Source organism: Sturnus vulgaris, unplaced genomic scaffold, assembly GCF_052056855.1.
Source record: "Sturnus vulgaris isolate bStuVul1 unplaced genomic scaffold, bStuVul1.hap1 Scaffold_87, whole genome shotgun sequence".
NCBI lineage: Eukaryota > Metazoa > Chordata > Aves > Passeriformes > Sturnidae > Sturnus > Sturnus vulgaris.
The window spans coordinates 1,550,704-1,621,565 of NW_028276756.1; the positions used below are offsets into that span (position 1 = coordinate 1,550,704).

The following is a 70,862-nucleotide window of genomic DNA, read 5'->3' on the forward strand; positions in this document are numbered from 1 at the left end:
TTGAGCTCCTGGTTCCTCAGGCTGTAGATGAGGGGATTCAGGGCTGGAGGCATCACCGAGTACAGAACTGACAGTGTCAGATCCAGGGATGGGGCAGAGATGGAAGGGGGCTTCAGGTGAACAAATGTGCCAGGGATGATGAAAAGGAATACCACGGCCAGGTGAGGGAGGCAGGTGGAAAAGGCTTTGTGCCGTCCCTGTTCAGAGGGGATCCTCTGAACAGCCCTGAAGATCTGCACATAGGAGAAAACAATGAAAAGAAAACAAGATAGAGCTAAACAGACACTAAAAATGAGAAACCCAAGTTTCCTGAGGTTGGACTGTGAGCAGGAGAGTTTGAGGATGGGTGGGATTTCACAGAAGAATCCCCCCAGGGCATTGCCATGGCACAGGGGCATGGAAAGTGTATTGGCTGTGTGCAGCAGAGCAGTGAGAAAGCCACTGGCCCAGGCAGCTGCTGCCATGTGGGCACAAGCTCTGCTGCCCAGGAGGGTCCCGTAGTGCAGGGGTTTGCAGATGGACACGTAGCGGTCGTAGCACATGAGGGTCAGGAGGAAATACTCTGCTGAGATGAAGAACAGAAAGAAAAACACCTGTGCAGCACATCCAGTGTAAGAGATGTGTCTGGTGTCCCAGAGGGAATTGTGCATGGCTTTGGGGACAGTGGTGCAGATGGAGCCCAGGTCGCTGAGGGCCAGGTTGAGCAGGAAGAAGAACATGGGGGTGTGCAGGTGGTGGCCGCAGGCTACGGCGCTGATGATGAGGCCGTTGGCCAGGAGGGCAGCCAGGGAGATGGCCAGGAAGAGGCAGAAGTGCAGGAGCTGCAGCTGCCTCGTGTCTGCCAATGGCAGCAGGAGGAAGTGGCTGATGGAGCTGCTCTTGGACATTCACTCTGGGCATTGTGGACTGTTGAAAGAAAACATTGACAAGTTGGGACCAACCTCTTTGAATCATTTGTATGTGATATTATATAGATTTCACTGAAAACTATTTCCTGTCCTTTGGAGAAACTTCACTTAGGATTTATATTTTTGAGCTCAGTTTGTGCTGCTGAGTTAGTGCTTCATCTTCATCAGTGCTCTCAGTCTGAACACTGAGGAGCCCAGAGGGAAGACAGGGCTACCTGTGCCCCAGTGCAGTCAGTCCTGCTAGTCCCACAGAGCTGAACTTTACTGATCACACCTCCCTCTAATTCAGGGTGATGGCACTTAAAATATTTTAGAGAAATAAATTAGCCTTTTTGAAAGATCTAATTTCAAAATAGAGAGAGGGAAACCAAGGGTTGGCCTGGCTCTCTGCTGCCTGGAGTTGTGCCTACTGGGAGCTGTTTCTCTCTATCCAAGCCTTGTCCCTGCCAGTGCTCTCAGAGCCCAGCCCAGCCCTGGGGGCTCAGCTCTGCCCTGCACACCCCTCCCAGCACAGGGCACTGCCCAGGGCCATCTCCCTGCCAGCAGGGCCTTAAGGGCAGCTCACACAAACTGAGATGCTGCAAGCCAAGATGCTGCTGCTGCTGTCTGTAGGCACAGGAGGGTGAGGAGGCACTTTGTGAGGGAGATGGGAGGCAGATGTGCTGATGCCCAGTGGGACAGTGCAGGAGTGTCAGTGACACAGACACACCTGACAGCCCCTTTGCCTTGCCTTGAGGAGGAAGCTGAGAGCAGCCCTGGCCATGCAGCACCATCTCCACAGCAGGAGGAATCTGCCCTGATGGGGGTGGCTCCTTGCACCTCCAACTTCTCCCCACAGTGCATGGGGAGCTGCCAGGCAGGCTGAGAGCTGTCCCTGGCAGGTGGCACATGGGCTGGGCTGGCCAAGAGCCCCGAGGGCTGCAGGAGCTGCTCTGCAGGACAGCCCTGGGCAGCCCTGGCTGCAGCCCCAGCTTCAGCCCCTGCAGCCGTCCCTGGCAGCAGGAGCCGTGCTGCCCTGTCCCTTTGACGGTGCCCAGGGCAGCCCCCTCTGCAGCACATCCTCCTCCTCAACCTCCTCCTCCTCCTGTGCCTCAGAGAAACTGGGAGAGCCCTCCTGACACATCCCCAGGCTGTGGGCTGTGCTGGCTCCAGGAGATCCCTCCAGGAGCACAGGGGACATTGCCCTGCACCCACACACTCACCATGTCCAGGGCTGTGAAGATGTTTCCCCAAGTGCAGTCTCAGCTCAATGTCTTCCCAGTCCTGATTGCCTTGAGCCTGTCTGTGCCTGGCTCCTGTGCCCTCAGTGCCTGCAGGCAGTGCCCTCAGCCCTGCTGGGCTGGCAGAGGAGCTGCTCCTCAGCACAAATGTCTTTTTGAAGCTTCTCTTGGTTTACCTTGGGAGCTGCCTCTGTGCCAGGAATCTAGCCCAGCTCAGCAGCACAGACACAGCACAAGGACTTTAATGACCCTCTCGGATCATTAAATGTTTTCATCATAATCATTCCCTGAGAGAGTGTTCCAAAACCTTCTCAAGAACTCAAATTAAAATGCTGTAGTTTCTTGAAGTTTTAATGGGTCCCAATGAGGGACACAACTGAGAAAATGTCCCCAGGTTCCAGTTAGAGCAGGAAATTTGAGGCAGAGATGACAGGCGGGGACAAAGAAATGTCAAGTCTTTCCCTTTTGACACCAACTCTTTTAGTAGTTTATAGAATCATGCCCCCAATTATCTACTTTAATTAGTCCCTTGAGAGCTTTGTATTAACACTCAGTGGGGCTCATTAATACTTTGAGATACTCAAGGTTTGGGTTTTGCTTTTGCCTTGGAGTCTCTGAGAGCTTTGTGCAATCATGGTCTCCAATTATCTGCTTTAATGAGTCCCTTGAGAGCCTTTGTCAGTAACAACACTCAGTGGGGCTCATTAACACTTCAAGGCACTCGGGGTTAATTTAAGTTCTACTTTTTAACATTGAGTCTCTGAGAGGTTTGTGTAGTGATGGCCTCCAATTATCTGCTTTAATTAGTCCCTTGAGAGCCTTTGTCAGTAATGATACTCAGTGGGGCTCATTAATACTTCACGGTACTCAGTTTTTTTAATGTACTGGGAGTTTCCCTTTTAACACCAACTCTTTCAGTAGTTTATGCAGTGATGCCCCCAATTATCTGCTTTAACAAGTCCCTTGAGAGCTTTGTACTGACACTCACTGGGGCTCATTAATACTTCAAGGAACTTCAGTTTTTTAAGGTACTTTCCATTTTCCTTTCTTCTCTGAGTCTCTGAGAAGTTTTTGGGCAATCCTGGCCTCCCATTCTCTCCTCCAAAGAGAGTCCATGAGGCGCCTCTAGGGGATGGACCTCAGTAGGACCTATTAATGCTGTGAGACACTTTGGGTTTTTCTTCTGACTTGGACTCCTGGAAAGGTTTGTGCAATCTCCTCTCAGGCCCTGAGGTTCAAGGGCTCAGCACCAAATGCACCACGGGGCTGATTGGGATCAAGCAAGTCCTGACAAACCATGGCTCTGCCTTGATTTCCCTAGGGTCAAGAACATATCCAGCCATTAGTTACACTGAGTATTTTGGCTACTTTGATCTTTACATGTTCATCACAATTTTCATGACTAATCCTTGGTAAAACTAGAGGTGTTTCTGGCAAACAAAGATTCTGGCTACCTATCAAGATATAATTTACAGATTTCAGTAGCACTTTAGTGACACGGCTCTTCATTCTTTTTCCTCAGTCTCATTTGGGTTAGGAACAATAATTCTGTTGCCCACAGAGCTGGGGCAATTTAATTCCAGAATAATGTCCCCAAGGTCCTTTGCTGTTCAGCTCTACTGTGCTGTCTGTGGCTGACAAGGCTTGGTGGGGTCCTTTCCCCTCTGGCTGGAGAGGTGCCAGGTCCCAATCCCTGAGGGCGCCCAGGCTCCTGGCTGGAATTCGTGTGGAATTCCACATCCTCAGTGTCACATCAGCCTTCACATGGAGCCCCATGGATCATTTTCCAAAGAGCTGTTGGGGCAAACAGGGAGATTTGGTCTGGCAGGATCTGTAAAACAATATCCCATAACATCCACTTGTTCTGGCACAGAACACTTGGCTGCAGAAACACATTCCCATTGTTCTCACCCAGGTTTCAGGAGTCAAACAGTGTTGTCTTTGCCCAGAGCTGTTCCTTCAGATGGCCTGGGAGGGCCATTGGGCCTCTGCACCCACACTCTGGCTCCATTATTAGGACTGGTGCATCCAAACCCTTCATCTCCATCAACAGCAGTGATTTGAGCTGGATGTCCTTTTCTCACAGTTGTTTTCAAAACTGCAATATCTACAATTGTGCTACTCTTCCACAATTGAATATGGGGTTGAATAATCCAATTGTTCACCACTGTTTAGCAGAATTACTTTAATTTCTCCTTGATAATCTGCACCAAGTACTCCTCCCATGACATGAACAATTTCAAGGCCAAGCTTGAGTGAGCAATCATCAAACCAAAGTGTCCTGGAGGAATCTGAATTCCTATTCTAGTATTTATAACTCTCATTTGCTCCTGATTTGTCCTAATTAATTCCTATGCATGAAGGCCCAGCCCTGCAGCCTCTGGGGTGGCCCTGTCAGGGGCCATCACACCCGGAATAATTTCCCAGGCAGTCACAGTGTCACTGTCCTTGGCTGTATTTGCAAACTGGGTGCAGCCATGCACATCCAGGGGGTTCCCATTTCCCAGTGGGGACATTGTTAAGGGTATGGAGCACATCTGGGAGATGGGATTTTCATTGTGACACGTTCCCATCTCCTATTTTTTTTTCAACTGCTCTTGTAACAATCACTTTCACTCAATCCTGTAGCCTGTAGGTATTCTGGTATATGAGAAACCCAAAAGTCTTCTTTACTGTATTTTCAAAGGAACAGACAAAGCATTCCACATCCTAGTGTCAGCAAACCCTGTAAAAACTGCCAATTTCATCCTTTCCTCTTTCATTCATTGTATACAATCTCACAGAGTTCACCAGGGATATTTGGGTCCTGGCCAATAATTTTCAGTAGGGTATTCAGTGTTACATCCCTGAGCAGCTAAAGCTAACAAATTAGTATTTAAAGCATTATTTTACAATGTCATTATATATATGTTAAAGTATATACATAAAATTTTTATTATATTATATATATGTATGTAATGATTTATTATATTATTACTCTTTCCTTTGCACAAATGAATCCAAATTCAAGATTAAAAACCTTTTCTATCACTCCATGTAGGAGCATTTTGACAGCAATCATTCCCTCTGTTGATGGCTTTTCTGGGATGCTGTTTACAAAATTCATCCTCATCTTTCCAAACTCATGAGTTCTTTTCATTTTTCCATATTTTAATACATCCAGTGGTTCAGCTTCTTTCAGCTGCCTTCCCCATTGCTCACACAGTGCTCCAACCTCAGCCCACTGCAGAGCCAGCAAACTCTAGGGAAGGTTTTCCCTATACCTGGGAATTCCAGACAAGACTGATTCCTTACATTTACATTTAAAAGCAACATTTTGTGGTGATCTAGCCAGACTACACCAGCTTTGTTTTAGCAGTGGGCAGGGGCAGCAGCAGAGACACAGACACAAGTTCAGCAATCAGTGTCATTTACTGTAGTTCAAAGCAGCAAAGAATCACAAAAGGAGAAGCTCAGCAATGCAGCCAACCATCAGCACCAAAGATTGCCTGCAGGGATTAAGAGACAGCACCAGTCACCCTCAGACTTTGCCATCAGCCAGGTGCACACATCAGCTGGGGAAGCTGTCACAGCCAAGGACTGCAGAGCCACTCCTGGACACTGGGAATTCCTGCAGGTGCCTCCAGCCACAGGTGAGGCTTCCAACCCCGCTGTGAGAGGGCCCAGCTCTGATAGTGCTGAATAAACAAACTGACAGCACTTCTAGTGCAGGAACAGCTGCTTTCATTCTCCTCTTGGGCTCCTCCCAAAGCCTGGCCAGGGCTCGAGGAGGAACCAAGGGAGCTGACTTTGACCATACAGCCCCAAACAAGGCCAGATGTCAGATTTCATGGCCTTGTCTGGTTTCTAAATGCACAAAGGTCAATCTATGTTTCACTCATGAGTGGATACATCTATCACAGCACTAATGACCATGTATATTTGCTAATACAAGGATAACCTTTGGTTGGAAGGTTCATCCAGAGGTCACCTTTGGCTCAGGGCCTGTTGTCCAGGCCTTGGCACTTCAGGGACTGGGTTTAGTGCTGGGCTTGACAGTGCTGGCTGAACAGCTGGACTCCATGTGCTCAGAGGTCTTTTCCAACACAAAGGATTCTGTAATTCCAGGATTCCATCTGCTGCATTCAGTTAGGTCCATGTTGGCAGCATTACTTTGGTCAAAAGTTCCCTCTTGGTCAGCTCTTGTGGCCTAAGGCTTCAGCTCCTTTAGCTCCTGGTGCTGAGCTGCTCATGCTGAACGAGATGGCTCAGAGAGAAGAATACAGTTCATCCAATTCCTCCTGGGACACTGAGAGGGGAGGCTGTGGAAACAGGAGCATTGTTTGCTGTGCTCTCCTCCCTGCCCTTCACACCTTTCAGCACTTTGAAGCAGCCAAGAGCTTTCTCCAAGGGTGCAGTGAAGCAGCTGCTCCTGCTCCCAGCTCTGGCTCTTCCCACTCTCTGACCTTGACTGGTTTTGTCCCTCTTGCTGTGCCCTCTGTTCCCCCTGTGCTCGGTGGCTGCTGCCCAGGACTGTGGCACTGGCACAGATCAGGGGCTCCAGTCCCTCCTTTCTGTGCCCTTGGAGCTGCCTGCTCACAGCAGCCTTTTCCATCTGGAAGCTCCACACGGACAGGGAGTCCCCACCTCTGTTCCCTGCACAACCTCCAGGAGCCCAGGGCTGCCATCTCCAGTCCCTGCTGGCCCTGGGGGCTCCCAGGTGGCCCAGGGTACTGTGACACCACTGCACTCGGGAGGGAAGAGTGGCAGGGGCTGTGCTGAAACTCAGGTCCATGTGCTGCTGCTGCTGCTGCTGCTCCTGCTGCTGCTGCTGCTGCTGCTGCTGCTGCTGCTGCTGCTGTGGGGGTCATTTGTCCAGCCCTGCCCCAGAGTCAGGGATCAGATCCAGGCCCTGCTGCTGCTCCCTCGGGATCAGCCACAATTTGGGGGTTGCTGTCAGTGCCAGCAGAGGCGGTGGCTGCAGCAGTGGGTGCTGACAGTGCCCCAAGCCCCGGGGCCAGAGGGGTCCCTGCGCTGGGGGCTGGGAGGGAGCTGCCCCTTGTTCTCCCTCTGCCCCACACAGAGCTGGGCTGGGCACAAGTGGGGCAGCACAGCAAACAGGAGCCTGTGAGTCTCTGCCAGCCCTGTCTGCTCAGAGTTTGGCCCTTGCAGCTCCAGGTGGACAAAGGCAGCTGCTCCTGGTCCCTCTGTGTGTCCCCGTGCTCTGCAGTGCTGCTCCATCAGTCTGTGCCCAGCAATGGGGAAAAGCCTCAGCCCTGCAGGGCCAGGAGCTGCCGGGCTCTGCCTGAGCAGCTCAGCCAGCGGGAAGGAGCTGCTCCTCATGGGAACCAGGAGCAAAGGACACTCCTTTTTTATGGCATGTTTTCTGTTTTAAGGAAAAGAAAGACGATCAAGAAAAGGAAAAAAACCTCTATAAAATGTGAAAGATAAAAACACCCAAGTGTGCAGTGAAAAATTTTCTGTAACTTTGAATTAAGATGTTACAGATCTTCTGAAACAGAAAACTCATTTATTGACTTTGTAAATGAGCTGATGGCATTGATGCATCTTACTGGCCTCAGTAACCTTTTAAAAAAGATTTTGGGCTTTGTTTCCAATATTATTATTTTAAATTGTGGTGAAACTGGTGGGAAGCAAGAAGAAATTCCTTTGTGCCCTGTCAGCTCCAAGCAGGACTGGGAATCTAAATTCTGTCACAACCCAAATCCTTCAGAAGACTCACTTCCTTCGCACTGTGAATGAGCTGCACATTCCCTTTGAAATTACCAGGAGTTTCTTAAAGAAAGCCTCACTTATGGCTTTTTGCTTGGTTTGGAAGTGCAGAAGGGCAATTCTCCATCCCTCAGCTCCAGACTGCACTGCCTTAGGAGCACGGCCCACTCGCCAGGTTTTGTCCACTCGGGGCACTTCTAGAGGAAAAAGAAAGTGCAATTGCACAATTGCAGCCAAGAAGGAATGAAGAGTGGGACCAACAAAACATCCCGTGGAGATGCAGGTGTTCAGCTGGGACTGTGGAGAGTTTGGGTTCTTGCCAACTGGATATGTGTCCCTAACTGCAATGTCTTGGCCTGCAGGAGAGTCTCCCTCACCTGCAGAAGCACAAAGCTCAGGTGCTGTGCTCGGAATGGGTTTGTCTGATGCAAAGCTGTCAGAGCCATGTGAGGGCAGAGCGGGCCCAGCCGTGCCCAGGGCTGAGCCCAGCAGAGCCCTGGCAGAGCCCAGAGCAGCCTCAGCATCTGCAGAGCCCGGCTGCAAGGAGAGAAACTAGAAACCGCCCGTCAGCTGAAGGCTCCTGTCCCCCTTGTCCCAGCTCCCACCGTGCCCAGGCCATGCTGGCCGTGCCCAGAGCGGTGCCCAAAGCTGCCCATCATTGCTGCCTTGGGCACAGAGCAGGAGGGCAGGACTGTGCCCAGCCTGCAGCCAGCCATGGCACATCCAGCCCCTCAGAAACTGCCCAGAGCCAAAAAGCAGCTTGGCAGCCACTGAAGAATTCATTGCATCTGCCCCAGCAAAGGGGGGAACCTTTGGTGCCCGGCCAGGCCACGCTGTGCCCAGATCTGGGAGCATCCCCCTGGCTGTGGACTCACACATAAATTGGGTGTGGATCTGTGCAGAAGGTGCCAGAATCCAAGTCCATCATCTTCAGCTGGCCAGGCTGAGGAAGAGATTGTCATCACTGAGGTTGTCCTTGGTGTCTCCAGCAGCAGCCCCACCTGGTACAGCTTCTCCAGGGGCTCCTTCTCCTTCCCTGGGGGCCAGACCAGGCTGTCAGTGTTCTGCCCAGGGCCCCAGCCATCAATGAACCAGACAAGCAAACCCAGGGTGGATGGTGGCCACCAGTGCTTGCCACACCAGGTCTCCAGCTCAGCTCCAGCCCAAGAGCTGCGTGTTCCCTTCTGATGATCCCTGCCCAGAGCTTCATGCAGGACGAAAAACAGACAAAAGTCTGGTTTGCTTTGCCACTGACCGTAGCTGTTACCTGCCAGGCTCCTGGATCCAACTGTGCCTGTGAATCTCTCCCATCTTCTATGGCAGATGAACACCCTACAGCCAAGGATCACAGAAAAGATCTTCTAAGGACAGCCTGTCCAAGGGTTGCATGGACAAACACCTCTTAATAACATCTTGGCACTCTGAAGACAGAAACCAGAAATCACCAGTCAGTTGGAGAAGTTGTCCCCCTGTTCCTGTTCCCAGGCCATGCTGGGTGTGCCCAGGATTGTGCCTAAACTTCCCCATGGATTCTCTGTTTGGAGGAGAGCAGGAGAGCAGGACATGTGCCACCTCCTCAGCAGCTGCCAGAGCAGGATGCTCACGAGCCTGCTGCTGTCTCCCAGCACTGGTATTCCCCCTGTGCCCAGAGATGAGGATCCACCTTGAGAGAGCCCTCGTGGGAACAGGATCCATCCCCAGATGATCTCCTGGCCCCTCCTGAACGGCTGCTTCCCCATGACCAGGTGGTACAGCAGGAGGCCCAGGGACCAGATCGTTGCTGCCTCGCCATGGTAGCGTTGGTGGTGGATCCACTCTGGTGGGCTGTAGGACAGGGCTCCTATGGAATCCAGATGGAGTTCATCAGGGGGATGCTGCTGCTCCCAGAGCCTGCTCCCAACATCCCTGGGCATGTGGGGGCTGCCCCAGTGGCACAGGGTGTGACCCACTGTCCTCTTGCCAGCACCTGGGACTTGTGTACAAACTCGGGGTTGGAAAAGAATCCACTGGTGCTGGAAGAGGGCAGCAGAAGCCCTAGGGAGGCCCAACCATGACATGCAAAAGAAAACCCCACCCAGAGGTGGAGAAAACCCACTCTTCTCCCCACCTGCATGGCCCCAAAAATAAGCCAAGGCAAACAAGCAGAGCAGAGCAGTTCAAGCCCTTCCTTGCCTGCACACCAAACCGGCTGGGGCATGAGGTCTGACCCCACTCTCTGCTACCCCCATGGGGTTTTTGTCAGCCTGGCTGCCCCAGCTCCAGCCCCAGCTCAAGGCAGCGTGGGTGATGAAGGCTGTCAGCAGGGCTGGGAGCTGGCATCCCTCACACCCACACCCAAATCAATTTGGCTCAAGCATTGATCCCATCCCAGCTGCAATAGGGGGAAGCCCCGGTGCTACACCCAGGCTGGGCCATGAGATGCCCAGGAGCATCCCCTAGGAGGGCTCATCTGAAAACTGCGTGTAGGCTGTGTCCTGGAGGAAGGTGCCACAGCCAAAGTCGATCAGTTTCAGCTGCTCAGTGGCCAGGTCGAGCAGGATGTTCTCTGCTTTGATGTCCCTGAGCAGGACCCCGCAGCTGGTGCAGTGCACAGCCTCCAGCACCTGCTGGAACAGCTCCTGCACCTCCTGCTCCAGCAGGAATCTCCGCTCTGCCTGCAAACCCGAGAGGTCCTGGCACCGCTCCGGACGCTCCAGCACCAACAAGAAGCTGTTGGGCAGCTCAACCCAACCCACTCCAGGAGCTGAATGACCCCAGCACACCCAGAGGACACCTTGGCCAGCAGCACGATCTCCAGGGGCACGATCTCAGTGGGGCTGGGGCCGTGCCAGGGCTCTGGGACCCCTCAGCCAGCCCGGGATGCTCTGCATCAGGGATGCAGCGCTCAGCCCACGCCCGCTCTCCCAGCAGCGAACCCAGCCGGTACCGCTCCTTCAGGCCCTGCTGCGCCTTCCCTGCCGGCGAGACGCGGCTGTCAGCGCTCGGCCCGGGGCCAGGAACGGCCCCCGAGCGCCCCTCAGCCGCCCCGGGCCGGGCAGCCCCAGGCGTTCGCTCTGTGGAACGGGACAGCGGCGGCTCGGGGCCGGCGGCCGCGCTGCCGAGCGGCGGAGCTCGGGCCGGGGGAGCCGCAGCGCAGGCGGCGGGAGCGGCCGCGCCTCGTGTGTCCTCCGCGGGCCCCGGGAGGAGCCGGGGCCGGGGCCGGGGCCGGGGCCGGGGCCGGGGCCGGGGCCGGGGCCGGGGCCGGGGCCGGGGCCGGGGCCGGGGCAGGCGGAGCCAAAGGGAGGCGATGCCGCCCCAGCCCCAGGCACTGATGCCCGCCCAGCAGCGGCACCGCCAGCACGGGCAGAGCCGGGCGGAGGCGAGACCGCGGCGGGACGGTCGGGGACGGGGACGGGCCGGGGCCGGGGACGGGGACGGGGACGGGGACGGGGACGGAGCAGCCCCGCCCGGGACCAGGGGCATGGCCCGGCTCGGAACGGGGAGAGGGAAGCTGGGAGCGGAGGGGGACACCGGGAAAGGAAGAGCGAGAGAGGGTGCGGGACTGCGGGAGAGGGAGAGCAGAAGCATGAAGGAGTCGACAAAGTCGCTTCTTTCGCTGCCGCTGATGCCACTGCTGTCGCTGCCACTGAAGCGCCAGGGCCATTTGTCCGTGTGTCCGTTCCCTTCTCGTCCCTGTACCGAGCCCCGCGCTCCCCGTTGGCAGCTCCTGGGTCTGTCCAAACACGGGAACTTTGCCGTGTTGAGCAAAGATCCAGAGTCTTGACTCCTGCACAGTGGCACAGGAATCTCCTTGGCTGCTGCTGTGCATTGTCCCTGCTGAGGCTCAAACACTATCTGAGCACATTCCCTGAACGCAGAATTTGTACCTGACCCAAGCAATGCACTGTGTCTCCAGCATTGCTTTCCAAGAAAAAAAAAAAGGGAAAGGCAAACTGTGTGTAGCTCATGGTATTTTACAGTGTCTAAAACCTGCCAAGTCATGGATCTTAGAGCTGAGATCCATTTGGAATTAAAGAGATGGAGAAGTAGTGCAAGATGGAAAATGGAACCACAGAAATAAATAGAGAAAAACATCTTGGATTGTTTGTTTCCATTTTCATTTCACTTCTTTAAAGGTAATTTCAATTTTTCAAGCATCTTCTCCACAGTCCTGTTTGCTCTTTCCAAGAACCTTTCCTGGAGAACGAGGTGCAGCTTCCGTCACAAGATGTGCCACCAACTGCAGCTTCTCTTGGCTTTCCACGCTATGTATGCAGCACAACTTATGCAGCAAAGCAGGACAAAGGTTTTGAGAACTTAACAACTTGTCCTTTCTTTTCCTGGTGGGCTGGGGAGTTGTGCCATGGGTAAGGTTTCCATTGTTTGTGTTCTAACCTAAGAAAACAGGAGGTGCAACCAGGAATTGTTAGGGAATGCAACCCTGACCAAATGCAGAGAAAGAATTTCCAGAGCCTGCAGCCAGAAGTGGAGAGTTGTGTGATAATCATTCCAACACCCCCATGGACATCTTGACAGTGATCTAGAACATGAAAATGGGCTGACAGAGGGAGTTTGATTCTGTGTTCAGTTTAGCTGATTCTACATGTTTTGCACTGGTATAAATCAAGAGTACCATCGGTTCATGAGAAGCACCAGAACAAGCTGGACCTATCCAAGTAGATAACTGAAAGAATCTGAAAAGGAGAAATGCAGGGAATGAACTTTGTCTGTAAGAAGGGTCATTTTTTCCTCATAATTTCCAATTCATTCCCTCTGCTTTTGTCCTTTCTAGCAAGGCATTTCCATCCCAGATTCCCCATGAAATGAGAACCCTGAGCTTGTGGAAGTGCCTGAGAGATGCCGTGTTCCTCTGCAGGGACACTCAGGCTGAAAGAGGAGCCTGAGGCCTGTGTGGGGAAGCCTCCTCGGAGCTGGAATTTGTGCCGTGCTGGGAGAGGAGGAGCAGGGGGAGAAGGCTGGGCGCTGTGTGGCAGGAGCAGGAGGTTTGGGCTCAGGACATTCCGCCTGCGCTGCTGCCCCGCAATGGGCGGCCGTGCCCGGGGCTCTGGGCCTGGCCCCGCGTGCGCTGAGCTCCCGACACTGCGGGAGCTGCCCGGGCTGGGCTCAGGATCCCGCTGGGGCTGGGCAGCAGGCTGGGCTCCCACTGGCATCAGCAGCAGCTGGAAATACCTCTGGGCATCTCCATTTCCTGCTGCTGCTCAGAAGGAACAATGAAGCGAGTTAAGGAGTTCTGGTTTCTCTTTGTCCTGGTGGATTTTTCATTTTATGTGATGCTCCAGAGGCAATTTCTGTGATGGCTTCTGTCAGCTGCTTCTATTTTAGCAGCACCAGCAACAGGGCTGTGTTTGAGTGCTGCAAATGTGGCCTGTGGCTTTAATTCTCCTTGACTTTGTGCTCATGGACTTGTGAGCAATACAAGATGTGCTACTCATGATGGCTGCAACGAACAGCCCAAGTTCGCCATCACAAAAGCACTCTGGATAGCACTGATCGAAAAAGGCAATTGCAGTATTAAGGATAAAATTCAAGTGGCAAACAGAAGAGGGTCAAGAGCAGCCATGAACTACAATTCCCAAGGCAAAGGCAACAACAGCCTCCTGCTGTCAGCTCAGGGTGTGTAAAACAGGTCTGAAAGCAGCACTGGAACCCGATCATTTCTTTCTCTGCAGGCTGGGTCAGGGCAGCACAGGCGGGCCCTGAGGAATCAGGGCTGTGTGTGGGTGATTGTTGCTGTACTCCAGAGTTGCCCTGGACAAAGGCCTTGGGAGCCGAGGCAGGAGCAGGTGGGAAGGGGCCGGCGCTGCTGCTGCTCCTGCCCGGGAGCCCCGGCTGGGCCGGGCCGGCGCCCACTGCGCTGCGGCTGCTGCTGCTGCCAGAGCCGGGCGGGACTCGGGGACAGGGAATGGACACGGGGGGACAGCAAAGGCCTTGGGGGCTGCAGGGATGTTGGTGCTGGGGCAGCGCCAGCACAGAGCTTCAGCCTGCAATGAATCCCGAGGGAAACGCTGGGGAAAGGCTCCATTTCAGCCTTTCTTTACTCATCGCTCTGAAGGGACCAAAATAAAAGGGGAACAAGCAGGGCCCGACCCCTTCTCCTTTGGGAGGAGCCATGAGGGGCTGTGAGGGGCCATGAAGGGTTGTGAGGGGTCCTGAGGGGCTGTGAAGAGCTGTGAGGGGCAGTGAGGCGTCATGAGGGTCTCTGAGGAGCCATGAGGGGCTATGAAGGGTTGTGGGAGACTGTGAGGGGCTGTGGGAGGCCAGGCACCTCATGGAACAAAGGGTCCATTGTGACACCGTAGAACCGAGGAGATAGTTGGTGGTTGTACAAAAGCTCGTGGAACCAAAAGCCCATTGTGACATTGTGGGGCCTCAGGGAGCCATGGAGACCATTATGACGCTTCAGGACCCATTGGAACCAAGGGGCCATTGTGACAATGCAGGGCCTGGTATAACACAGGGGTCATTTTAGCATGGCAGGGCCTCATGGAATCAAGGGGATCGTAGTGACACTGTGGGGCTCCATGAGACCACGGGGACATTCTGACTCTGTGGAACCAAGGATACCATTGTTACACATTGTGACACCAAAGCACCATTGTGGAACTGCAGGGCCTCATGGAACCAATGAGACCATTGTGACATCACAGGGCCTCATGGAACCAAGGAGCCATTGTGACACTGTGTGGCACCATGGAACCAAGGGGCCATTGTGACAGTGTGTGGCCTCATGGAATTCTGGAGACCATTCTGACACTCTGGGTCCCATGGATAAAGACGCCATTGTGACACTGCAGGGCCTCATGGAACCAAGGCAACCATTGTGACACTGCAGGGTCTCATGGACACAAGGGCCCAGTGTGACACTCTGGGTCTCCATGGAAGCAAGAGGACAGTGACACAGCCAGGCCTTGTGCAACCAAGGGGTCATTCTGGCATTGTGCAGTCCCATGGAACCAAGGAAACCATTTTGACACTGCAAGGCCTCATGGAAGCAAGGGACCATTGTGCCACTGTGGAGCCAAAGAGACCATTGTGATATTACTGGGCCTCATGGAAACAAAGATCTGTTGTGATACTATGGGGCCACATGGAACCAAGGGAGAATCATGATGCTGCAGGGCCCCAAGGATCCAAGAACATGGAACAGGTCTGGTTGACTTGGCCTCCTAAGGGCCACCTGAGTGGTCCAGATGACACTGGAATGTTGAGGATCGCTTCTCATCTGCCCCTAAAACCTTGGCATTCAATGCTTTCCTTCCTGTGGGAAAGAGATGTCCTTTAAATCCAGGGGTTCATGGCCAAAATCGGGATTCCTCCTCCAAATTTGATTATGTCCTTGGATTTTTCCCGTATGAAGCCTGCCAGGATAGAAAGCTCTGTCTGGCCTTGGTCTCTTGGGGGCCACCTTTCATCTGCCTTTAAAACACTGGAAGGCTGTGCTTCTCTTCCCATGGAAAAAAGCATCTTTCACTTCCAGGGTTCCATGGCTAAAATTTGGAATCTGCCTCCAAAATTCCTTATAACCAAGGATAACTCCCAGACAAAAGCTGTCAGATTCCCTTGGCTTTCTGAGGGCCAGCTCTCATCTGCCACTGAAACACTGGGGGTCTGCCCTTTCCTTCCCATGGAGAAGAGCTGTCATTACAATCCAGGGACTCACAGCTGAAATGGAATTCCACATGCAATACTCCACAAATATCTAAGAGTTACTTTCAGACAAAAGATGCAAGGATAGACAGGTCTGGCTTGCCTTGGCCTCTAGTGAGTGCTTCTGATCTGCCTTCACAACCCTGGGGTTCTGTACTTTCCTTCTTAGAGAAAAGAATTGTCCTTCTTGTCCAGGCACCCATGGCCTCAAGCACATGATCACTGTACAGGGACACAGAAGTTCTCTGCTTAATGGAGTGGAGTCTGAGGACAGCACAGGAGAGCCCTGGGAGTGTTTCAAGGACGGATTCAGGGATGGTGGATCCCTTTGAAATAATAGAGAATTCCATGAAAAAGAAAGAATTAATGCCAGGAGCAACTGAGGAGGTCCAGACTGGACCCAAGGAGAAAGGAATTTCTCTCGCAGGCCAGGGCTGGGGTGCAGCACATCCCCCAGAAGGAGTCTGGAGCAGCCCAAGGCTCTGTGTGTCCAGGCAGAGGCAGGCAGGAGGCAGAGCTGTCAGCAAAGGAAGGGGCCAGCGAGGTGGGGCAGCCGGGGGATGACGACAGCCTGCAGGGACAGAGGCGCAGGGCATGGACACCATAGGACAGCCTGGGCTGCAGAGGCCACAGGGATGGGCAGCAGCTGAAAGGCCCTGACACAGCCAACTCCTGCAGCACTTGGGCCATGCAGGCTGGCCCTGGGCCTGAGGCCAGCAGGGGACAAGTGAGCCTTGCTGTGCTGGGGCCTCATTGCCTCCTTGTCCCTGCTCAGCAGCCTGGCAGGGGCCGCCCCATGGTGCTGCCCTTGGCATTGCACATGCCCAGAGCCCAGTGGCCCGGGAAGAGCCCTGAGCAATGAGGGAGGGACAGGATCTGCCTTGCCAGGGGCTGGGGCTCAGCCCTTGGCCCTTTGCATTCCTGAAACACATCCAGGTTTGCTCAGCATCAGAGACACCTTTCCCTTGTTTGCCCCCACCTGTCATCAGTGCCTCCAGTGTTCTGCTCTAACTGGAACCTGGGGACACTTTCTGAGTCGTGTCCCTCAGTGGAGTCCATTAAAACTTCAGGAAACTTTTGAGTTTGAATATGATTTTGACTTCTGAGAAGTTATCCTTCAGCTCCCTCTCAGGGACTGATGTCCAGGGACTCAGCACTGTTGAAAAATCCCAGCTCTACAGAGACGGGGCAACTGAGAGGCTTTTAAAATATTTTCTTCCATTATCAGAAGGATGAAACAAAAGAGGTGTAAAACTCCATGCCATTCTATCAGAAGCCAATTTTTTCCTCGTTATTAAACCTTAGAAATGTTTCTTAGCCTATTAGCTTTTGCCACATAATGGTACTAATAATTCTAATAGCAATCACCTATTATTTTACAACACATGATCTTGCCAAAATGCATATTTAACAGTTCTAATTCTCCAAAATATCTGATCTTTTTGCAAGGCCATTGTTTGAAACTTGTTTCTAGTTCAATCTCTCTCTCAGCAACGTCTTCTCTGTTCCAGGGCCATTCTGAGTCAGCACACCTTATCTCAGAGTTTGCATGCACATGTACAAAACAGTGTGAGCTTTCAGTCTGACTTTGAGAATCCTTTACAAATCCATTTCTCACAAATATCAATCACAGAATGCTGCAATCATCTCAGACAACAGTAATAAAATACATCTTTGAAAATAGGAATGGATATTTCTAAGAAGGCCTTTGTCATATTTCTCCATAACTTGGTTTGAAAACCTTCCAAATGAACTGCACCAGACCAGAAGGAAATCAAGTTAGAATTGTGTCTTGCTGGAAAACCTCTGAAGAATTCAGTCATAATCGAACTCCAAAGTTTCTGATACCATTTTTGGGTCCCACTGAGGGACACAACAGAGAAAGTGTCCCCAGGTTCCAGTGAGAGCAGGAAATTGGAGGCAGAGATGACAGGTGGTGTGGGAAATGCAGGCACAGAGAGCTCTCAGGGCCTTGTGCATACAGGCTCAGAGATTGAGATGGATCCAAGGTTTGACCTAAGACCTTGGAGAAATCTTGGACAATCAGAGCATTCAAAGTACAATAGATATAAAACAGGAATATAAGTTTTTAGTTTAAGTAGAAATATGTTTTAAGCAAACAGAAATATGCATTATGTAAGGAAAGCAGTATGTTAAGTAAAATAGTAAAAGATTGTAAAGCTTAGCAATAAAACTTGTTATAAAGTTAATTAGAAGTTTAAGGTTTATCAGTGTAGGTTGGTGAAGTGTTATAGGATTGGTTGAAAAATGATGCATTGTGGCAAAGCCATGAGAAGCAAAGCAATTAATGATTGGTGTAAAAGGATGCTGGCAAACTTCACAGAATTATTTGATTGGCTAAAAACTAACATAAGGCATTGTAACTAAGAATGAGGCAGCTTCTGATTTTATGGTGTTGGATGTAACAGCTTTAATATCTCACCCTTCTATGAGACTGACACCATGAGGCCATAAACCATCTTTGACAACGTCTCTCAGTTGCCACATCTCGTGTAATATCAATCTCCCAATACACATTTTCTTGACATCAGACATGACTAATGAAATCAATAGGGACTTATGGACACCAGGTCTATTCCTTTAACGTCAATATTGATTTAGGGAAACCTGGTCTATCCATTAAAGTCAATGGGATTCTGAGGAAATTTGGCCCTAATATAGGGAAATTTGAGTAAATTTGGAGGAAATCTTGGGCTGAATTCTGGCAATTTCCACTCCAGGATTGCAGTGCCGATGCTCTGGATGTCCTGGATGAATTCCTGGAGGCCAATCCCGAATCCCTGATCCTTCACCTGCTGTCCACGCTGGAGCTGTGTTCCCAGGTAAGCCCAAAAATGCCCATTTTCATCCCAAAAGCTGGGAATTCCAAGCCCAAAATTGGGATTTTTAGCACCAAAAGTTTTGGGACATCAGCTCTGCCCACTGAAGTCAAAGGGGTTTGAAGGACACCAGGTCTACCCATTGATAGGGCTTGATTGGGAAGAGTTACTCTTTAAACTGGGAGCACTGGGAAGGGCTGAGGGGGGACACTGGGGTTACCAAGAGCACTGAAAAAACGTGGGACCACTGGGAGGGATTTGTAGGAATAAATGGAGATAAACAGGACTCCAGGTCTAACCCGTTAAAATTAATAGGAATTTAGGGACAGCAGGGCTACCCTTTAAAGGCAATGGGGTTTAGGGTCACCAGGCCTACCCAATCAAAGCAATGAGGATGTTTGAGACACTAGTTTTCAGGGGTCCCAAGGGGGTTTTGGTGATCCAGGTATCCAAGAGGTAACCAGGTGTATCCAGGTGATTTCTGGGGGTATCCAGGTGATTTTTGGGGATAGCCAGGTGTACCCAGGTGATTGCTGGGAGGGATCCAGGTGATTTTGGGCAGTATCCAGGTGTACCCCGATAATTTTCAGGGATATTCAGGTTATTTTTGGGGCACCCAAGTGCCCTGACTCACCCTGACAGGCCAGGAGAAGATGATGGCCACTGACCTCTCAGGCGACGTGGACAGAGATGACCCTTGGCAGCTGCGGGGCTGTCAGGGTGCACCCCAACATTCCGGGGTACCCCAAAACTCCAGGTGAGGACATCACGGGTGGGAGGGAGCCCTGAGTTACCTCGGGAGAGGATGCAGTATAGGTACAGCCAGGTGCTTTGGTGCATGGGGTTGGTGAAGATGGTATTCTGCAGCAGCTCCAGCTCTGTGTGGGCAAAGGAGGCACCCCAAAATATCAGAGGGGCAGCAGGGGAAACCCCAATATCTCATTGGGGGCACCCAGGTATCCAGGAGTTCAGGTCTACCCATTGAAATCATTGGGGATTTAGGAACACCAGGTCTACCCATTCAACCCAACAGAACCCACCAGCTCCCACTTTAGGCGAGGGAGGGGCTGAAAAATTCTGGGGATCCCGCAAAATTGTGGGAGATTTTTTGGGGAATCCCTCACCTTCCTTCAGCCTTCCAGGGGGCAGTGCCCTTGCTGTAGTTCCTGGTGGGCATCAGCAGCCCCAGGCAGTGTTGCCAGGCCAAGAAGTTGGAGAAGCTGCGGCTCAGCAAGGCCCTGGTGAAGGCCAGCTCAGCTTTGAGGTCCTGCCTGGCTGCAAGTGCCTACCAGTGTTCCCAGGTATGGACTGGGAAGGCACCAGTATAAACCAGTGAGCACTTGGAGCCACTCCCGAGCTCCTGAGGCTCATGGCAGCAGATCCCAGTATAAACCAGTAAGGTCTCATGCACCCAAACTCATACTCAGTATAGTCTAGGGGCTCCTAGTGTGGTCCTGGTGCTCCCAGGTTTACACTGGGAAGGCACCAGTATAAACCAGTAAGCGCTGGGCGCCACCCCTGAGCCCGTGAGCCCATGGTGGCAGCTCCCAGGAGAAAACAGTAAGGCCAGCACAACCTGAAGTCACTCCCAGTAGGTCGCAAGCCCCATCCCAGTATAAACCAGTAAGGCAAGCATCCCCAGAAGTTCCTCACAGTGGAGTGCCAAGCGTCCCCAAGGCCCCTTCCAGTATAATCTAGTACACCCCAGTTTAACCCAGTAAAATCCAGACTATCCCAGTATAACCCTTTATAAACCAATACAACCCACTCATCCCCAGCACCCCATCCCAGTATAAACCTGTATAACCCAGTATAACTCACAGTCGGCCACTAGGTCCTCCCAGTCATCAGGAGGCACAGACACACCCCTTCTCCCTTTCTCATTGGAACCCAGTACAAATCACTAACACCCCAGCACCCCATCGCAGTACAAACCAGTATAACCCAGTACAACCAGTACACACAGTGCTAGGCCCTCCTGGACACTCACACACCCTCTCTCAGTATAACCTAGTACAACCCAGTGACCTCAGCCCTGTCCCAGCACACCCTAGACCCCATCCCAGCACAAACCAGTACAAACCAGTACAAGCCACTCACAGTTGCAGGGGTCATCCACCAGGAGGTGCTCACACAGTGCCAGGTCCTCCCGGCCAGCAGGGGGCGCTGCAGTGTCCAGTGTGACCCTACAGAACCAAGGAAACCCCTGTGACACTGCGGGGCCCCACGGAACCAAGAGTCCATTGTGAGACACCTGCGCCACGTGGAGCCAAGGAACCATTGTGACACTGGGGAAACTCATGGGACCAAGGGGCCACTGTGACACTGTGGGGCCTCATGGAACCTGTGAGCCATTGTGACACTGCATGGCCTTGTGGAACCAAGGAGACCACGGTGACACTGTGGGGCCACATGGAACCAAGAGTCCATTGTGACACTCTGGAACTACAGAGACCATTGGTGAGAGTATGGAACCTCGAGGAACAAAAGTCCATTGTGACAGATCAAGGCCTCATGGAACCCAAAAGAGCATTGTGACACCCATGGACCCAAATCTCCACTGTGACAGTACAGAATCTCTTGGAACCAGCAGTGCATGGTGACCCAGCAAGGCCTTGTGGAACCAAGGAAACCAAAGGTCACAAACATTCCTTGCCGGTTTCTGACTTGGGAAAGGGGAACCTGTTTGGTAGTACCTTGAGCTGGCACACACTAATACAAGGTGTCTGTTTTCAATGAGGAAATTCAGGAGTTTTTGATTGCTTCAAAAACTAAAAAAAATTTTAAAAAGGGGGAGGGAAAACTCCTTTTGGCCTAAGTGTAGCCAATTCTCGTAGCAAAGCAGGTCCCAGGTGAGTGAGGACAGACAGGATGGGGTTGGGCAATGTGGAGCAAGGCTGTCCACACTGGCTCAGACCTCAAGGCACAGCTTCTGTGAGCAGGCCAGACCTCCTGAGGAGAGACCCTGCTTCAATATCAATCACAGAATGCTGCAATCACCTCTGCTCTAAAGAGAATAGCAATGAAATACACCCTTCAAAATAGGAATGGATATTTCTTAGAATCTCTTGGAAATATTTCTCCATAATTGGATTTGAAAATCTTCCTAATGAATGGCACCAGACCAGAGGGAAATCAAGGCAGAGCCATGGTTTGTCAGGACTTCCTTGATCCCAATGAACCCCGTGGTGCATTTGGTGCGGAGCTCTTGAACCTCAGGGCCTGAGAGCAGATTGCACAAACCTTTCCAGGAGTCCAAGGCAGAAGAAAAACCCAAAGTGTCTCAAAGCATTAATGGGTCCCACTGAGGTCCATCCCCAACACAGGCTCCTCATGGATTGCTTGGAGGAGAGAATGGGAGGCCAGGATTGCCCAAAAATGTCTCAGAGACTGAGAAAAGAAAGGAAAAAGGAAAGTACCTTAAAAAACTGAAGTTCCTTGAAATATTAATGAGCCCCAGTGAGTGTCAGTACAAAGTTCTCTCAAGGGACTTCTTAAAGCAGAAAATTGGGGGCATCACTGCACAAACTACTAAAAGAGTTGGTGTCAAAATGGAAACTCCAAGTACCTTAAAAAACTGAGTACGTTGAAATATTAATGAGCCCCACTGAGTATCATTACTGACAAAGTCTCTCAAGGGACTAATTGAAGCAGATAATTGGAGGCCATAATTGCACAAAGATCTCAGAGACTCCAAGGCAAAAGCAAAACCCATAGTGCTCTGAAAAACCTGCAGTCCCTGGGAGCATGAAGGAGCCCCCAGGGCCATTCCTGACCAAGGCTCCCCAGGGACTCGTCCCAGCAGATCCCTGAGGCCACTGGGATGTGGGGGGATGCTGAGGGCAGCACAAGGGGTGCCAGTGGCCAGCCTTGCTGGGGCTGTGCCAGGAGGCCCCAGTGGCTCAGGACAAGGTGTCTCCTCCCAGCCCTTGGTGGCACAGACCCTGCTGTGCCCCAGGGCACCAAGACTTGGCTTCTCTTTGTCCCCACCTGTCATCTCTGCCTCCAATTTCCTGCTCTAACGGGAAATAGGGAACACTTTCTCAGTCATGTCCCACAGTGGGACCCATTAAAACTTCAAGAAATTTCAGTATTTTAATTTAAATTTTAGATCTTGAAAAGTTTTTTAAACACTCTCTCAGGGGATGATTATGATGTAAAACAAACTAAAGCCTCAAGAGATTCATTAAAATTCTTGTGCTGTGCCTGTGCTGCTGAGCTTCTGGCACGGAGGCAGCTCCCAATGCAAACCAAGAGAAGCTTCAAAAAGACATTTCTGCTGAGGAGCAGCTCCTCTCCCAGACTAGCAGGGCTGAGGGCACTGCCTGCAGGCACTGAGGGCACAGGAGCCAGGCACAGACAGGCTCAAGGCAATCAGGACTGGGAAGACATTGATCTGAGACTGCACTTGGGGAAACATCTTCACAGCCCTGGACACGGTGAGTGAGGATGAGGATGTGCTGCAGAGCCGGGCTGCCCTGGGCACTATCAGAGGGACAGGGCAGGACGGCTCCTGCTGCCAGGAACGGCTGCAGGGGCTGAAGCTGGGGCTGCAGCCAGGGCTGCCCAGGGCTGTCCTGCAGAGCAGCTCCTGCAGCCCTCAGGGCTCTTGGCCAGCCCAGCCCATGTACCACCTGCCAGGGACAGCTCTCAGCCTGCCTGGCAGCTCCCCATGGACTCTGGGGAGAAGTTGGAGGTGCAAGGAGCCACCCCCATCAGGGCAGATTCCTCCTGCTGTGGAGATGGTGCTGCATGGCCAGGGCTGCTCTCAGCTTTCTCCTCAAGGCAAGGCAAAGGGGCTGTCAGGTGTGTCTGTGTCACTGACACTCCTGCGCTGTCCCACTGGGCATCAGCAGTTGTGCCTCCCATCTCCCTCACAAAGTGCCTCCTCACCCTCCTGTGCCTACAGACAACAGCAGCAGCACCTTGGCTTGCAGCACCTCAGTTTGTGTGAGCTGCCCTTAAGGCCCTGCTGGCAGGGAGATGGCCCTGGGCAGTGCCCTGTGCTGGGAGGGGTGTGCAGGGCAGAGCTGAGCCCCCAGGGCTGGGCTGGGCTCTGGCAGCACTGGCAGGGACAAGGCTTGGATAGAGAGAAACAGCTCCCAGTAGGCACAACTCCAGGCAGCAGAGAGCCACAGGAACCCTGGATATGCTCCCTGTCCAGCTGCCCAGGGTAAGAGTGGGTTTACAGAAACTGACTTAAAAACAGGACCATTCAAATAGTCAACTTTATCTTTCCAGACAGTTTTAAGGGTGATAACCCTGAAATAGAGGGTTAAATGAGGGTGAAATGTGCAAGAGGCACCTATGTGGGACCATGATATCTGACTGTACTGGGGCTCAAAGAGTCGTGATTTCCCTTTGTGCTCTCCAGTGCTCAGGCTGAGAGTAATGTTGAAGACGAGGCAGTAACTCAGCAGCATAAAACTAAACTGAAAAATATTTAGTGAAGTTCCACCACAGGAAGAGAACTAGTTTTGAGAGGATTCCTAACATAATTGCACAGAATTGACCCAAGGAAATCTGTCCCAGTTTTTCAATGTTGTTCTTTCAATAGTCCACGATGCCTAGAATGATGAAATGTCCAACAGCAGCTCCATCAGCCACTTCCTCCTGCTGCCATTGGCAGACACGAGGCAGCTGCAGCTCCTGCACTTCTGCCTCTTCCTGGCCATCTCCCTGGCTGCCCTCCTGGCCAACGGCCTCATCATCAGCGCCGTAGCCTGCGGCCACCACCTGCACACCCCCATGTTCTTCTTCCTGCTCAACCTGGCCCTCAGCGACCTGGGCTCCATCTGCACCACTGTCCCCAAAGCCATGCACAATTCCCTCTGGGACACCAGGACCATCTCCTATGCTGGATGTGCTGCTCAGGTGTTTTTCTTTATCTTCTTCATTGGAACAGAGTTTTCCCTCCTGACCATCATGTGCTACGACCGCTACGTGTCCATCTGCAAACCCCTGCACTACGGGACCCTTCTGGGCAGCAGAGCTTGTGCCCACATGGCAGCAGCTGCCTGGGCCAGTGGCTTTCTCTATTCATTCCTGCACACAGCCAATACATTTTCCCTGCCCCTGTGCCAAGGCAATGTCCTAGACCAGTTCTTCTGTGAAATCCCACAGGTCCTCAAGCTCTCCTGCTCACACTCCAACCTCAGGGAACTTGGGCTCATTGTGATAAGTGCTGTTCTATATTTTGGTTGTTTTGTGTTCATGGTTTTCTCCTATGTGCAGATCTTCAGGGCTGTGCTGAGGATCCCCTCTGAGCAGGGATGGCACAAAGCCTTTTCCACCTGCCTCCCTCACCTGGCTGTGGTCTCCCTGTTTCTCAGCACTGCAGCGTTTGCCTACCTGAAGTCCCCCTCCATCTCCTCCCCATCACTGGATCTCCCCTTGTCAGTTCTGTACTCAGTGGTGCCTCCAGCCCTGAATCCCCTCATCTACAGCCTGAGGAACCAGGAGCTCAAGGGTGCAATGTGGAGACTGATGAGTGGAGGGTTTTAGGGACATTAAACTTCCAGAAAAATAATGAAAATCACATAAATAAAAGCCATTTTTGATAGTTCTTGTTTGGTTAGTTGTGGGATCCTTTTTCCTTTGTTTTAGTTTTTCGATATTGTCCACAAATAGACGCCTTTGCTCGTGTCATTTCTCATTTTGTTTCTCTCCACATTCCCTGTGGCCACAGACTCTGTCAATGAGGAGCTGCACTCTTGGTGGCTATATATGAAAGGATCTTCCAGCAAAGTTTTCTCCAGAGATGCCCCTTTTGTTCCCTTCTCTGGAGCTGCAGCAGCAATGTCTGTGTGCAGAGCTGGGGGCAGATCAGTGCTGGCACAGCAGCTGTGCCCAGCAGCAGCAGCACTTGGTGTTGCCAGTGCTGCTCCCGTGCCACTGCCCCGCTGCCCTCCTGGCCCTCGTGTCGCTGCAGGGCCTGAGTGCTCTTGGGGCCGGGCACAGCCCTGGGGGTGGCAGTGCCGGGGCTGCAGCAGGGACAGGCCATGGGCACTGCTGGGGCAGCGCTGATGTCTCAGGCCAGGGCCTGGGGGCTCCAGGCTCCTTGGCCAGGCTCTCTCCACAACACTTGGCCAGCCCAATGCTGAGCACAGAAAAGCCCCGGGAGCAGCCCCAGGCTGGCCGTGGGCAGGCTGGGGGCAAACAGCATGGCTGGTGCTCTGCAAGCTCCCTGCAAGGGGGACACCCTGGCAAGGAGCAGCAGAGCAGGGGCTGATCCATCCCCACTGCACTGGACACCCCAGGGCAGCGTCCCAGAGCGTCCTCATGCACCTGCCAACAACATCCCTGCTCTGCAGCCCTGGCCTCTCCCCCAGCTCACACAGGAGCTGCATCCTTGCAGGCACACACACGGCAGCACTGGCTCAGGAGCCCCTGTTTGCATTGCACACAGCAGGCTCAGCACCCCCATGGTGCTGCTGTGGGGACATGGAGCTGAGTGAGCACAAATGCCATCAGCCCCTGGGGCCAGCAAGGGCTGGGGGACGGCAGGGAAACCACTCAGCTTTGTCGTGGCCTCTGAAGTCAGCCAGAAAGTTTGTTCCCATGGGCTGTGAGTATCCTGTCCCACTGCAGATGTTGTTGCTCACAGCCAGGGCTGCCTGGCAGGCGCCCTCAAACTTCCCTGAGCATTTCCTTGGCTTCAGCTTTGCTTTCTTTCCTCTTTCTTGATCCAGATTTTTTCCTCTTGCCCATCCCTGTCCCCTCCCTTGTAAACAGCCCATCCCTGTTTGCCCTTTCCTCTCTGGCCCCACTCCCCATTTCAATTTCTGAGCTGGCACCATGGGAACATCACTTGGGGAGCAGGATCATCCTCCAAGTTCTTCAGGAATTGTCTGCAGAGTCCTGCAGTGCCTCCTGCTGCTCCCTTGCCAGAGGCACCACAGGCCAGGGGGGCACATCTGGGCTGCTGTGTCTGGGTGTGGGGCTCCCTGTTGTGGGCAATGAGGAGGGGCTGGAGAGGCTCTGCAGGACTGACAGGATGGGCTTTGGGGCTGTGTGGAGAAGCTGAGGGACCTGGGCTGCTGGACCTTGTGAAGAGGAGGCCCAGGGCTCATCCTGCAACTTCTCCAGGGGTGGTTTCAGAGAATCACAGAATCAGCCAGGCTGGAAAAGATCTTCGAGATCATCAAGTCTGACCCATGCACTGACCACCCCAATGACCACATGCACTGACCACCCTCACTAACCTCACCAATTGGCCATTCCGTAATGACCACAATCTCTGACTACAACCACTGACCACACTCCAATTAAAACCCAACTGACCCCATCCACTGACCACAAACACTCACCACACCCCCACTGACCACCTGCATCAACCACATTCACTTAGCACACCCATTGACCACACCCACTGACCACACTCACAGACCACCTCCACTGACTACACCCCAATGACCACCTCACCACTTCCACTGACACCTTCCCACTGACACTTTCCCACTGACACCTTCCCACTGACTAGCCACCTGACATTACCTGACCACACCCACTGTGAAGACACCAATGCCCATATATTTCCCCCCTTTGCAAACTTCACTTTATCTCCCTGTGATATAATTGGTCCATTTTCAATCCCCTTAGCAATTGGTCCCTTTTCTCTAAAATCCCTAAGCAGTTGGTCCGTTTTACAATCCCCTAAATAATTGGTCTGTTTTCAAGACACCCTGACCCTACAAAAGCCCCTGTTAGTACCTTGTCCATTGAATTGCTGCCTGAGACCCCTTCGTGGAAGAAATAAAGTGTCTGTGGAATCTCCCTGCAGCTTCCTCGGTCTCCTTCCTCTGCTGGCCAAAGGTACTTTGGAAGCAAGGCTCAAATCACAACATGGGCTGAAGGCCTGGACTCCAGGCATTGCTTGCATCCTCGTACCTCGTGGCTGAAATCTGCCTGAGACACCAGGAAAGGCTGTTCCTTGTGGGACATCTTATCCGGGCACGTTGTGGCAGCTCGGGGCCCAAACCCCAAAGCCCCAACAGCTACAAACTTCCAGTTCCCCTTCTTATACAACAGGCATTGTGCAGTTTCCAGAGGCCAAGGGTTCTGGAGAATAAGGATTGTGTTAGCTCACTTGTGTGGGCAATTTATCATCTGGTAACATGAGGTCTCAGAGTGGACTATGACATCACAGAGTGGGCTATGTGAGGTCACTGAGCAGCTATGGCATAGAGCAGACAATGACTCACAGAGCAGGCTGTGACATCACTGGGCTGCTTTGTGACATCACAGCAGGGGCTGTGTGACATCACAGCAGGGCTGTGTGAGGTCACTGGGTTGGTCACTCTGCCCCAGCCCCCCTCACAGTTTCCCCAGACAAGTCCAATGCTGTTCATGCCCAGCAGGGTCCCCTGTCCCCCGGGATCCCCCTGCTCCACCTGGAGCCACAGCCTCCCCCAAGGATGTTCCACAAATCAACCCCAGAGCCTGACACGGGGACAAGGGGCCAGGGCTGTGTGACCAGGACATCAAGGACGTGGATTATCCAGGTCACTGGGGCCTGGTTTGGGTTGCCCAGGGCAGGAAAGATGTCTGGCAGCTGGAGCAGGGTGAGGGAAGGGCCTCCAAGGTGGGGCTGGAGCCCTTTGGCTGTGAGGAGAGGCTGAGGGAGCTGGGCTTGTCCAGCCTGGAGCAGGGAAGGCTGAGGGGCTCCTCATGCCAGCCTGGCAGAGCCACCCAGGAGCTGATGGAGAACACAGAGCCAGGCTCTGCACTGGAGGGGCTGGAGGGGACAAAAGACAATGGGTGGAAGGCGAATGAGGGAAGATCAGAGAGGACGTGTGGAACCTTTGTTCCCATGGGCTCAGACAGGTTCTGAGATGCTGCCCCATCCCTGGCGTTTCATTTTCAGGAGACCGAAATGGCTGGAGAAGGGAGAAGCGATTGGGGTGAACATTTAAAATTGCCGCATGCTGTGTGCTGTGTTGAAAAGAGGTGAATACTTTGTCCCTTGATAAAGAAATACCCTTCCCCGCAGTGATTTTGACTTTGGGATTCGGGTTGTGTGTGGCGATTCCTGGTTTTGGGGACGGTATTCCTTGTAACTCTTGGTGTTGGGGTTTAACCGGTCCCTGCCACCGCTGTCATTGTGTATTTTTGGATTTGAAATTGTGTATTTTAATACTGCCTTCTTGTGACAAAAGTTACAATTGTAACAAACCGGTAATTCTGCGCTGTTTTCTGTGTTGTTACTCAGGCTGTGTTGTTGGCTGCTCTGTTGTACTTTGCTGATGGAAGTGGCTGCTGAAGCCCAAGTTCAAAGAGCCCGGCAGTTTAGGCAAGCTCTTGCTCGATAGTTTTAGATTAAGCCAGGAGAGGTTTTGAATACAAAGGGCGAAAGGACAGTGTAAACCTAGCAGGACAAATTAAAATAATCTCTCTCCTGCAGCTGTGTGTCCTTAACCTTTTAAAAATTAAGGGGGGGAGGTTCGTATTTGTGGACTGTCAGAGTTAGAGTGTGGTGGTTTGAGCATATTTTAAACCATGGCTAGAAGAATAGAAGGAGTCCCTTTCTCTCCTTGGTTTAGACTAAATCCTTGGGAATTTTTGTGAATCCAGGGAACTACTGGATAGAAAGAGGAAACGATCAGGTTCATCTGGAAGGAATATACAGAACCTCAGCAGGGAGGTTGGTAGCTTTGGACTGGAAAGAGAGAGTCTGGTCATTCAAGAGAGAAGAGGAGCAGCTTGCTTTTGTGGGTGTTACGAGGCTTTTGGGGCTTCTGGAGGTTGGCACTCCACGTGGTTACTGTTACAGTGTAGGACTTGTGAAAAACGTTGGTCCCTGATTTATCGGTGTAAAACTCAGCTGTCCTGCCAAGAACTTTATTTTGCTGTCATGTTATCAGGCTGGCAGTTGCTTGTATGTGGGTGTCATCTGCCCTCTAGGGAAGAGAAGGGAGAACTTGCTTAGAAATTGCTGCACCCTAAGAGCCACAATTTAGGATGAATTGTAACAGAAAATAAAACTAAAACCCAAGATAAACCAGTAGTGACAATCATGGAACACATTGTCTTCACATACAATAATAAATACACTTAAAGTTAGGCAATTCTTCTCCTGAACAGCCTGGTAATAACTCGATTTAATAATTTTAGATGGACTGGTGCAATGTGAAAGGTGTTGATTTGCTTTAGCAGGATCTGAAATCCATGGGTGGATGCAGTTCAGAATCTCTGTGACTCCTTCAGCTGCAGCACTGAAATGTTCCTTTGCTCTGGGCAGTGCCCGAGTACAGCCAGACCAGCAGGAGTAGGGATGGATGTTTGGGATGTGTGCCCAGCTGACTCACCGGGATTCAAGATCCTGCTGTGTAAACAAGGCATGCATGGGATGGTAGCAGGCAGATTTTTAGATCCCGAGGGCCTTTTTGCACACGAAAAAACATAAGGAATTAGACTTGATTTTCTTGCAACTGAATAAAAAGTGATTGGTGTGTATATGATACAAAAGAAAAGGAGAGAACCATGCCCAAGTCTTCTCCCACAGGAAGGATGCCCTACTTTGGTTCCAAATTCTGCTCTTGGACACTCCCTGAGACCACCAGTGCTTGCAGGCAATTACCCAAATGCAAAATGTGCCTTATGTTCCACATTCAGCCACTTAATCTCTCCTTTATCAGAAGAGATTCCTCTCCCTGGAAGCTCTCAGACTCACAACAATGCCCAAGCAGTCCCAGGCACCCACTGCAGTTTCCCAGCCTCACCAACCCAAATGCCAAAAAGCAGCCCAAGTATGAATCTTCCCTGCAAGTCCCATCCCTTCAGCACGGGAGACAGGCAGAGCTGTTTCCAACCACACCTTGGGTGTCATTTTGCCACCCAAACTTGGGTCTGACAAGGCTGAAACTGAGCAAGACCCTCAGGAGCAATCTGAGTGCAGATTTCCTGTCAGCAATAGGTGGCAATATTGTCCTGTTAGTTATTCATAATAGACAGGTTTATAGACCACCAGCACATGGGCCCATCCCGAAAATTCCTTGCACTTGGTTATTTTAAAGGCAGGTACCACCCTCCATCTCTTCTTTTGCAAGGCAGAAAAGCATTACCCTCAAAAAACACAAAGCTTTCCTGAGATAGCCAAAAGAACTTCAAACTGTATTTAAAACAAACCAAAAAATATGCAGGTGCTTTGCATTGAACAGTAAGAAAATGAACAAAACAAAACTGTTTCTGAGGCTCCAAAAGAGCAGAGAACATGGAACTATTTACATCCTGGAGACCCAGTGAAGGCACTTGGGCTCCAGTCTCAGTCACTGTAAATTCTGTCTCGTTCAGTGGATGAGCTCAGGCCGGCTCCTGGTCACGTCTCTTGGCTTTGTTCAGCAGAAATCTCTGGAACAAAAGGAGGGATAGAGAAAACATTTGGTTAGATTCATCCAACAGGCACGTCTGGCAGAAGACACTCAATGACTGGAGTGACTTTACTCAAAGAGAACCTGCAGAGCTCTTTGACTTTCAGCAGCTGCCTCTTTATGGAGAGGATTTTTACAGCCTCCCAGCCCTTCTGCCAGGCACATCCCGATTTTTTCCTTTTGCAAGTTTGCCAGCAGATCATGGCAATGCATCCCTTTGCCCAAAGGGGCCCACAAAACTTTGTGTTTTATGGAAAATGACACTGCAAAGGCCCCGTGGGATGGCAGGTTACAGCTTCTGACTATTCCCCACTGCTTGCACCACAGGACAACACGACATTTGTAATGACTAAACTGGACAAAAACGTAGCAGCAGCTCTAGGAATTCCTTTTGGCAAATGTTGGTCACAAGCCCAGCAAGGAGTCAAAAGTCCAAGTGCTGCCCAGCTGTAGCTAAGCTACTCAGCAGGTGCTCTCCCCCATCCCTCCCTCTCTCTTTGCTCCCAAAATGAGGAATAAGGAAGCAGCAACTGGGGTGGCTGCAGGGCCAGCCCTGTTTGGTGTCTTCAGAAACTGCAGGCAGGGCTGTGAAACAAACACTTACTGCTCCAACTTCAGTCTCCTTGTCTTGTCTTCATTTGGCAGAGAAGTCTCTGGGAAAGGATTCTTCTCAACCCTGCAGATCCCTGAAAAACAACAGAGAGAAAGCTGGTCAGAGAGGGATGCCTAAAGCAATTCCAAAGGCCGGCTATCCTGAATTTCCAGAGAAAATGTTCCTTTGTCCCAGGCATAGTCTGTGCTCCAGGATCTCCCCCTCTCGCCTCCTTCCCCAGCAATCCCTCCAATAATGGAAATGGAACCTTGGCTTCTCACTTGGCAACTCACAGTGCTTTGGAATCATTAAACTTCTCCCAGGCATGGAGAAATTCAGCGACAGGTTTCCTTCTCAGTGGCTGAGAGAGCAGTGAGGGCTGGAAGGAGGAAAATTATCAGGAAAAAATGAGCTATTAGAAGGCAGCAAATACAGTGTGCACAGCCTGGCTTAACTCACAGCCCCACCCTCCCCCAAACATCCTAAATCCCACACCCCAAGCCAACAGCAAACACCCAAATTTTAACAAGCAGCCAGTAAAATCCAACTTTATAACCCAGAAATGCAAAGCTGCAAGGGTTATGAAGAATTTTGTAAGCAAGCTATAAAACTTCAGGCCCAGGTTGCAGCCACACCCACAGGTTTGTTGTTTCTTATTTTTAAACAAGATTCAAAAGATTTCTGTTTAGAAACATACTCCTTTTTACACCAGTCTTGCATTTGCAGTTGGCTGCAATCAGAAAGAGTTACTTATCTGAGAGGATGTTTCTGAAGAGAATCACACAGCACGTGTGGGTTGCAGGAATCCTCCTGTCAGCTCTCCTGGATATCCATGGTGATGCCCTGGGGTTGTTCCCTGGGATCTTCCTCCACTTTCCTGTGCTTGGCTCCTGGTTCCTGGCAGGGTTATCCGTGGCAGGCAGGTCCAGGTTGTCAGTCTCGGTTCTGAGTCTCTTTTGGCTTGAGTTTGGTGCACGTTGTGCAGCAGTCACGGCCAGCAGTGGTGGCAGCACCACATTCTTCCTCTCAGCTTGGAATGAAGCTTCTGATGCTCTGCACAAGAGAAGGAAATTCATTAATATGATGCACATACAATGTTCTTAAAAACTTGGCTACATCCTGTACCAGTTCTCACCAGTGTCTCAACTGGACAACGCTTCCAAAGCTGAGAGGCTTCAAGTGACAGGGACTTTTAATTGGCAGGGATTTTAACATTCAATAACACAATAGCCTAGCAGATTTCTGATCATCTGAAATCAGGATGACCAGGGAACTCTGGCAGCAAGAAGCAGCACCGAATAGCTCTCAGCCTTGGTTCACTACTGCTCATTTCCACCATTTTTAGTCAGCTCCTCAAAGTTTCTGAGAACACAGCAAGCAGTGAATCCCAGCTCATGGACTGGAGCCTCAGAAGAGGAGGAAATGAAGTTAAACGCAGTGGGAAGGCTCAGATGTGGGGCTGCACTTCTTGCCTGACTCTGCTGTGCATGGGACAGTCCTCTCCCCTCTTTCAGCACCCACCTTTGCCATGCTTTGGTCCCTACACATTGCACACGTGCTCTCCAGCTGCTCTGCCTTGGCACAGCTGATGCTGCACATCACATTGGACACAGAGCACAGCACCATCCCCAACCTGATCCAGAGCCCTCTCTGCCCAGAAACACCTCCTGCCCCTCCCACTCCAAAAGCCAGCACATGACTAAGACAGCTGCTCATTTTCCCTAAGGAAAAGGGAGCAAAGAACTCCACAATTAAAGCTTTGCCATTCCTACTGCACTTGGAACATCCCTTCCCCCAGCCAAGCACCAACCCAAACACCTCTGAGCTTCCAGAAGATGTCAGGAGGGAAAGGTTCCCTACCCTCACCCACCTCCACCTGCAGAGCTGCTTTCTGCACTGGTTGCTTCCAGCATGGAAAGGCCAATCTGCAGCAGGTCAAGTTGCAGAAGGCACACAAAATTGAAAGCAAACTCCCAAGGGTCTGGACAGAAGAAACAGTTCTTTTTCTCACCCTTCTGATTTAGATTTACACATCCCACCACTGCATACTCACTTCAGTTTACTGCACTCTTTGTTTGCTGAAGGCTGAAATTTTGGGGGGGATTTTTTCTCATTCCTTTTTCTTCCTGGGAGTATCCCCCTTGTCGTCCCTCTAACAGGAAGAAAGAAAAAAGGGAAAAAAAATCAGTCAGGTCTTGAAAGTTCACATAAAGTACAGACCAGTACAGCTCCGTTTGACAGATTCTGGTTGAAAACAAAAAATAACACATGGAGCTGTCTTTAGAGGAGAAAGATCATGGCTCTAGTGCCAACCTATGAAGGGAATCTCCACAAGGGGTTTTCAAACACCACCTTGGTCATTGTCCAAACCCACCTCCCCTTGCCCCTCTCACCTTCTTCTTTCTAGGGGACTCCTCAGGATTCCTCATTTCTTTTCTTTTCAAGTCTGGCTTCCTCGCAGACAAGAACAACTTCTTCTCCCCAGGAGGTGAGGGCACTTTCTCCTTGTGCAAATCCCCAGTCCTGTGGCATTTGGGGATGAGGGCATCACCTTCCTGAGCATCTCCCAGGAGCTCAGGCTCCAAAAACCCTTTGGTGTTGGCCTGGGGGCAGCCCTTGTGCTCTCTTTCCTCAGAGGGCTTGTGAAGTGCCAGCTTTGGGTCTTCACTGTCGGTTTTTGGCTTCTCTTTGACTTCCAGCTGATCCTTGCAGGGCTGGTCTGTGACCTCCCCAGGACCAGGCTCACTCTCCTCCTTCCTCACCCTTTTGGATTTGTTGTGTTCCAGGGGCTCTCCAGGCCTTTTGGTACCCACAGACTCCTTGGGCAAAGGCTCCTTGGTGAGCCCAGGAGGATGCAGGCAGCTCTGCTTAGTCTGAAGATGAGCTCGCTGAGGAGCCTGATCCACCTGGCCACTGCTCTTCTGGGAATCCTTTCCCAGGGAGCCAGAGCTCTTGGGACCATCCTTGGCCACTTGTCCAGAGCTCTTCTGAGGGTCCTTGGCCACTGGGCCACAGCTTTTGTGAGAAGTCTCCTGCTCTTGGCCAAAGCTCTTCTCTGAAGCCTTGGCACCTTGGACAGAGCAGGTGTGAAATTCCTTGGCCACTTTACCAGAGCTCTTGGGAAAATGCTTGGCCACTTGGCTCCAGCTCTTCTGAGAATCCTTCACTGCTTGGCCAGAGCTCTGGGGGAAATCCTTTTCCCTTTGGCCAGAGCTCTTGTGGAAATCCTTGGCCCTTTGGCCAGAGATTTTTTGAGATGTCTTGGCTGGCATGCCAGAGCTCTCCTGAGAGCCCTTGGCCACTTGCTGACAGGTTTGCTGGGATTTCTTGGCCACTCGGCCACAGCTCTCGTGAGGAGACTCCCTTGCCTTGGAGTGCTGCTGGCAGGAGCGGCTGCTGATGCCCTGCTCCTGCTTCTCACCCTCCTCACGTCCATTCCCACGGGCAATTTCCCTGGGACCCTGTCCTGGTGCTGCTCCTCGCTTTGCCTGGGTCATCAGGTTTCCAAGCCACCACTTTTTATCAGCTGGTGGCTCAGGCTGCCAACAAAAAGAGAAACGAAGGATTCAAGACTGATGCCTTTATGGGCTCTTTCTGTCCTAGCACAGCTCACCAGAGCCCAGGGACTCTTGCCCAGAGGTTGTAAGGTCTGGGCTTTGGCCTGTGAAGAATTACTCTAAACTAACAGGCCATGTGCCCTAACTTGCTCCTTAAGCACCATGGATGGATATTTGCTCAATAAAAAACCCATATTTGCCTGTGGGCAAATAGCTAAGCCTTCACTGGAGTGAGAGGGGTCTAACAAAGCAGTATTTGCAGGACACACCAGGCAGCATTTGGAACCAGAGGAGAAGTACAACATCTGCTTCCTTCCTAGGACACCCCCCTGCAGTGGGCAGGGGCTGTGGGAGCCTCTCCATGGTCTCTGCACTCACCTCAGGTGCTGGCAGGTCCAGCACCTTTGCAAGGTCCTCCTCACTGTCACTGGAGCTGACCTCTGGGTCATGGCCTGGGGAGCTGTGGCAGTCCCTGGAGCTCCCTGACTCGGAGCTGCTCAATTTTTCAATAAGAAAAAAATCATTGCAAAACTTCTTAGAAGTGTTTTCCTTGGGCACAGGAAATTACTTTCAAATTTCACAGCTACATTTCTATAGCTTTTGTAGCTGTAGCTTTACTAGTCCTGCCAGGCTTCAAAACCATATCCAGGAATGATCAGATTCAGCTGGTATCCCTTAGCATTTATTGCTGTCAACGGCATTATTAGCAGGTTGACAAGCACAAAGTGTGATGTTAAGCACCACAGATTAAAAGAAGACTTTTTCAGTCTGGTACATGAAGACCTGGGGGCCTTTTCTTCACTTTCACTTTATTTTGGTTTAAAACACAGTCGCTGTCATCATGACATGGTTTAGTGCACTTGGTGTTGTTGGATTAACTATAGGACTTGATCTTCAAGATCTTTTCCAACCTAAACCATTTCATGAGTCCATCAAGAAATAATAATTTTTCTGTTGGTGAAAATTCCCTGCATTGAAGTTTTCTGAGAAAAATCTGACTTAAGATAACCCAAATTTTTGTTCATTCCAGGTTATTTTCCCAGCAGAGATTGGAACAGTCTGGTTACTTACAATGTTCTTGGCTCAGAACTCAGCCACGTTTCTGAAGCTGCACCAGCCTGCTCTGGAAATCAAGAATGAAAAGCTTGTGTTTATTTACCTGACCTGTAGCAGATTTTACCCTCTGGTCTCTGAGCACCAGATCAGGCAGGTGCTTTCTTCCAGGAGGGGCTTGCCCCTCAAAGATCAAGATTGTTCATCACTCCAGATGGCAGTGATGAACAAAATACTGCTTGTCCTCTGCTGAACTGCTATCTGGAGTTCCAGGTAATGATTGTTTACAGTTTCTTAAGCCATTCCTCAATTCACCCCTGCTCAGCAAAGCAGAGGAAATCATGCTGCTTCATCAGTGTGAATGCTTGATGGTCTCTGCTCCATATAACACACAAAATTACCTGTCAGCACACAAAGAACTGGGTTTTCTTTCATTTCTACTTACCCTGCTTCTGTGCTGCACATCCATCAGGTTGGGACTCCTAGAATGAAAGGACAAAGTAATTTGCCATGCAGCTTAACAACACATCTACTGACTCCAAAACTGTGTTAATGGCACATTAGGGGTATGTGCATTTTGGAAGAAATATTTTGAAAACATTCTAAGAGCTGCCAAACAGCTGAGCTGGACTTCTGCTCAGCAGAAAGATCTTTTGTAATTTATCAGAAGCCCTGGGAAAATTGGGCTGGCTTACCTTTGTTGCCACTGCAAGTCTGGAAATCTCTGCTTTAGTTGGTGTCTGAAGAGGTGACAGGAGAGGTGACAGGGGGCTGCTCATGTCCTGCAAAGAGAGGGAGAGAAGCAGCTCTCAGGAGTTTTGCTGATGGACACAGAGGGAGTTTCAACCTTCCAGAGCCAGAGGGTTCCACCTCCTCATGGATTTGTACAGGAGATCTGGTATTGAAGAGCACCCACCTTCAGGATTCCTTCAATGGACTGCACATAAACGTGCAGGATGTGCTGAAACAAGGAAGAGGGAGCAGTGAGAGTTTGTTTGGATATTTTACTCATTGATAGCAAACAAGCAAGCACTCAGCAAACATTTGCTGACCAGCAGGTCTGGAAATGCCATGCAAGTCCACTCATAAAGAAATGCTAGTAAGGATTAAGAGCTGAAGCCACCACCGTCACCTCCTGTGAGATCAATGTCTGGCTTCCCTGGCAGTCAGGAAAGAGTTTCCATTGCTGACTTTTTATTCCTGTTCTCAAGACAGTCTGTTCCTGCAGTCTGCTCCCTTGATTGAATATCACTCTCCTTTAGTTGCTATTGAAGCAGCTAAGCTTTGCCTGCAAGGGCACAGGCTGCCTCTGCATGTGAAAGAATTGAGCAAAAAGTTTCATGAGTTAAGAAAAAACAGTTTAGAAATAACGGTTCCTAATTCTAGAGAAATTCTCAGTTCAGTTCTAGAGGAGGAGGAATATTTGTCATTGATTCAAATAAAATCAGACTCATCTTTCTGAAGTAAAAATAAAAAAATAAAAAAATAGCCCTGGCTAAAATGCAACCCTTGTAAGGTGTAGTTGGTGCTTGGCTTCCAGTTGAGAGCACTGCTCGTGCTCAGGTAACTCAGGCTGGCTCCAGCCTTCAGCACTGCAGGACTGTGTTATCAAAGACAGGGTCATCTTTGAGACCAAGCGGAACTAAGAAAATATTACATCAACAGGACTGAAAGAAGCAGAAAATGAAAGGAGGAATTTTTCACGTCTAGAGCCATTGTCCAAAACAGCCATGACCAGAAATCAGTCAGTCAGGGGCCACAGCCCAGAGATCCCTACTGCAGAGGATCCAGCACATGCACTCCAGGTTTCATCTCTCAGCTTCAAAATGGACTAATCCTGGGGTGAAAACTCCAGAAGGACCAGACAATGATGCCAAAGGACAAGGGGGAACACTGCCAGGTTAGGCTCCAGAAGTCCAAGCAGGGCTGTTTCTTGACAAATTCCAAAAGGGAAGCAGAGGGCAAGAAATGTCTTCTGCTGCTGCAGAGGTCTCAAGGGGACAACTAAGAGGGACAGGATTTCAGGTCTGCTGTCCTGGCTGCCCTCAGACTGCAGAGAGGGAGGCAAGGGGCTGCTGTGGAGCAGCCTCTGCATTGGATTTGCATTCACCTTGGGTGCTGGTGCTCCTGGAAGTGCAGAGGCTGGCGAGCTGTGGCAGTCCCTGGAGCTCCCTGACTCCCAGCTGCTGGGCTGTGCTGGTGCCACCCTCTTCTGCTGGGGCTGGAGAGCTCTGCAAGGCCCCCAGGAGACAAAATTAAACAGCAGCAGGGGAAAGGTTACTTCCTTATCCCACTGACATGGCAGCATTCCAATCGAAACCCAAATCCTGTGTTTGGCCACTGAGAGCAGAGGGGAGAGGGCCAGGGGAACACATTGCCATGCTCCAAAAATAAAGAACCAGCATCAAAACCCCTCTGGGGGAATAATCAAACCTTCAACATCACACCCAGCCAGACAAAAATGTAAACAGGATCTGACTGCTGTATTGTGAACCTGTCTTTTGCCAACTAAAGCTAAATTAAACACCAAAACTTGCCAGTGCCTTTCTGAAAGCAACAACCCTCAAAGGAAAATTTCCAATAGAGCCCAACAAATTTCAGGTGGGATTTTGGAGGGTTTTTTTATTCTTCCCCTTATGTTTTCACTTCTCCATCTGTGTTCCTTGGTTAAGACAAAAACATAGGATCTACAGACACACTGGAGGAGGGGAGGAGGAGAAAAGAAGGGAACACCTGGGGAAATCCAAGTCTGGTTCATAGGCAAACTCCAGCATGCCCGGGTTATTCCTTTCTAATTGGAGCTTTCCTGAAAACCCCATAAAACTGAAACCAATTTTCAACAGCAGCTCCAGGCAGCCACAAAGCAAAGCCTGTAGCTATAAGAGGAACCAGGAACCCCTTGCCATCTCCCCCTCATGTGAAAAGGTTTGTTTTTCTAGTTTGGTCTAGAGGGTTGTTTGCCAACACAACTGTACCTTGGAGGAGCAAGTGAAGGAGGTGGCTTTTCCACAACCTGTTTTGTTCAAAAAAACAAAGAGGAGAGGGGGAGGCAAGGTTAGCTCAGGGAATTCAGCAGAGTGCAGCAAGTGGGGAGGATTTCAAGATGTGTGTGCCTGGTGTAGGCACCATCTAAAGCTGACTTGGTGGGCAGCACTCTGCACTCCCACCTCTGCCTAACACACTCAGATCATTATTGTCAGCTTTTGCTGACAGTCAAGGTAAAATGGGGTTTGTGCTTCCACACATGACATGCTTCAAATGTCCATGAAAAACATCAGATTTGGAGACGACAGCTGGAACAAAAGTGGGAGTTCTTGAAGCATTTTCCATTCGTCCTCTGGTTCAAACATGTGACAGCTCTACAAATGCAGAGCCTACTGAAAACAATGGGAGAGAGGAAAGAGAAGTTTGCTGCCACATTGGCCCTCTCAGAAACACTCAGAAGCTCAAGGGCATCTGTGTCTCTGTAACACCCTGTGCTGCAAGCATGGGGCTGGTTTCCCTTTGTTGGCAATGGGAATTGGGAAGCCCAGACACAAGGCAGCAGGCCCAGAGCCTTTGGGCAAGGGGAGCTCGGGAATGGAAACCTCCAGCTTGAGGAAGGAGCAGCTCTGGCTGCTTAGGATGAGCTGTCATGGGATGGCTCTTGAACTGCTCTAGAGAGTGTTACAGACTGAGAGGAAGGCTGAACTTACAACATCTTACAGCTCCAGCTTTTATCTCGACTTCTCCTCACCCACCCCAAAACACACTTTCAGGGAGGGAAACATCTGCTGAGTGAACAGGAGCTGAGCAATGCATTCCTTCCCCACCCATTTCCTTCATGTATGCAAAACAAGAAATACAGAGATCTATTCTTGAAGAGCACCAACCTTCCAAGTTTTTTCAGTGGATGGCACACCAATGGGCTTCTTTTCCTGAAACAAGAACAAGGGAGGCAGGAGTTGATTTGGGTTTTTTACTAACTGACATGCACTCAGCCAGCATGTGCTTACCAACAGCTCCAAAAATGTCATGCGAGTCCATTAATAATAAAATGCCAGTAAGGATGAAAAGGCCCATCTGAAGGGGAGTGAATAATGGAGACCAGGTGGAAAACCAGCTGAAATCCCCACAGTCACCTTCTCCTCCTCTGAGGAAAATGTCTGTGTTCCCTTTGGAACCTGGCAGTCAGGAAATATTGTTTCCATTCTTAAACTACTACTACTATTACTATTACTATTATTTGTTACTATTATTACTATTATTATTATTATTGTTGTTGTTGTTATGTAAGAATGTTTGTGCAGTCTTCTCCCTTTTTTTAAGCAGCTAAGCTTTGCCTTCAGGGGCACAGGCTCCCTCTGCATTTAAAAGAGTTGAGCAAAAAGCTTCCTTGGTTAAAATAAACCAGTCAGAAGTAATGGTTGCCAATTTTTCTAAGCCAGTTCTAGAGAAAGAGGAATATTTCTCATTCACCCAAATAAAATGAGACTCCTTCTTGTTCTAAAGGCCACAGCAGTCTGGATAAGACACAGAGTTCTGACACATCTGCAAAGATGCAACACAGTTTATGCAAGTTCTGGCTGACTTTAGCCATCCTCTTCTTGCCCCTGCAGCATTGGCAAATGCCCAGCTACCGTTTCTCACTCTCCCATGCTTGGCCAAGTGATGGATTCAGCAGCCAGATTTGGAGCTGGGCATGTTCTGCAGAGCTGAGCCCACCCCCAGCTGATGGCAGAAGCTGCCAGGGATTCCAAGCCTCTCCCAGCTGTTTCTGGGCACCCCCTCCTTCCCCTCCCTCACCACCCTCTCCAAGGAAGATGCAGCATCCCTGCTCCTTTCTTCACACTGATACTCCCTGACATTTGTCATTCACTCCAATAAAATCAGACTCATCCAAGCAGCAAGGACAAACACTGCCCATTGCTGCTGGCCTGAGGGCTGATTGCAGCACTCTGCATTTCCAAGACTTTGAGACCAGGAATGGTGCTTTATTTTTTTGGCACAGAAGAATGGCTCCTGCTCTGCTTTATTCTCTCAGCTTCCTCTCATTTTCCACAAGGTATTGCCTACAGTCCTTTGCAGTTGATCACCAGCCTTTTCCAGGAAAAGCTGACTGCAGCCTCCAGCTCTTCCTTCTCCTCCCAAAGGCCAAACACAGTTTGAAAACCATCTCCCTGGCTCTCCTGGCCCAGCTGCCATGGCTCAGCACTGTGAACTTCGACCTCCCATAGGGCACAGCAACATCCCAGTGCTGAAGGATGAGCCTGGCAAAACCCCAAAGCACATCTGGAACCAAGTGCCAAGGCTCAGCCACCAGCCAGGAGTGTGATGATCCCCTGACCTTGAGGGACTGCCAACAACAGAGGGCCCCAACAATTGCACTCACCTGGACAGGCTCAGGAAGGATTTTGGATGGTGGAGCTTTGGCTTCTGGCCTCTGTTTGGAGACAACTTCATTGCAGTCCTTAGAGTTCTGCTTAGTGTTAGGCCTGAGGCCTAGTGATTGCAGTGAGAATTCCTTCCCTATGTCCTCATATGGGTTTGTCTTCCTGGAGGCCAGACCACTCCTGCAGGTCTGTGACATGGATTTGGACATTTCTGGAAACCACAGAGGACTTGGAGGGGACTCCTGCCAGGGGATCAGGTTGAGGTCCCACTCGCCCAGCATGTGCTTGATGTGCCATGACAGCTCATCCTCTTTATTGGTCTGCAGCACAGGAACAGAGAGGGGAATGTCAGAAACAGCCCAGGCAGGAGAGCCAGCTCTGCAAGAGACATTGCTCAGCATCTGCATGGAATCACCATGCATCCCCACTAGGGAAGTTAGGCAAGCTCAGTGGAGCAGATGGGAAGATGCTGTGTTTGCAGGGATTGGGCCAAAGTCTGCTACAGCCCATGCAGAAGACACAGCTCTCCTCTCGGCCCCCAAGCCTCCTTCCTCCTCTCCTTCCAGCCTGCACCCCACTCCCATTACCTTGTAGGGATTGGCAAAGACAGGAGTCTTCTCCCGGGATATGTATTTCTCCTCCACCTCCCTCCTCCGCCTCTCTTGCTCCAGACGGCCGAGCAGGTTTCTGTTGTTGTTCCGGCTTTCAGAAGGAGACACAGAAAGGAGAGTTAACACTTGAACCCGTTTTTATACTCTGTGCACAAACTGGGGCTTTCCCACAAGGGCACATGTCCAGCAGCAAAGCAATGTTGAAATCCTCAGGATGCTGACAGTGGACAGATCAGTTCTGTCCCCTGTGTGTCTCATTGCTCTGGGACACAGCACACATCCTTCTCAGGGATTGCTGCTCCTCATCCCAGACATCGACAAGGATGAGAAGGGAAAGACTCTCCCCCCATTTCATTGTGAAACAAATGGAGAAGCAGTCGCTGAGTCACTGAGGGGGATCAGCACATGAGCTGGCAAATTCACTTGCAATCATCAATGGAGAAACTGCCATGCTTGTTCTTCACACCTCTCACCTCACTCTCCCCCTGAGAGTCAAAGAGAATCCTCTCTTTTGAAGGTGTTGCCACTTTCAAGGATTGAATTTTGTCCACTTTACAAACAGCCTTGGAAATTCACTCTCTACTGTAAATGGATATTTAGAAAGCTGCTTCCACAGAAAATCATGTAGCTGTATTTCAAGCAATCCCATCAATGTCATTAGAATGGAAATCTCAGACATTCAGAAAACACCATGTCAAATGCCCCTGTTCCTCCTCAGCCACATCTGCATGTACTCAATCCCACCAGCCCCATAGCAAAACACCAATAAAGCTGTGTCCCATCATGGCAAAACAGATCCTTTAAACTGTCCCTGCTCTGTGAAAGACTACTGCAAAATGAGGGAAACTCTGCCTCTGCTATTTGTGGACATAGGAGAAGGAAAAGCATGTAGGCAGAGTGGATGCAGGTATCTATTTCTACTCTACTGCACAGTCTGCTTTATACATACAATTCCTGGATTCTTCTTGGCCCATCCAACTTCCAGCGGTGGCACTTTCTCCAATACCACACCAGTAATCAGCTCCTGAAAGTTTCATCATCCATAGAACCAAGGCACAGCTGCCTCATCTCATTCTGAGTGCCATTACTTACAATAAACCAGGTTTTTGCACTAGGTGACATTCCAAACTCAGAGCAAAGTGTCTGCTGTCTGCTGAAATGCCCAATCCTTGAAGATGAGCCTGTAGCTCTCCCAGTCTCCAGAGCCCTGCAGACACCATTGCTGCCCATCTCTGACCTGGCCATTCAAGGTGCTTGTCAAGATGCTCTTCAAAGCCTTTGCACACCTGAGCTCTGCTGCCACTCAGAACCCTGCACAGTTTCCCTAAGGTCAGGGAAAGTTAGAAGCTTTGGGAACTCCAGGCACCTGGCAGCCTTGGAGCAGGGGGACTCCACAGTCCCAGTCTCTCCATCTCCAGGGGCAAAACAGCTGCAGAGTTAAAAACACTGCTGTACTTGCTGCAGGTGGTCAACACTCGATGTGTCACCAGGAAAACCCCATCACCCTGACTGCTCAGAGAGGCAGAGGGAGCCAAATGTCTGCCCTGAAACATCAGCTCAGTTCTCATCCTCTCCAAACATATTCCACAAGAAATAAGAACTTGCACCCACCCCGAAAAAAAACAACTCTTGTGCTTTGCTACAGACTGAAACAGGAAAATACTCCAGGGCCCAAAGCATCCCAAAGTGCAGAAGGGAGTGCCCTGGCCCCAGTTAGGAGAGATTGGCTTCAGAAAGCTCAGCAGACAACCTGCCCTGGCCCACAACATCATCCAGGTCTGGGTCTGTAACAGGACCTCTGAAAATCCCACTGGCAGGACAACCTTTATTTCTCCCACTCAGGGATTCTGATTCTTGCATTGGAGGGAGGATTCTTTTCATAAACCCTCTCAACATTCAGCACGGCACCTGGGAAGCCAAGATTGCATCAAATCAATTTCTACCTGATGTTGCTGTTCTGGTTGCCTCTTGGCTGCATTTTAGAGCCTCAGTTTGAGTCAGCTTCTCTGGAAGAGAACAAACAGATATTCACCATCTGCAGGAGTTCATGATTAAAGCAGAGGCCACGATCTGCAGGGACTTGCTACCCTCGGAGCCTGGAATACCCTTCTGGCAGTGCTCCTAACATCAATGATCCAAATGTGGGGATTACACATAGCTGAGAATGGGGGGAACCGAGAGATCCATGTTCCCCTTCCCCCAGTGGTGATGCTGCATTTCAGGTCAGCTCTTAACTCCAGATTTGGCCAAGAGCATGACAAACCAGGCCACCACTGCTGCAGGCTCCAGGATATTTGGTTCAATTTTCAGAACAAATGCGCCCTAAGAACCCTGCTTTTAGATAACCAAATGTGACAGTGGTTATCTTTTTTCTTCTGTTTTCACTTAGAGTCAGAACTGAATGTTCAAAAGACAAATTTCTTGTTCAAACTTAGTTGTTTATTAAATCTTATCTAAAGTATGGAGAGTTCTTCCACACTTCGAGCTATTAGGCCGAAAGTAGGAAAATTGAGGTGAATTTAGCTAGTTAGAAAGTCTTTTAAAAGCTAACTATCCAATTAAGAACAAGCTTCTATATTATTTATACTTTTGACTCAATAACTAAACACTTGAGACCCACAGTGCAGCACTAACTATCCAACCAAAAACCGCTACCTGAAATCATGAAGAAGAAGGAACAAGAAGGAAAAAAAGAAAACAAACAATGCCCAGGAACCTCCATCTTGTTCCATACCCATTACTATATTCTGAAATCCCAAATTCCAAACCCTTCACCATGTGAAATTACACACTTCTATTCTAACTACACACCAGTGATTCTAACTTGATCACTCTAATTTGGAAGCCTTCTCCAAGGCCTCAAGCCAAAAGCAGTGTTCTTTTGAGAGTCAGTGTCAGAAAGCACAGAAAGTTCAAAATTCCCAGGCTTCAAAGTTCCAACACAAATGGGCCTCACATAAATGGCAGCAATTTTGGAAAGGGGAATGAAAGAAAAGGAGGGAAATAAAGTCCTGAAAACACAGCTCTAGATAAAAAGGTAACGAGATCCTCTCAGCAGAAGTAAAAAAATTCAAACTGGCTGAAATAGGACTGAGAACATTTCCATTTCAATTTGTGACATTCATTTACAGCATCTCACACTCCAGAGAGAACAGAATGATTTCCTGCTGGGGAGGAGGCTACAGGAGTTTTCTGTGAAGTCTTGTGAGCCACCCCACTTAGAGCAAGTGGTGTGGAACAGGAGCACAGACACTTGGGGAAGAGCTGGAGCAGCTGAGCTCCAAGCCATGGCTGTAACACCAGGGAAGGGACCAGCAGGGAACCATTCTGCAAGCCACAGAATGGGAATCCTGTGGATGGGGATCCTGCCAGAGCCCCACCTCCCCCTGCAGCTGGGAAGCCTCACAAGAGACAGTGACACCAAGCTAAGAGGACACACCTGGAAGCAAACAAACACTGCATCTTTGTTCTTCCCTCACGAGCATGAAAACCATCCTGCTGGCTGGGAAATAAAGTGCCTTCAAAGAACATGGTGCCCACTGGAATTTCAAGAGAAACAAAAGTGGGAGAAGTAGGAAGTGCATGCAGGGAGAAGTCATTCCAACTTTCTTCCCATTTCTGCTGAGTGGACCTGGCATTGGCAGAACTTGGGCAGAGAGAGATGCATGCACACATGTGAATAAACAGCATGACAGGGAAGCCTGCCCTGTCACCAGCTTATCCTTGACATGGCCACAAAGCACACAAGTGGCCAGCAGGAAAATCTAGATTTCACTAAACAGTCCAAAAGTTGTGCAAATGCCCTTGACAGGGCCGGGTTTTTGACCACACTATTCCCACAAGGCACAAATGCTCCTGCAACCAGGCTGTGCTTCTGAACACAAGCTTGCCTCACTCTGGAGAGGAAAGCAGGTACCCAAGTACCCTGATGGCAATTCCTACAAGCTTTGGACAGGGCTGTTTTTGGCCAGGCTCATTTCTGCATCCCTTAGCAAGACATATTTGATTGCTCTTCTTTCTGCTTTGTCCATCCAGTTCCAGGCAAAGAGCTGCTCTAGTGGAACAAGGAAGCTTGGAAACTGCTTGAAAACTGCTTAGAAACTTGATGTACCCATCTCAAGAGCTTTTCTTTCAAATGTTGCCATCACTAACCTTCCCATGATATTTTTATGGGCAAAGCTTGGTGTTTTACATATATATTTGAAGCAACAATTTGACATCCAGTCAGGGAACATACTGGACTCATAGAACCAGAGAACCATAAATCTATAGAACCACAGAATGCTTTACATTGGAAGAGGCCTTAAATGTCACCAGATTCTGCCCCTCTGCCATGGGCAGGGACACTTTTCACTAGACCAGGTTTCTCAAAGGTCTGTCAGACCTGGCCTTGAATGATTCAAACATTCTGGTGGTTGTTGTACTTAGATAAATATAACATATGAATATACATACAAAGCTATTATAATGATAACAGCCATGAGCCTTGAAACTGGAAAAAGAACAAATCAATAACTTTGGCTTCACTTTGGGGTGTGGGTGTTTCCACAAGGGCTTTGCCACCTCCCTCTGGAGTACCTGGCTGCCACAATTCAACTGCCAGAACAGCCCCTGGCAGCTGCTCCCATTCCCAATGGGGCAATCCCAGGCCACATCTGGAGCAGCTGCTGCAAGCACTGCCCAGGAAAAGCAAAAAATAAAGTTCCCCCTGACACACATCTGCTGGCTCTGCCCTCAGCCTTCTCCTTCTCAGTGCTGGCGCCTTTTGTCAGCACACGGGGCAGAACCAAGGGCCCTCTGTGCTCCCCATGTCACCCTCCTTTCCCAGGGATTGGCTTGGAGACATTTGGGATTAAAGCATCAGCAGCAGCAGCACGGCCTGCTGCAACCTTGTAATTTGTCCTGATCTAAGCTGGGGAATAATAATCTTAAATATTTGCTATATAAAGAATGCCTTAAAGGTAATTTCCCTGGTTAGTGGCTCTTTCTCAGCACACTGCTGCTAGCTTGCAGGAGCAGGAGCATTGGCTTTGAAGATGCTCCTGTTGATGCCCAGCGCTGGTGGCCAGCAGGGACATCCGTGCCCAGCCAGTTTGCCCCTTGGTAGCCAAGTGCAGAATTACCTGGCACAAGCCGGCCGTGCGGGCGAGGAATTCCTGCCCTGTGGCAATGAATGCTCTGCCAAACAGGCTTTGGGGGCAGAGCAGAACTCCGGGATGGAGCGGGCAATGCAGAGCTCCGGGATGGAGGAGGCAGAGCAGAGCTCCGGGATGGAGCGGGCAGGGCAGAGCTCCGGGATAGAGCGGGCAATGCAGAGCTCCGGGATGGAGCGGGCAGAGCAGAGCTCCGGGATGGAGCGGGCAATGCAGAACTCCGGGATGGAGCGGGCAATGCAGAGCTCCGGGATGGAGCGGGCAGGGCAGAGCTCCGGGATGGAGCGGGCAATGCAGAGCTCCGGGATGGAGCGGGCAGGGCAGAGCTCCGGGATGGAGCGGGCAATGCAGAACTCCGGGATAGAGCGGGCAATGCAGAGTTCCGGGATGGAGCGGGCAATGCAGAGCTCCGGGAGTGAGCGGGCAGAGCAGAGCTCCGGGATGGAGCGGGAAATGCAGAACTCCGGGAGTGAGCGGGAAATGCAGAGCTCCGGGATGGAGCGGGCAGAGCAGAGCTCCGGGATGGAGCGGGCAATGCAGAACTCCGGGATGGAGCGGGCAGAGCAGAGCTCCGGGATGGAGCGGGCAATGCAGAGCTCCGGGATGGAGGAGGCAGAGCAGAGCTCCGGGATGGAGCGAGCAATGCAGAACTCCGGGATGGAGCGGGCAATGCAGAGTTCCGGGATGGAGCGGGCAGAGCAGAGCTCCGGGATGGAGCGGGCAGGGCAGAGCTCCGGGATGGAGCGGGCAATGCAGAGCTCCGGGATGGAGCGGGCAATGCAGAGCTCCGGGATGGAGGAGGCAGAGCAGAGCTCCGGGAGTGAGCGGGCAGGGCAGAGCTCCGGGATGGAGCGGGCAATGCAGAGCTCCGGGAGTGAGCGGGCAGAGCAGAGCTCCGGGATGGAGCGGGCAGAGCAGAGCTCCGGGATGGAGCGGGCAATGCAGAACTCCGGGATGGAGCGGGCAGGGCAGAGCTCCGGGATGGAGCGGGCAATGCAGAGCTCCGGGATGGAGCGGGCAATGCAGAACTCCGGGATAGAGCGGGCAATGCAGAGTTCCGGGATGGAGCGGGCAATGCAGAACTCCGGGATGGAGCGGGCAGGGCAGAGCTCCGGGATGGATCGGGCAATGCAGAACTCCGGGAGTGAGCGGGAAATGCAGAGCTCCGGGATGGAGCGGGCAGAGCAGAGCTCCGGGATGGAGCGGGCAATGCAGAACTCCGGGATGGAGCGGGCAATGCAGAGCTCCGGGATGGAGCGGGAAATGCAGAGCTCCGGGATGGAGCGGGCAGGGCAGAGCTCCGGGATGGAGCGGGCAGAGCAGAGCTCCGGGATGGAGGAGGTAGAGCAGAGCTCCGGGATGGAGCGGGCAATGCAGAACTCCGGGAGTGAGCGGGCAGAGCAGAGCTCCGGGATGGAGCGGGCAATGCAGAGCTCCGGGATGGAGCGAGCAATGCAGAACTCCGGGATGGAGCGGGCAATGCAGAGTTCCGGGATGGAGCGGGCAGAGCAGAGCTCCGGGATGGAGCGGGCAGGGCAGAGCTCCGGGATGGAGCGGGCAATGCAGAACTCCGGGATGGAGCGGGCAGAGCAGAGCTCCGGGATGGAGCGGGCAGAGCAGAGCTCCGGGATGGAGCGGGCAATGCAGAGCTCCGGGATGGAGCGGGAAATGCAGAGCTCCGGGATGGAGCGGGCAATGCAGAACTCCGGGATGGAGCGGGCAGAGCAGAGCTCCGGGATGGAGCGGGCAATGCAGAGCTCCGGGATGGAGCGCTCAGCGCTGCCGCAGCCCAAGTGCGGCTCTGCCGTTGACGCCGCCCGGCTGACAGCGGAGCGTCCCAGGCACGGAACGGGAAACGGGCACGGGACGGGCACGGAACGCTCGCCTGCAGCCCCGGCCCCGCCCGGCAGCAGCGCGCGTGTTGTCCCCGAGTACCACCGAGCCCTGCCTGTCTGTCCCCGAGTGCTGAATCCCACAAACCTGTTATTGTTTTTTTGTTGGGTTTTTTTGGAGCTTTTTGTGCTGTCAGGCACTGACCTCCTGCAGAACGCTGCTTTTGACCTGAGGCCTTGAAAACGGCTTCTAAATATGAGTGGTGAAATAAAAATCACGAGTGTGTAGTGAAATAGAAGTGTGTGCTTTCACAGGGTAACAGGTTTTCAATTGGAGGTTTTTATAGTATAGTAATAAGTATGGGACAATATGAAAGATTTTGAGAGTTGTCTCTTTCGGTGTTCATCTTCCTTCTTCTTCATGAGTTGCAGGTAATAGTTTCTAGTTAGTCAGCATCACACTAAAAATCATAAAAATCGAATTATTGGGTTAAAAGGATAAATAGTATGCGTTAATTCTCTATTGAACTGTTTAGCTTTAAAAAAACTTGTAGCAGCTGCATCTTTCGCCATTTTTTCCAAGCTAGAAACGCTGTTGAACGCTCTGTAATTTCTGATAAAATTTAATAAACAACCAAGTCCAAACACGAGAAAAAAACGTTTCCATTGTGTTTCTGTTAATCCTAACTCTAAGAAAAAGGGAAAAAAAAATAACAAAACAAACAAAACAACCAAAACCAAGCCACTAATTAAGTGGTGCCAAAGTCCCACCATTGCTACACCCGAGTGCCACCGAGCCCCCGAGCCCTGCCCGGCAGCCGGGAAGGAGCCGCTGAGGAGCCCCCAGGGAGCAGGGCCAGAGCTGCGGCTGCTTTGTCCAAAAGCTTGGGGACATTCCGTGAAAAAAAGCTGAGAAATTCAATTCTAGGACCTGCACGCCTTGTGACTCTTAAGTACTGATGGAAAATTAGGAAGGCTCCATCCCAGTGCAGACAGGAGCACCCCTGGACTGGGGACTCTTCAACAAGAATTTCATGTGTAAATTATTTGTCACTGGGATAAAAAACCAGAACTCCACAGCAACCCAACTAATCTATATCATTCACAAATTCGGTATGTTTCTAGCAAGTACAGAGAATTCTTGAAATACCTAATGTGAGAGAAGCTTTTTCCACAAGAGTAACTCCATCAGACGGGGAATGAAGTATTAAATCATCTCAGCCGAACAGAAACAATTAATCCAAAATAGTCAGAATCAACATGTCACTGATAAGGCACAACTGATGTCCAAGAATTCCTCATTTGCTAAACAAATCAAGGAGATCTACGCTGAAAAATAATTCCCAGATGATTTTTTCATAGATCAGATTCCTGTAGTTCAGCTGCTCCACCTGCCTTCCAGCTCTACAATCCTCCTTTGCGTTTTATTGTCATACTGCAAACCTACAAAAGAAACTTTTCTGAGAAAAGAGGGTATCTCCTATTAAATTTCTCTTGAAGAGAGCTTCCAGCCACAGCAGTAAGAGCAGTGTTTGCTGCCTGCCCTGAGCAGAGACACAATACCTATTGCCCAGCCTCTTTCCCACCTAACCTACTTTCCTAGTCTGAACTTTGTAGCCACAGTCACTGGAAATAAAGTCAGAGCTTTAACTGTACTTTGCATATTTTCAGTTTTATTCTAAAATTTTCTACTTCATCCTCTTGAAATGTACAGTTTTGTTTTAAAGTGCATACTTTTTATTTTTCCTTCTTGAGTATTTTATCCCAGAGGCATTACTGCCATCATTGATGGGCTTGGTCACTGCCAAGGGTGGGTACATCTTGGTTTTATTTTAAATGCACCTTTTCATTTCTACTCAAGAAAAGAAAAGTGAAAAATGCTAAAAATCAATCCCATAAAGCCAAGTTTTATGATTATTGAAAGCAGTATGGAACTGAATGAAGTTTACTCCATCCTAACCCATTTATTTATTTAATTTTATTAATTCAGATTGTTTGATGCTGTGATATAAAACATATCTTGTTTTCTTCTGCTGCTCCCAACATTTGAACATCACTGTGAGAACTGCTGGGCAGCCTCTGCCAGCTCCTGCCCAGCCCGTGGCACCTGTGGGCCTGCACTGACAGCCCTGCCCCGGGCTCTGCCGGGCTCTGGGCCAGCACAGAGGCCGGGCAGGGCTGGCCATGGCCGGGAACAGGCCCTGAGCCCCGCAGGAGGATGGAGCTGGGCCACAGCCAAACTCAGCCCAGGCCAAAGCTGGGCTCAGCAGCCAGGGCTGGCAAGGGCTGGGGACAGAGGCTGGCACTGACAAATGTCCTGGGCCCCCTCCCTGCTCTGTGCAGGCCACCAAGGGCACAGAGCAGCCTCCTCTCTGGGCCACTTGCCTGTTTGCAATGCCTTCCCCAGGCGCTGGCCCTGCCCCACAAGGCCTGGGCTGAGTCCTGCCCCTGCCCGCTCAGCCAGGCTGACATGGCCACTGCTGCTTTCTCTGGCAGGCTCTCTCAGGCCAGCCCAGCTCCCTGCAAGCTGTGCCAGCTGCCCTGAGCTCTGTGCAGCACCAAGGGCCTCTCCCCAGCACAGCCCAGCCGGCTCTGGCCCCACAGCTCTGCTCAGGCCAGGGGGCTCTGGGCAGTGGCCCCACGGCCTCAGCCCCTGCCAAGGGCACAGCAGCAGCTGCAGCTCCGAGAGGACTCAGCCCCAGCCATGGGGGAAGGTGTTTGGCCAAGGCAAAAGGAGGCTCCCTGTGTGCCCTGCTCCCCTGTCCCTGAGCTCCTGAGAGCTCTGCAGCCCCTCCTGCCATCCCATCTGCCCAGGCCAGCACAACAGCCCCGGCCTTGGGGCCCTCCAGAGCTGCTCCTGCTCCAGGCCCAGGGCCCATCCCAGAGCTGGGGCAGCCAGAAAGCTGTGCCCATTTCTGTTCATTCCTGCTCTGATGAGGATGGATCCTCAGTCACTTGGAGGATGCTGATGAATTTTACTACTCCAGAGGCTGCTTTCTTTCTTCAGCTCTTCTGATGAGATATTCTGTTACAAAGACTCTTAAACATTTGCTCAAAACGCCCAAACAAGAAAACTTCCTTGGAATAATTTATGTTTTCAATTCTTCTGTGGTTAATTAGACAGATTTCAGAAGTGTATTCCAAGGGACTATACTATATTGAAAACAACGCAGAGGGAACGGTTTGTCCTGTAAAGATTTCTTTTCCTGTTTCTAGATGGATATAAACAATGTCCCAATTATATTGACCCTCAGAAACCTTCTAATACAGTCTGAAGAGATATGAAAATCAAGACCCTTCATGGCTGACAATCAATAACACTTTGTCCTCACCTCCTCCTCAGCTTTTCCCTCATCCAAGAACTGTGACTCCTATTGATCAGGAATGGTGTCACCAGCAGGACCACAACAGCGATTCTTCTACTGCTTGGGCAGCACAGTGCTGTGTCCAGTTCTGGGCCCCAATTTAGGAAGGACATGGAGGGGCTGGAGCGTGCCCAGAGAAGGGCAACAAGGTTGGTGAGGGGTGTGGAGCACAAGTCCTGTGAGGAGTGGCTGAGGGAGCTGGGGATGTTTATCCTGGAGAAGAGGAGGCTCAGGGGAGACTTCATCACTCTACAACTCCCTGACAGGAGGGTGCAGCCAGGTGGATGTTGGGGTCTTTTCCCAGGGAACAGTGAAAGGATAAGAGGACACACACTTAAAGCTGCACCAGGGGACATTTAGGCTGGACAATAGGAAAAACTCTTCACAAGAAGAGTGACTGGGCATTGGAATGGGCTGCCAAGGGACGTGAGTGAGTCACTGTCCCTAGAAGTGTTTCAGGAAAGACTGGATGTGGCACTCAGTGCCATGATCTGGGTGACAAGGGGGTGTTGCATCACAGGTGGCACTTGATGCTCTCCAAGGTCTTTTCCAGCCTGGGTGATTCTGTGATGGCTGTGACACTGCAGGGCCCTGGGGCAGCAAGGGGCCATTGTGACACTGCGGAGCCTCGTGAAACTGAGAGGACCAGAGTGACACTGTGTACGACATGGCACCACAGAGCCAAGGGGCCACTGTGACACTGTGGGGCTACATGGAAGCAAGGAGTCCATAGTGACAGTCTGGGTCCTGGTAGAACCACAGAGGCCACTGTGACACTGCAGGGCCTTGTGGAACCAAGGGGCCATTGTTTCATTGCAAGGACACTTGGAACTAAGGGAACAATTGTGACACTGTGGTGCCCCATGGAACCAAGTGTCCCTGGTGACACTGCAGGATCTTGTGTAACCAAGGCTCCATTGTGACACCACAGAGCTCATGGTCCAAGGGACTTTGTGACACCAAGAAGTGCCATGGAACCAAAGGGACATTTGTGACACTGAGAGACCTCATGAAATCAAGGAGAACATTGTGATACTCTAGGGCCTAAGGGAACTGTGAAGACACCAAGATGGATTCGAGTGTTGATCTGCTGTAGGGTAGGAGGGCTCTGCACAGGGACCAGGACAGGCGCTGGATCCAGGGTCCAAAGACAACAACATAAGGTGTAAGAACACCATGTTTCAGGTCCAGCAGTTTGGCCACAAGAACCGCTGCAGTGCTCCAGGCTGGGGAAAGAGTGGTGGGACAGCAGCCAGGCAGAAAGGGACCTGGGGACACTGATGGACAGCAGGCTGGACAGGAGCCAGCAGTGTGGCCAGGTGGCCAAGAAGGCCAATGGCACCAGGCCTGGATCAGGAATGGTGTGGCCAGCAGGAGCAGGGCAGTGATTCTTCCCCTGTGCTCAGCATTGCTTGGGCAACAAGGCTGGTGAGGGGTCTGTAGCACAAGTCATGTGAAGAGTGATTGAGGGAGCTGGGGATGTTTATCCTGGAGGAGGTTTAGAGGGGACAAGGTGGTGTCAGAGCACAGGTTGGACTCAACGATTTACAAACTCTTTTCCAGCCTGGCTGATTCTGTGATTCTCTGAAACCACCCCTGGAGCAGTTGCAGGATGAGCCCTGAGACTCCTCTTCACAAGGTCCAGCAGCCCAGGTCCCTCAGCTTCTCCACACAGCCCCAAAGCCCATCCTGTCAGTCCTCCAGAGCCTCTCCAGCCCCTCCTCATTGCCCACAACAGGGAGCCCCACACCCAGACACAGCAGCTCAGATGTGTCCCCCTGGCCTGTGGTGACTCTGGCAAGGGAGAAGCACGAGGCACTGCAGGACACTTCAGACAATTCCCGAAGCACTTGGAGGATGATCCTGCTCCCCAAGGGATGTTCCCATGCTGCCACCTGAGGAAGTGAAATGGGGAGTGGGGCCAGAGAGGAAAGGGCAAACAGGAATGGTCTATTTGCAGGGGAGGGAACAGGGATGGGCAAGAGGAAGAAATCTGGATCAGGAAGGAGTAAAGAAAGCAAAGGTGAAGCAAAAGAAATGCTCAGGGCAGTTTGTGGGTGGCTGCTAGGCAGCCCTGGCTGTGAGCAACAACATCTGCAGTGGGACAGGATACTCACAGCTCATGGGAACAAACTTTCTGGCTGACTTCAGAGGCTACAACAAAGCTGAGTGGTTTCCCTACCGGCCCCCAGCCCTTGCTGGCCCCAGGGGCTGATGGCATTTGTGCTCACTCAGCTCCATGTCCCCACAGCAGCACCATGGGGGTGCTGAGCCTGCTGTGTGCAATGCAAACAGGGGCTCCTGAGCCAGTGCTGCCGTGTGTGTGCCTGCAAGGATGCGGCTCCTGTGTGAGCTGCGGGAGAGGCCAGGGCTGCAGAGCAGGGATGTTGTTGGCAGGTGCATGAGGACGCTCTGGGACGCTGCCCTGGGGTGTCCAGCGCAGTGGGGATGGATCAGCCCCTGCTCTGCTGCTCCTTGCCAGGGTGTCCCCCTTGCAGGGAGCTTGCAGAGCACCAGCCATGCTGTTTGCCCCCAGCCTGCCCACGGCCAGCCTGGGGCTGCTCCCGGGGCTTTTCTCTGCTCAGCATTGGGCTGGCCAAGTGTTGTGGAGAGAGCCTGGCCAAGGAGCCTGGAGCCCCCAGGTGTCAGCACTGCCCCAGCAGTGCCCATGGCCTGTCCCTGCTGCAGCCCCGGCACTGCCACCCCCAGGGCTGTGCCCGGCTCCGAGAGCACTCAGGCCCGGCAGCAACACGAGGGCCAGGAGTACAGTGGGGCAGTGGCACGGGAGCAGCACTGGCAACACCAAGTGCTGCTGCTGCTGCTGGGCTCAGCTGCTGTGCCAGCACTGATCTGCCCCCAGATCTACACACAGACATTGCTGCTGCAGCTCCAGAGAAGGGAACAGAAGGGGCATGTCTGGAGAAAACTTTGCTAGGATAGAGATTATTTAGTTCATTAAAGCCAATGAGAGTGCAGCCCCTCATTGACAGTCTCTGGTCACAGTAATCATGGGGAGAAACAAAATGAAATATGGCAGAAAGAATGGCGTTTCTATGTGAAATATGTTAAAATATTTTTAAAAAAGGAAATAAAAGAGGAATTTGATGACCAAACAAAACAAGTACTATCAAAGACGATTTTTATTGGAAGCCATTTGCTGAAACAGGGAAGCTACTTACTGTTTCTAAAACCATCCAGTGATCAGTCTCCACACTGCAGCCTTGAGCTGCTGGTTCCTCATGCTGTAAATGAGAGGGTTCAGGGCTGGAGACACCACCGAGTACGGAACTGACAGTGCCAGATCCAAAGATGGGGAGGAGATGGAGAGGGGTTTAAGGTAGGCAAGAAAGCCAGTGCTGAGGAACAGGAAGACCATGGCCAGGTGAGGGAGGCAGGTGGAAAAGACTTTGTGCCGTCCCTGCTCAGAGGGGATCCTCAGCACAGTCCTGAAGATCTGCACGTAGGAGAAAACAATGAACACAAAACATCCAGAAGCTAAACAGGCACCTACAGCAAGAAGCCCATGAAAGCCATGAAGTTCCCTGAAATAGGATTTGGAGCAGGACAGCTTGAGGATCTGAGGTACCTCACAGAAGAACTGGCCCAGGGCATTGCCATGGCAAAGGGGCAGGGAAAATGTATTGGCTGTGTGCACCAGAGCATTGAGAAAGCCACTGGCCCAGGCAGCTGCTGCCATGTGGGCACAAGCTCTGCTGCCCAGGAGGGTCCCATAGTGCAGGGGTTTGCAGATGGACACGTAGCGGTCGTAGCACATGATGGTGAGTAGAGAATATTCTGTTCCAATGAAGAACAGAAAGAAAAAGAGCTGAGCAGCACATCCAGCGTAGGAGATGTGTCTGGTGTCCCAGAGGGAATTGTGCATGGCTTTGGGGACAGTGGTGCAGATGGAGCCCAGGTCGCTGAGGGCCAGGTTGAGCAGGAAGAAGAACATGGGGGTGTGCAGGTGGTGGCCGCAGGCTACGGCGCTGATGATGAGGCCGTTGGCCAGGAGGGCAGCCAGGGAGATGGCCAGGAAGAGGCAGAAGTGCAGGAGCTGCAGCTGCCGCGTGTCTGCCAATGGCAGCAGGAGGAAGTGGCTGATGGAGCTGCTGTTGGACATTTCATCATTCTTGCCTTTGTGGGCTGTTGAAAGAACGACATTGAAAAACTGGGACAGATTTCCTTGGGTCAATTCTGTGCAATTATGTTAGGAATCCTCTCAAAACTAGTTCTCTTCCTGTGGTGGAACTTCACTAAATATTTTTCAGTTTAGTTTTAAGCTGCTGAGTTACTGCCTCGTCTTCAACATTACTCTCAGCCTGAGCACTGGAGAGCACAAAGGGAAATCACGACTCTTTGAGCCCCGGTACAGTCAGACATCCAGGTCCCACATAGGTGCCTCTTGCACATTTCACCCTCATTTAACCCTCTATTTCAGGGTTATCACCCTTAAAACTGTCTGGAAAGATAAAGCTGACTCTTTGAATGGTCCTGTTTATAAGTCAGTTTCTGTAAACCCACTCTTACCCTGGGCAGCTGGACAGGGAGCATATCCAGGGTTCCTGTGGCTCTCTGCTGCCTGGAGTTGTGCCTACTGGGAGCTGTTTCTCTCTATCCAAGCCTTGTCCCTGCCAGTGCTCTCAGAGCCCAGCCCAGCCCTGGGGGCTCAGCTCTGCCCTGCACACCCCTCCCAGCACAGGGCACTGCCCAGGGCCATCTCCCTGCCAGCAAGGCCTTAAGGGCAGCTCACACAAACTGAGATGCTGCAAGCCAAGCTGCTGCTGCTGCTGTCTGTAGGCACAGGAGGGTGAGGAGGCACTTTGTGAGGGAGATGTGAGGCAGATGTGCTGATGCCCAGGGGGACAGTGCAGGAGTGTCAGTGACACAGACACACCTGACAGCCCCTTTGCCTTGCCTTGAGGAGAAAGCTGAGAGCAGCCCTGGCCATGCAGCACCATCTCCACAGCAGGAGGAATCTGCCCTGATGGGGGTGGCTCCTTGCACCTCCAACTTCTCCCCACAGTGCATGGGGAGCTGCCAGGCAGGCTGAGAGCTGTCCCTGGCAGGTGGCACATGGGCTGAGCTGGCCAAGAGCCCCGAGGGCTGCAGGAGCTGCTCTGCATGACAGCCCTGGGCAGCCCTGGCTGCAGCCCCAGCTTCAGCCCCTGCAGCCGTCCCTGGCAGCAGGAGCCGTCCTGCCCTGTCCCTCTGACAGTGCCCAGGGCAGCCCCGCTCTGCAGCACATCCTCCCCTTCTTCCTCCTCCTCCTCCTCCTCCTCCTCCTCCTCCTCCTCCTCCTCCTCCTCCTCCTCCTCCTCCTCCTCCTCCTCCTCCTCCTCCTGCTGTGCCTCAGAGAAACTGGGAGAGTCCTCCTGACACATCCCCCAGGCTGTGGGCTGTGCTGGCTCCAGGAGATCCCTCCAGGAGCACAGGGGATATTGCCCTGCACCCACACACTCACCATGTCCAGGGCTGTGAAGATGTTTCCCCAAGTGCAGTCTCAGATCAATGTCTTCCCAGTCCTGATTGCCTTGAGCCTGTCTGTGCCTGGCTCCTGTGCCCTCAGTGCCTGCAGGCAGTGCCCTCAGCCCTGCTGGGCTGGCAGAGGAGCTGCTCCTCAGCAGAAATGTCTTTTTGAAGCTTCTCTTGGTTCACCTTGGGAGCTGCCTCTGTGCCAGGAGCCCGGCCCAGCTCAGCAGCACAGACACAGCACAAGGAATTTAATCAATCTCTGGAGGCTTTAGTTTGCTTTACATTATAATCATTCCCTGAGAGAGTGTTCAAAAAACTTTTCAAGATCTAAAATCTAAATTAAAATACTGAAGTTTCTTCAAGTTTTAATGGGTCCCACTGTGGAACATGACTGAGAAAGTGTTCCCTATTTCCAGTTAGAGCAGGAAATTGGAGGCAGAAATGACAGGTGGGGACAAAGAGAAGCCAAGTCTTGGTGCCCTGGGGCACAGCAGGGTCTGTGCCACCAAGGGCTGGGAGGAAAAACCTTGTCCTGAGCCACTGGGGCCTCCTGGCACAGCCCCAGCAAGGCTGGCCACTGTCACCCCTTGTCCTGCCCTCAGCATCCCCCCACATCCCAGTGGCCTCAGGGATCTGCTGGGATGAGTCCCTGGGGAGCCTTGGTCAGGAATGGCCCTGGGGGCTCCCTCATGATGCCAGGGACTGCAGGTTTTTCAGAGGACTTTGGGTTTTGCTTTTGCCTTGGAGTCTCTGAGTGCTTTGTGCAATCATGGCTTCCAATTATCTGCTTTAATGAGTCCCTTGAGAGCCTTTGTCAGTAATGATAGTCAGTGGGGCTCATTAATGCTTCAAGGTACTCAGTTTTTTAAGGTACTTGGAGTTTCCCTTTTTACACCTATTCTTTTAGTAGTTTATGCAGTGATGCCCCCAATTATCTACTTTAATTAGTCCCTGGAGAACTTTGTATTGACACTCTGTGGGGCTCATTAATACTTTGAGATACTCAAGGTTTTAAAGGTACTTTGGGTTTTCCTTTCCTCTCTGAGTCTCTGAGAGGTGTCTGAGTTCTCTTCTCCAAGGAGTCCATGAGGAGCCTGTGCTGCGGATGGACCTCAGTGGGACTCATTAATGTGAGAGACTTTTGGGTTTTCTTTTGACTTTGGACTCCTGGAAAGGTTTGTGCAATCTCCTCTCAGGCCCTGAGGTTCAAGGGCTCAGTACCAAATGCACCACGGGGCTGATTGGGATCAAGCAAGTCCTGACAAACCATGGCTCTGCCTTGATTTCCCTCTGGTCTGGGGTAGTTCATTAGGAAGATTTTCAAATCCAGTTATGGAGAAGTATTTCCAAGAGATTCTAAGAAATGCCCATTCCTATTTTGAAGGGTGTATTTCATAGATGTTGTCTTTAGAGCAGAGGTGATTACAGCATTCTGTGATTGATATTGATGCAGGGTCTCTCCTCAGGAGGTCTGGCCTGCTCACAGAAGCTGTGCCTTGAGGTCTGACCCAGTGTGCACACCTTGCTCCACATTCCCCAACCCCATCCTGTCTGTCCTCACTCACCTGGGACCTGCTTTGCTTGGAGAACTGGCTATATTCAGGAAAAGAGATGGTTTTCCTTTTTTTTTTTAATCTAAAACTCCTAAATTTCTTAATTGAAAACAGACACGTTTGATTAGTGTGTACCCACCGTGCAGTCTTGGTTCTGTGAGGTTCTGTACTGTCACATGGACTTTTGGTTGCTTGAGGTTCCATACTTCAACAATGCTCTCTGAAGTTCCAAAGTGTCACAATGGACCCTTGGTTCCATGCAGCCCCTCAGTGTCACTGTGGTCTCCTTGGTTCCACAAGGCTGTGCAGTGTCACAATGGCTCACAGGTTCCATGAGGCCCCGCAGTGTCACATGGGTTTCCTTGGTTCTGTGAGGTTCTGTAGTATCACAATGGATGTTTGGTTCCATCAGGCCCACAGTGTCACAGGGGTCTTCTTTTTCCTGTGGCACCCAGCAGATGTGCAATGCCAAGGGCAGCACCATGGGGCAGCCCCTGCCAGGCTGCTGAGCAGGGACAAGGAGGCAATGAGGCCCCAGCACAGCAAGGCTCACTTGTCCCCTGCTGGCCTCAGGCCCAGGGCCAGTCTGCATGGCCCAAGTGCTGCAGGAGTTGGCTGTGTCAGGGCCTTTCAGCTGCTGCCCATCCCTGTGCCCTCTGCAGCCCAGGCTGTCCTACGGTGTCCATGCCCTGCGCCTCTGTCCCTGCAGGCTGTCGTCATCCCCCGGCTGCCCCACCTCGCTGGCCCCTTCCTTTGCTGACAGCTCTGCCTCCTGCCTGCCTCTGCCTGCACACACAAAGCCTTGGCCTTCATACCAAAAGGGATCATTCAATTTTTACTGTGCCTGTGAACTTTCAGTGGAGAAACATGGCATGCAGGAGCTTCTTTCCCAGCAGAGACTGTCAGAAGAGAAGAGAAACACATCTGGCTCAAGGGATGCAGTGAGAGGAAAAACAAAGACTGATTCAGGAACTTGGGGTGGGTTTTATAGAAATGGCAAATTGTAATACGCCTGTAGTGACTAAATATAAGCAACACACTTGTAGAATCACATGTCCACATAAGTTTAGGAGTTATCTCACATTGGACCTGAGGCCTGAAAAAAAAGGATGTCCTCTTGAACACTAAATTAGTGTTAAGGAGTCTTATTCTGATATTTTGGAGATTTGGTGACAGCGGGTTCTCACAGAACCAAGGAGTCAACTGTGACACTATGGAACTTGAAGGTACACTGTGGAACCTCCTGCAACCATGGGTGCATTGTGACACTGCAGGACCTCACTGAACCAAGGTGACCATGTTATAGCACAGAAGCTCATGAAAAAAAGGGTCCATGGTGACACTGCAGAACTGTTGCTGAGAGTATGAAAGCTCATGGAACCAGAAGTCTATTGTGACCAAGGGGCCATTGGAACACTGCAGATCCAAGGAGACCATTGTGACACTGAGGAACCAAGAGTCCTTTGTTACATTGTGGGAACTCATGAAACCAAAGGTCCATTGTGACATTGCAGGGCCTCATGGAACAATGGAGACTATTATGGAACAGAATCACAGAATGAATGAGGTTGGAAAAGTCCTTTGAGATCATGAAGTCCAACCTATGACTTAACATCACCTCAAAAACTAAACCATGACTCTGAGTGCCACGTCAAGACTTTTTTTAAATGTCACCAGGGATGGTGACTCCACCACCTCCCTGGGTGGAAGATTCCAGTGCCCAATCACTCCTTCAGTCATGAATGTTTTCCTGATGTCAAACATATCCTACCCCTGGCTCATCTTCAGACTGTGTCCTCGCGTTCTGTCAGGTGTTGCCTGGGAGAAGAGACCGACCCCCACCTGACTACAGCCTCTGTTCAGGTGGTTGTAGAGAGTCTCACTGGAGACCATTGTAGCCATTGGGGCCTTTGTAGCACGGCAGGGCCTCATGGAATCAAGGGGAGCACAGTGACAGTGTGGGGCTGCATGGGACAAAGGGGCCATTCTGACACCGTGGAACCAAGGAGATCATTGTTACACTACAGAGCGTCATGGAACCAAGGAGGCCATGATGACACTTTGAGGCCATGTGGAACCAAAGGACCATTGTGGCATTGCAGGGCCTTATGGAAACAAGGGCACAAGAGTGACACTGTGAGCTCCAAGGGACCAAGGGGGCATTGTCACACTGCAGAACCAAGGAGACCATTGTGACACTAGGAGGCATCATGGAGCCGAGAGTCCTTTGTGACAGAGCAGGGCCTCATGATACCATGGAGTCAATTTTACAATTTGAGGTTTTGTGAAACAAAAGGGCCATTGTGGCATTTCAAGGCCTTATGAAATCAAAGGGCCATTGTGAGACTGTGGGGCTCCAAGGAACCAAGGGGCCATTGTGACACTGCAGGGCCTCATGGAATCATGGAGTCCATTGTGACACTACAGGGCCCCATGGAACTAAGGATTCATGGAACAGTGCTGGACTCCATGGAACCAAAGTAATCCATCGTAGGGCCTCATGGAATCCTGGAGGCCATGATGACACTCTGAGGCCTCGTTGAATCAAGGGGCTCTGCAGGACCTTGTGGAACCAAGGAGACCCTTCTGCCATTGTGAGTCCCAAGGAACCAAGGGTCCATTGGGATACTGCAGTGTGGGAAATGCAGGCAGGGAGAGCTCTCAGGGCCTTGGGCATACAGGCTCAGAGATTGAGATGGATATAAGGTTTGACCTAAGACCTTGGAGAAGGCTTAGAGAATTAGAGCATGAGAGTGAAACAGACATGAAACAAGAATATAAGTTTGTAGTTTAAGTAAAATTATGTTTCAAGAAAACAGAAATATGTATTATATAAGCAAAGCAATATGTTAAGTAAGTAAAAGATTTTAAAGTTTAGCAAAAATAACTTGTTATAAAGTTAATTAGATGTTAAGATGTATCAATGGAGGTTTGTGCAGTGTTACATGATATACTGAAAAATGATTTGTTGCACTGAAGCCATGGGAAGCAAAGCAATTAATGATTGGTGTAAAAAGACACCAGCAAAGTTCATAGAAGTTTTTGATTGGCTAGCAAACTAATATAAGGCATTTGTAACTAAGAATGAGGAAGCTTCTGATATTATGGCAATGGATGTAACACCTTTAATGTCTCACCCTTCTATGAGACTGATGAAATAAAGCAATAAACCATCTTTGACCATGTCTCTCAGTTGTTCCATCTCTTGTAATATTAATCTCCCAATAGAGATCTTAGGGACATCAGGTCTACCCTTTGAAATCAATGGCAATGTAGGAATAGCAAAACGACCTATTCTAAAAAATCAAAGGGGATTTAGGAACATCAGGTCTACCTTTTGAAATCAATAGGGATTTAGGGAAACCAGGTTTACCCATTAAAGTCAATGGGGATTTTGCAGAAATTTGGTGCTAAAATGGGGATATCTGGGGGAAATACTGGGCTGAATTCCATGAATTTCCATTTCAGGATCATGGTGCTGACATTCTGCAAGTCCTGGCATAATTCCTGGGAGCTAATCACAAATTCATGATCCCACACCTTCAGCCTGTGCTGGAGCTGTGCCTCCACTTAAGCCCAAAATCTTCGTTTTTAGCCCCAAATCTGGGAATTCCGAGCCCAAAGGTGGGATTTTTGGCAGCAAAAATTTTCAGACATTGGGTCTACCAATTGAAGTCAAAGGGGATTGAGGGATAGCAGGTCTACCCATTAATAGGGCTTGATTGGGAAGGGTTAGTGGTTCAACTGGGAGCACTGGGAAGGGCTAAGGGGGGACACTGGGGTTACTGGGAGCACTGGGGCACAAGTGGGACCACTGGGAGGGATTTATAGAGATACATGGGTATAAACAGAACTCAACATGTACCCTTGAAAGTCAATGGGGATTCAGGGACATCAGGTCCACCCAGTCAAAGAAATGAAGATTTTTGGGACACCAGTTTTGGGGGCCCTCAGGGGTTTTGGGTGATTTAGGTATTCCAGGGGTACCCAGGTGTCCCCAGGTGATTTTTGGGGAGATTCAGGTAATTTGGGGGAGTACGCAGGTGTACCCAGATAATTTTGGGGGATCTCCAGGTTATTTTTGGGGCACCCAAGTGTCCCGACTCACCTTGATGGGCCAGGAGAAGATGATGGCCACCGTCCTCCCAGTCGAAGTGGACACAGATGACCCTTGGCAGCTGAGGGGCTGTTGAGGGGCACCCCAACATTCAGGGGGTACCCCAAAACTCCAGGTGAGGACATCAGGGGTGAGAGGGAGCTCTGAGTTACCTCAGGAGAGGATGCAGTGCAGGTACAGCCAGGTGCTTTGGTCCATGGGGTTGCTAAAGACAGTGTTCTGCACCAGCTCTAGCTCTGGGAGGGGGCAAAGGGGGCACCCCAAAATCTCTACGTGGCAGTGAGGGACACCCCAATAACTGAATACTCAAGTGTACTAGAGTTCAGGTGTACCCATTAAAGTCAAAGGGGATTTAGAAACACCAGTTCTACTTATTCAACCCAACAGGACACATCACCTTCCACTTTAGGTGAGGGAGGGGCTGGAAAATTTTGGGGATCCTGTGAAATTGTGGGAAGTTTTCTGGGGAATTTCTTGCATTCCTACAACCTTTTGTGGGGCAGTGCCCCAGCCTCACCCTTTCTGGAGTCCCTGGCAGCTGCAGGCAGTGGTGCCAGGCTGAGAAGCTGGAGAAGTCATGGCTGAGCAGTTCCCCAGAAAGGATAGCTTGGCCACAGGGTCCTGCCTGCCTGCCAGCACCCACTGGTGTTCCTAGGCATAGATTGAGAGGGCACCAGTATAAACCAGTAAGCACTGGGAGCCACCACCGAACTTCTGAGGCCCATGATGGCGGCTCCCAGTATAAACCAGTAAGGCCTCATGCACCCAAACCCATCCTCAGTGTAGTCTAAGGGCTCCCAGGTTTATACTGGGAGGGCACCAGTATAAGCCAGTAAGCACTGGGAGCCACTCCTGAGCCCCTGAGACCTGTGACAGCAGCTCCCAGTATAAACCAGAAAGGGTTGATGCGCGCAAACCTGCTCCCAGTGTGGTCTAGAGGCTTCCAGTGTGGTCTAGTGAGATGGGGAACATAAATGGTTTTGAAAATTCAGAAACTTAGAAGTCTATGATACGCTTAAGCAAGTAGAGGGGAAATTGAGCACATAGCAGAAACGGTATGTAACAAACCATATAGGAACTTATTTGCCAGGAAAAAGCTTTAAGATAACATATATTGCAAAAACTCAGCAAAGCAAGACCTGGCTATTACACAAACCCAACAAAACAGAAACCTATGGCTCCAGAAACCAGCCAGGACCAGCCAGGTGGTTTTGAGTGGGACAAGCTGACCTGAGGGAGAGCCAAACCTCCACTGCACCTGCCCAAAAGCAGAGCACAAACAGTGATTACTGAGGAGGACACACAGCCTTCATCCCAAAAACCACTAAACACAACCACCAGGAGTGGGGGCAGCTAATTATAATTCAAAGACAGAGAAGGCAGAGATGGGCGGGAAGGGAGGTGTGGGCTTGTGGGATCAATGTGTATTTATACCTGGAACCTGTCTTGACCAGGTACACGTGGTTTGGAAGAAATATCCCCCATGTGTCCCCCATGTGCTGCCAATGAAACACTCTCTACACTTTCAGTGTCAAGTGCTGATTCTCGAAATCAGTTGTTGAGCCAGCCAGAAGGTCTTCGTCTGTCTGCTGGAGCACAGGGGACGTCAACATCCCAGTGCACCCCGGACTTTTTCTGGAGCTGACCTCTGCTCCCCGGTCACTCTCTGCAGGGATGAGCAACCAACCTCCTATATGGCCTAGAGTTACGTTTTACCAAAATTTTTTGGGGGAGGCCCAATGTAAGGTGAGCCTGTGAGACACTAGGGATGCCTGCACATGGCTAACAGTGTGTCGGAGACATCCAACACATAGAGCTGACAGGTTTGGGGAAGGTATTTGGAAGCTGGCAAAGGGGTTTCTGCTGACCCCATAGGGTGGCCACTAGCAAGTTTGGGGGTAACTTGAGCAGGAACTACAGTGTTATCAATATTATTAACAGCATAACTCACTGCTATAACCGTAACTGCCATAATTTGTGCTTGTTGTTTGTTGTAGGGTGATAGAAGGAAGTATTTTATATGGTTGTTGGTGTTTTGTGTTTGCCTCACTCTAATTTTGGTGGTGGAGATTTTGGATTTTGGGTAATGTCGTCTATGTTTTCTGTAGTCGACCTCTGCAGTATCTGGTGTAACACTGCCCTCTTGTGTTATTAACTGTAATTGCAACAAGTTAAGCTTTCTGGTCTTTTCTGAGGCGTGAGATTCTATTGTTTCTGATGTAATGCTGCCCTCTTGTGTCTGTAACTGTCAATGACAGGTCAGTGATTTTTTTTGGAAACTGTCAGAGTTAAAAAGGTGGTGGAAGCTGGGAGTGAGTGCGGAGGGCTCGACCAAGCAAGGAGGGAGCCGTTTCTAGGTGGCTCCAGACTGAGCCTCCGGATTTCTTGAGGGATCAAGGGAAACTTGTACTGTTGGTATGGGAAGACGGGGGAGTAGAGCAGGTATACTTGGGAGGAATATTCTCAGATTCCGTAGATAGTTATCTGGGTTTTGATTGGGAGCAAACTCTAATCGAAAGGGAACCTAGAAGGGTTAGACCAATTCCTTGCTTTGCGTGTGGACCAGCAATTTGGACACCTGGGTGGCCTCCAGCCTGGGACCTCCTACAGTGTCATTGGTGCAAAAGGAAGTGGCACTGCAGATCTAGGAGGTGGACGCCTACACGCCCCAGGTGTACCCCGGACCCATGGCATCATATTCAGGAATTAATACAGGTTGAGTGTGAGATTGTGAATTTGATCTGTGCAAAGAGTCTTTCAGTTCCAAAGGATTGGCACGTTTTCGATGACCACTGGGAGGAAGTGAAAGAATATTGCCAGCAGAGGTTTGGGAGAGGGGATAAGAGAAATAAGGAGAGAAATCATGGGGACCCAGCAAAATAAAGAGGTGCCTAAGGAGGAGCCCTTTAGGATGCATACTAACCCATTGGAAGGAAGTTGTGGGGACAGAAGAAACGGAGAGCAAAAGGGTTTTCATCCAATACTCTAATCAATGGTGGCCTCTCTATAAATCAGAAGATGGGGCAAAGTGGCCATTAAATGGAACATGGGACTGTAACACCATGTTAAAGTTAATGTTGTTTTTAAGGCAGGAAGGAAAATGGGATGAGGCACCATATGCAGATGATTTTTCATCTTACAGAACCACCCAGAATGGCAAAGGCATTGTGGTATTTAACCCTCCACAAGACCCACTGATCCTAGCAATGGAAAGAGAAAACAGAAGGGTCTCACATATATTAAAATTATGCTGCTCAGCCTGTAGTATTGGTCAGAAGTGCACTAAAAATAATAGGGTATATAAGGAAGAAGACTCTGATCTGGATGATCTCCCCTCCTCAATCACTAGAGTTGGGTGGGAGCCCAGGAAGGGCACTGGATAAAACTCCAACACCCCTGGGAAGTCCAGCATCCTCCCATACAAGGGCAAAGCTAGGGAACAACCAGTAGTTTTGCAGGCACCTCTTAGAGAAGAAGTGGGACCAGATGGAACAGATGCTACTAAAGGTTCCCTTCAATACCAATGATTTGGAAATTTGGAAAAGGAATGTAAAGGATTACAGAAAGGACCCTCTAAGTATAGCTGGACACTTTTGGTTAATAGTGAAATCACATAACCCGGATTGGAATGCTATACAGTTACTGTTACATGCAATGACAGAAACAGAGAAACAGCTGATCCCAAAGGTACCCTGGGATTTGGCCCAGGAGCACTGTAAGACATGGGAGAGAATGTAAAGGAATTCTTTCCCCCCCAGGACCCAAAGTGGGATGTGAATAGAATGGCAGGAAGACAGAAGGTACAAGAATATCAGGAATGGATTGCAAAGGGAATAGAGAAAGCCATCCCCAAATCTATTAACTGCTCAGCTTTATATGCTATTAAACAAGGTCCCTTTGAGTCACCACCTGAGTTCTTAGACAGGCTGAGACACAATGCGGCATAGCACACCTTTGGACCCAGATCAGATATCGGGATACAGCAGTTAGTGTCATTATTTCTAGGCAATTCCACCGGTGATATGAGATGTAAACTTCAGAAATTCAGACCCACTGAAGGAAGAAACTTAGAAATATTATTGGATGAAACCTGGAGGGTGTTTAACAATCGAGAAGAAGGGAATAAGGGGAAACAAGGAAGGATGATGGCAGTAGTTAAAAAGGAAGATGAAAATTTTAGAAAGGGGCTTCCCCTTCCGTGCCTAGGAAGAAAAGAATGTGCTCTATGTGAGCAATTAGGCCACTGAAAAAATGAATGCCCAGAATGCTGAGGAAAGGGAAACAAACGAGCACGGGTAGTGGCAAATGTAAATGAAGACTGACAGGAACCAGGGGGATCTTCCCTAGCTGATCCCTTGGTTATAATGAAGCTAGGGGAAGGAAAATACCAAAAGCAAATAAAATTTTTAATTGATACAGGGGCAATGTGTTCGATTTTAAACACAGCTTTAACTCAGGTGGGGGAAGATTATATTATGGTTAAGGGAGCCACTGGCCAAGCTGAAAAGGCTTATTTTTGTGGAACACTAAGGCTTGCATAAATTCTCATACATGCCTAATTCACCACATGCACTCCTTGGAAGAGATTTGCTTCAACAATTGAATGCAACCATCAGATTTGAAAAAGGGGAGATTACTCTGGAGGTGGATACTCAAGAATATATTCAAATAATGAGGTTCCCATAGAAGGAAAAATCGGTGAAGGTATCATCAACCAGGTGTACCCTGGTGTGTGGGCCACTGAGAAGCCAGGAAGAGCTAAGAATGCATCAACAGTAGAGGTAAAGCTTAAAGAGGGACAATGACCAGTAAGGATAAAACAATATTCCTTAAAAAGAGAGGGTAGGGAAGGAATCCAGCTGGTAATAGAAAAATTCTTGCAATGGGGTCTGTTAAGGGAATGTGAATCTGATTTTAACACTCTCATATTACCAGTTCACAAACCTGATGGAACGTACAGAGTAGTCCAGGATTTAAGAGCAGTCAATAGAATAGCAGAGGATTTATGTCCTGTAGTAGCAAACCCATACACTTTGTTTACAGTGTTGACACCTTAACTAACCTGGTTTACTGGTTTAGATTTGAAAGATGCTTTCTTTTGCCTCCCTCTCCATGAAGCCAGCCAAAAGTTATTTGCCTTGGAATGGAAAAGTGGACAAAGGACCCAGCTCACTTGGACTGTACTGCCTCAAGGATTCAAGAATTTCCCCACCATATTTGGCAACCAACTCGCCAAGGATCTCGAGTCTTGGGAAACCCCACCCGGGAAGGGGAGACTGCTACAATACAGAGATGACATCCTGATCACCACTGAGACAGAAGACACTTGCATGCCTTGGATGGTGAGTCTCTAAAACTCTTTGGGGCTCCAAGGGCATCGAGTGTCTAAGAAGGAAGTCCAGGAAATGCAGCAGGAAGTCACTTACCTGGGATATGAAATTAATGTGGGGCAAAGAATTGTGGGGCAAGCCTGAAAAGAGGCTCTATGCCAAATACCAAAACCACAGACTGTGAAAGAATTGAGAACTTTCCTCAGAATGACTGAGCGGTGTCACCTTTGGATCTATAATTACGAGTTGCTTGTTAAACCCCTGTATGCACTGATCAACTCTGAACAGAAGCATCTGCAATGGGACAAACAGGCCACATGAGCCTTGGAACAACTGCAAAAGGCCGTGATATCAGCTCCAGCTCTGGGACTCCCTGAAATGGGTAAGCCTTTCTTTTTGTTTTCTCATGAGAAACAGGGAATCGCCCTGGGAGTATTGGCACAAGATTTAGATTTAGATATCACAGAGCAGTCACCTACATCTCCAAGCAATTGGATGTGACTGCAAAAGGATAGCCAGGTTGCCTGGATGTGGTAGCAGCAGTAGTTATAAATATCCAAGAAGCTTGAAAATTCACTTTGGGACAAAAAAATGACTGTGTTGGTGTCCCATACAGTGTCTGCAGTATTTAAAGTGAAGGGCAGGTAGTGGCTTTCTCCACAGAGGTTCCTGAAATACCAATCCATACTGGTAGAACAGGATGATGTGGAGATTGTGATCACTAACATTGTCAATCCAGCTTCTTTCCTCAGTGGAAACACAGGAGAACCAGTACACCAGGACTGCTTGGAAACCATTGAAGCAACATCCTCAAGCTGCCTGGATTTGAAGGATGTTCCTATGGAAGATGCAGAGGACTGGTTCACAGACAGAAGTAGCAGTGTCCTGAATGGCAAAAGGCATGCAGGATATGACATCTCCATCAGCCATGAGATAACAGAGTCAGAACCATTGCCTGTCAATACCTCTGCACAAAATGTGAAAATCGCCTTGACCCGAGCCTTGGAATTGACCCAATGTGAGAATGTGAACATAGACTTGGATCCAAAGAACACTTTTGGGGCTATGCATGCTTATGGAGCAATCTGAAAGGAAAGAGGGCTACTGAACTCTCAAAAGAAAAACACTGAACATGCATAAGAAATTCTGAAATTGCTGGAGGCAGTACAGCTCCCAAAGAATATAGCAATTATGCACATCAGAGCACATTAAAAGGCATACTTGGAATCAGAAAAAGGAAATGAGCTGGCAGACAGGGAGGCAAAAGAAGCAGCCAAAAGAGAGGTACAATTGGAAGGAACTCTAATCCCAGACAGGAAAATCTCCCTTGAGGGTAAACCAAATTATGACAAAGAGGATCTGAAGCTAATTACAAATTTGGATGAGACATACAGTAAAGAGGGGTGGGCCCCTACCCCAGAAGGAAGGGTAATCATACCTAGCCATCTAATATGGTTTGTAATAAAGGAGGAGCATAGGAAAAGACACTGGGGACCAGAGACTGTGTATGAACACTTAAATCAAAACATCATGGCTAGAAATTGATACACTACAGTGAAGCAGGTAACTCAACAATGTGATCTCTGCCTCCAGACTAATCCTAAAAACAAAGCTGGAAATGGGTTAAATTGCGAAGGGAAATGTACCTGACCAATTATGGCAAAGAGACTTCACAGAACTCCCAAGAGTTTCGTTATTTACTGGTATTAACTGATATCTTTTCAGGATGGCCTAAGGCTTTCCCTGCTAGAACAGCCAAGGCCATAAAAGTGGTCAAGGCATTAGTAAAAGAGATAGTACCACGATTTGGGGTTCCAGCTGCCATTTCTTCAGATAGAGGGCTCCATTTTATTGCAAAGGTGGTACATCAGGTTAGTAATGCTTTAGGTATAGATTGGCAATTACATACCCCATATCATCCCCAGTCAAGTGGACAAGTGGAGAAGATGAATCATTTAATCAAACAGCAGATTGTTAAATTAGGACAGGAGGTCAATCTGCCTTGGCCTCAATCCCTTCCTTTAGCCCTTTTACACATACCAACTAAACCAAGGGCAAAGGAAAGGCTGAGTCCTTTTGAGATCCTGTATGGGAGACCTTATGCAATACAGAAGGGAACATGAGCAAAAAGAGGGGAAGAAACTATAACAGAATACATGG

General features: G+C 50.5%; 1 protein-coding gene across 1 annotated transcript; it reads right to left on the reverse strand.

The window, feature by feature from the left end:
* Positions 1-30,407: 30,407 nt before the first annotated feature.
* On the reverse strand, positions 30,408-47,160 carry LOC148217284 (uncharacterized). Its single transcript, XM_088158742.1, has 14 exons — positions 47,004-47,160; positions 43,824-43,886; positions 41,857-41,971; positions 41,269-41,589; positions 39,770-39,814; positions 36,593-36,679; positions 36,343-36,379; positions 35,916-35,967; positions 35,223-35,337; positions 33,681-34,826; positions 33,341-33,439; positions 31,581-32,340; positions 31,300-31,381; positions 30,408-30,675 (listed from the first exon to the last, which is right to left on the reverse strand). The coding sequence occupies exons 2-11, from the start codon at positions 43,856-43,858 to the stop codon at positions 33,398-33,400; spliced, it is 1,995 nt and encodes a 664-aa protein (XP_088014868.1). The 5' UTR covers positions 43,859-43,886; positions 47,004-47,160; the 3' UTR covers positions 30,408-30,675; positions 31,300-31,381; positions 31,581-32,340; positions 33,341-33,397.
* Between the last annotated feature and the right edge of the window lie 23,702 nt (positions 47,161-70,862).

Bases quoted from the DNA above. Each gene is read 5' to 3' on its own strand.
- LOC148217284 (XM_088158742.1), bottom strand. From the start codon at position 43,858: ATGCAGCCAAGAGGCAACCAGAACAGCAACATCAG. The intron at 35,968-36,342 runs GTAAGTAGAAAT...CTTGATTTCCAG, and splicing joins ATGTGCAGCACAGAAGCAGG to AGCAGGCTGGTGCAGCTTCA. The intron at 33,440-33,680 runs GTGAGAGGGGCA...TCTTCCTGTTAG, and splicing joins AGTCCCCTAGAAAGAAGAAG to AGGGACGACAAGGGGGATAC.